Consider the following 72089-nt stretch of genomic DNA (forward strand, 5'->3'; position numbering starts at 1 on the left):
ATAAGGGAGCTTAAGGTGAAGGAACCCTTAGGAAGAAGTGACCATAATATGATAGAATTTACCTTGCAATTTGAGAGGAAAAAGCTGGAATCAGATGTAACGGTATTACAGTTGAATAAAGGCAACTACAGAGGCATGAGGGAGGAGCTGGCCAGAATTGACTGGGAGATGAGCCTAGCAGGAAAGACAGTGGAACAGCAATGGCAGGAGTTTCTGGGAGTAATTTGGGAGACACTGCAAAATTCATCCCTAGGGAAAAGAAGCATACTAAAGGGAGGACGAGGCAACCATGGCTGACAAGGGAAGTCAGGGACAGCATAAAAGCCAAAGAGAAAGCATACAATGTGGCGAAGAGCAGTGGGAAACCAGGGGATTGGGAAGCCTACAAACACCAACAGAGGACAACTAAAAAAGAAATAAGGAGGGAGAAGATTAAATATGAGGGTAAACTAGCCAGTAATATAAAAGAAGATTGCAAGAGTTTTTTTAGATGTATAAAGGGTAAGAGAGAGGCAAAAGTGGACATTGGGCCGCTAGAAAATGACGCTGGAGAAGTAGTAGTGGGGAACAAAGAAATGGCAGAGGAACTGAATAGGTACTTTGCGTCAGTCTTCACAGTGGAAGACACGAGTGACATCCCCAAAGTTCAAGAGAGTCGGGGGGCAGAGGTGAGTATGGTGGCCATTACAAAGGAGAAGGTGCTAGGAAAACTGAAAGGTCTGAAGGTGGATAAATCACCTGGACCAGATGGATTACACCCCAGAGTTCTGAAGGAGATAGCTGAAGAGATAGTGGAGGCGTTAGTGGTGATCTTTCAGGAATCACTGGAGTCAGGGAGGGTCCCAGAGGACTGGAAAATTGCTAATGTAACCCCCCTGTTTAAGAAGGGAGTGAGGCAAAAGATAGGAAATTACAGGCCGATTAGCCTGACCTCGGTCGTTGGTAAGATTTTAGAGTCCATTATTAAGGATGAGATTTCAGAATAATTGGAAGTGCATGGCAAAATCGGGCAAAGTCAGCATGGTTTCATCAAGGGGAGGTCATGCCTGACAAATCTGTTAGAATTCTTTGAGGAGGTAACGAGTAGGTTAGACAAAGGAGAGCCAATGGATGTTATCTACTTGGACTTCCAGAAGGCCTTTGACAAGGTGTCGCACAGGAGGCTGCTCAGTAAGACAAGAGCCCATGGTGTTAGAGACAAGGTACTAGCATGGATAGAAGATTGGCTGTCTGACAGGAGGCAGAGAGTGGGGATAAGGGGGTCTTTCTCAGGATGGCGGCCGGTGACTAGTGGAGTTCCGCAGGGGTCAGTGTTGGGACCACAACTTTTCACTTTATACATTAATGATCTAGATGAAGTAACCGAGGGCATCCTGGCTAAGTTTGCAGATGATACAAAGATAGGTGGAGGGACAGGTAGTATTGAGGAGGCGGGGAGGCTGCAGAAGGATTTGGACAGGTTAGGAGAATGGGCAAAGAAATGGCAGATGGAATACAACGTGGGCAAGTGTGAGGTCATGCACTTTGGTAGGAAGAATAGAGGCATAGACTATTTTCTAAATAGGGAGAGAATTTAGAAATCTGGAGTGCAAAGGGACTTGGGAGTCCTAGTCCAGGATTCTCTCAAGGTTAACTTGCAGGTTGAGTCGGTAGTTAGGAAGGCAAATGCAATGTTGGCATTTATTTCGAGAGGACTAGAATATAAAAGCAGGGATGTACTGCTGAGGCTTTATAAGGCTCTGGTCAGACCACATTTAGAATATTGTGAGCAATTTTGGGCCCCGTATCTTAGGAAGGATGTGCTGGCCCTGGGGAGGGTCCAGAGGAGGTTCACGAGAATGATCCCAGGAATGAAAGGCTTAACATATGAGGAATGTTTGAGAACTCTGGGTCTATACTCCATGGAGTTTAGAAGGATGAGGGGGGATCTGATTGAAACTTACAGAATACTGAAAGGCCTGGATAGAGTGGACATGGGGAAGATGTTTCCATTAGTAGGAGAGACTAGGACCCGAGGGCACAGCCTCAGAGTAAAGGGAAGACCTTTTAGAACAGAGATGAGGAGAAACTTCTTTAGCCAGAGAGTGGTGAATCTATGGAATTCATTGCCACAGAAGGCTATGGAGGCCAGGTCATTGAGTGTATTTAAGACCGAGATAGATAGGTTCTTGATTGGTAAGGGGATCAAAGGTTACGGGGAGAAGGCGGGAGAATGGGGTTGAGAAACTTATCAGCCATGATTGAATGGCGGAGCAAACTCGATGGGCCGAATGGCCTAATTTCTGCTCCTATGTCTTATGGTCTTATGGTTTAACGTTTCACCCAAAAGACAACACTTCTGACGCTGCCGCACTCCCTCAGTAGGGTGTCAGCCTAGATTTTGTTCTCAAGTCTGTGGAGTGTGGCTTGACTCAGAGGTTGGTGTTAACCATTGAGACAAGGCTGACGTAAAGCCTTTTGCAGCCAAAAAGAGTACTATTTAGTACAGTTCTACAGTTAGCAGAGGGGGTCCACAAGAAACCATGCCCAAGTCTTGTGGGGAAAGGAAAGGAATATGATGTTGGGGGTGGGGGGGAGGGGAGGGGGTTGCTGGGAGGGGTTAATTAGAAGAAAAGGAATCTTTGGGGCTCAGTGACTCCAGCAAACTTTTGATAGTGAAAGTGTTACTGTGCTCATTCGCACCAAGTGTTTGCCTTTCACTGTTGTGGGGTGGAAGGTCCTGCTGTTTCACATCATCCGCATCAAGCCCTCCTCCGTTACAATTATTCCAGCAGTGCCTCACACACAGCTACCCACCCCCCGCCTTCCCCATCCCCTCAGCAGCCCATCGCTTCCAAGTCCAAAATGCTGCCCAAACAGACAGGGATGATTTCCAAGAGTAGGAATGTGAACTGCCGACTTCACAGGATGGTGCTGATCCGCTCCGATTGCAAGGATTTGCCAGTAAACTCTTTATAGTGCAAACAGAGAAAGTCAAGAATGGAGGCAGCTGTTGGAACCAATGTGTATTGAGGCCACATTACACACGGGGATGCCAGACTGATTGTGGGGTGGGCAGACCTCAGTAAAGCCTAGGATTTTTTTGTAAAACACCAAATTATTTATTTAATGCAGTTTTCTCTAAATGCCTCTCCCAAAGGCACCAGTGACTTGCCCAAGCAACGCTGCTTCTCAAGGTGCCTTTAACATAGTAAAGTGTCCCCAAGTGCTACACAGGAGCAATTGTCCTCCAATCATGATATTTACTTTCCAGAATGGATAGCAAAAAGAGCAGGAACCCTCGTCTGTTTTACTCTCTCATTCCACCTCGACCCCACAGCACCCGGATCCCTGCTCTAGGTCAGCTTAGTGGTGATATCTCACTTGCTGTCCTTGCCTGTTAACTGCTAGCTCAGCACAGGTTAGGGTTTGCTGTAGTACACCAAAAACAACATACAGGCAGTACATGTACACCCAAAGAGTCAGGGGACATTTAATTTTTCTTTAGCCACTAGAGAGTGGTAGCTCGATTAAAGAGGTAGGTTTTAAGGAGTGTCTCAGAAGAGAGAAGAGAAAAGAAAAGTAGAAGGGCAGAGAGGTTTAGGGAGGGAATTCCAGAGCTTAGCACCTCAGCAAGTGAATGCATGGCCACCAATGGTGGAGCGATTAAAATGGGGGATGCTCAATAGGTCAGAATTAGAGAAGCACAGATATCTCAGGGGGCTGTGGAGTTGGAGGAGATTATAGGGATAGGGAGGGACGAGGCCATGGAGGGATTTGAAAACAAGGGGTGAGAATTTTAAATTTGAGGTAATGCCGGATATGGAGACACTGAGTGAGCACAGGGGTGATGGGTGAACAGGATTTGTTAGGATACTGGACAGCAGAGTTTAGGATGACCTCAAGTTTATGGAAGGTGAGAGCATAGTTAGCCAGGAAATCACTGACATGGTACAAAACATCACAAGATGCTTCACAGGAACATAAATCAGACAAACCCTGACACCAAACCACAAGGACAGGTGATCAAAAAGTTAGGTGAAGAGGAGGTGGTGCCAAGTCTTTTGATTTCCACCAGTGAGAGGATAAAAAGAGAAGAGGAAGGTCAGACCGCATACACCTTAGAGAAGGAATTAGAGAGGCAATCTTCGAGGAGCATGGAACGTAATGTTAACAGAAAGAGTGAGACAAGTCAAGTTATGACCTTGATGTCAATAGTCTGAGATCACTGCGCTGCCCTATCTTATCCAGCCCAGTATGATTCAAAATGTTGGATTCACACATTGGTCTCTGCACAACTTGGAATATTCCACTCCCCTCCTCCCTACCCTTAGTTGGTGTCATCCAGTCAACTGAGAGTCTCTCAAGATTTCTGGGACAATTTCTGGGTAAAATAGATGTAAGAAAGTTAGTGTGATATCATGAGATAAGTGTACATTGATGGTGCAGGGACAATTAGACACATCATAACTGCTTTTACACTGGTGCATCTTTTAGTTTGCATTTTGGCATCCATAAAACCAGCTGTGTTCACATTCCCAAATCCCACTCCCTGTGTTCACATTCCCAAATCCCACTCCATGTGTTCACATTCCCAAATTCCACTCCCTGTGCCCACATTCCCAAATCCTACTCCATGTGTTCACATTCCCAAATCCTACTCCCTGTGCCCACATTCCCAAATCCCACTCCCTGTGCCCACATTCCCAAATCCCACTCCCTGTGCCCACATTCCCAAATCCCACTCCATGCGTTCACATTCCCAAATCCCACTCCCTGTGCCCACATTCCCAAATCCCACTCCCTGTGCCCACGTTCCCAAATTCCACTCCCTGTGCCCACATTCCCAAATCCTACTCCATGTGTTCACATTCCCAAATCCCACTCCCTGTGCCCACGTTCCCAAATCCCACTCCCTGTGCCCACATTCCCAAATCCCACTCCATGTGTTCACATTCCCAAACCCCACTCCCTGTGCCCACATTCCCAAATCTCACTCCATGTGTTCACATTCCCAAATCCCACTCCGAGTTCACGTTCCCAAATCCCACTCCGTGTGTCCATGGGATACACTTGTATTAGAAGCAGTTCAGAGATGGCTCACTAGTGCAATTGACTGAGGGATTGTCTAATGAGGAAAGATTGAACATGTTGGACCTGTATCCATTGGAGTTTAGAAGAATGAGAGGTGATCTTATTGAAACTTTTAAGATCCTGAGGGGGCTTGACAGGGTGGATTTGGAGAGGATGTGTCCCCTTGTGGGGAAATGAAGAACTAGGGGGAAAAGTTTAAAAATAAGGGATCTCCCATTTAAAACAGAGATGAGGAGGAATTTCTTCTCTCAGAGGGTTATTAATCTTTGGAATTCTTTATCCCTATCTCTGTCTGGAATTCCCTAGAATAGTGGAGGCTGTTTCATTGAGAATATAATCAAGGTGAAGTTAGACAGATTTTTGATCTACAAGGGAGTCAAAGGTTATGGGGGTAGGCGGGAAAGTGGAGTTATGGCCACAATCAGATCACTCATGATCAGGCATAACAGGCTCGAGGGACCAAATGGCCTACTCCTTTTTTTATTATTTTGCGTAATTCTAAATTCGGCTCCCTGTTAATGCACTCCCAAATCTTTCTTGGTGTTCATAATCTGAAATCCCACCCCCTGAGTTCACATTCCCAAATCCCACTCTCTGTGTTCATAATCCCAAACCTGGCTCCCTGGCCTGCAGCTGAACTGCCTGCTGGGAGCGCCAGTGTAAAAACAGCTAACACCAGGCTAAACCTATCCAGTAGTTTCAAAGCAGAGCAATAGTGCTCACCCCTGAGAAAGCAGCGCAGCTGCCTTTTGTATAATGTGATATGTGACATTGAAACCATTCCTCAGTATTGCTGTACCTGTCCAGTCTCTCTGAGTGAATTCACACTCAGCGTGTTCGCTTTGAGTCTGAACTGAGTTGAGTCCGCAACCTCTCAAGGGCCCTCATATCCTTCCCAAAGTGTGGTGACCAGAACTAGACAATAGTCTAGTTGTGGCCTAACCAGTGTTTTATAAAGGTTCAGCATAACTTCCCTGCTTTTGTACTCAATACCTCTAATTATGAAAGTCAAGGCCTCTTAATCTTTGATGATTACTCGCTCAATCTGTCCTGCCACCTTCACAGATCTATGCAAAAGAACCCCCAGGTCCCTCTGTCTCTGCCCACTTTAGAATTGTGCCATTAAGTCTCTTGCCTCTTCCTGAGGTCATCCATGAAGGTCCCACCTTCTCAACCTCACCCCTCGCCTGAGGTGTGGAAATCCTCAGGTTAAACTCACCACCAATCGTCTCTCTCTAATGAGAGCAGCCTATGATCCTCTGGGGCTATGGGAACTTTCACTTTGCATTGCCTCTCCCTATACCTTCTGCAAAATGCATCACCTCACACTTCTCTGTATTAAATTGAACCTGCCCCATGTCTATCCATTCTGCTAGCCTATCTATGACTTGGTTGCTGTCGACTGATATCATCCTCACTGTTTGCCACGCCTCCAAGTTTGGTGTGTTCAGGAAACTTTACTTTGTGCCCTAATCTATAAATCATTCATATCCATCAAAAAAGCAGTGTTTCTGTCCCTGTCACCTGGGGAACAGCACCTGCTATCATCCTCCAGTTTAATAAAACAAACCTTTACAGTGATTCGCAGTCTTCTGTCAATTTTTTTAATCCAATTGGACATTGAACCTCCTATTCCATGAGCATCAATATTGTTAACCAGCCTTTTATATGGAACTTTGTCAAATGCTTTCTTAAAACCCACATAGACAACATCCACTGCATTCCCTTCATCAACCTTCTCTATTACGTCATAAAAAAACATCAAATAGATTAGTCAAACACGATCTGCCTTTTACAAATCGTGCTGGCTCTCCTTAATTAACTCAAACCTCGCCAAGTGCCTGTTGATTATTCCCTACTTACTGTTTCTAAAACCTTATCCACCATTGATGTTAAACTAACTGCGCTGCGTTACTAGGAATGTCTTCACACCCTTTCTTAAACAAGGGTGTCACAATTGCCACTTGCCAATTCTCTAGCAACCTCCGTATCTGGGATAGCAAACCCTTCCACTATCTCCAACCCCACCTTCCCTTAGCAACCTGGGAGGTGAACCATGGGACCAGGCAACCTATAGCCAGCCTTTCCAGCACATCCTGCCTCTCAATTTTCAATTCATCCAATACCGCTACCATCTCTGCTTCTACTGACATTTTGTCAGCATCCAGCACCATTACTAAACATTAATACAAAGTACTTATTAAGTATTTTTTTTTAGATATATAAAGGATAAGAGAGAGGCAAAAGTGGACATTGGGCCGCTGGAAAATGACACTAGAGAAGTAGTAGTGGGGAACAAAGAAATGGCGGAGGAACTGAATAGGTACTTTGCGTCAGTCTTCACGGTGGAAGACACGAGTAACATCCCCAAAGTTCAAGAGAGTCGGGGGCAGAGGTGAGTATGGTGGCCATTACAAAGGAGAAGGTGCTAGGAAAACTGAAAGGTCTGAAGGTGGATAAATCACCTGGACCAGATGGATTACACCCCAGAGTTCTGAAGGAGATAGCTGAAGGGATAGTGGAGGCGTTAGTGGTGATCTTTCAGGAATCACTGGAGTCAGGGAGGGTCCCAGAGGACTGGAAAATCGCTAATGTAACCCCCCTGTTTAAGAAGGGAGTGAGGCAAAAGTCGGGAAATTACAGGCCGATTAGCCTGACCTCGGTCGTTGGTAAGATTTTAGAGTCCATTATTAAGGATGAGATTTCAGAATACTTGGAAGTACATGGCAAAATCGGGCAAAGTCAGCATGGTTTCATCAAGGGGAGGTCATGCCTGACAAATCTGTTAGAATTCTTTGAGGAGGTAATGAGTAGGTTAGACAAAGGAGAGCCAATGGATGTTATCTACTTGGACTTCCAGAAGGCCTTTGACAAGGTGCCGCACAGGAGGCTGCTCAGTAAGACAAGAGCCCATGGTGTTAGAGACAAGGTACTAGCATGGATAGAAGATTGGCTGTCTGACAGGAGGCAGAGAGTGGGGATAAGGGGGTCCTTCTCAGGATGGCGGCCGGTGACTAGTGGAGTTCCGCAGGGGTCAGTGTTGGGGCAACAACTTTTCACTTTATACATTAATGATCTAGATGAAGGAACCGAGGGCATCCTGGCTAAGTTTGCAGATGATACAAAGATAGGTGGAGGGACAGGTAGTATTGAGGAGGCGGGGAGGCTGCAGAAGGATTTGGACAGGTTAGGAGAATGGGCAAAGAAGTGGAAGATGGAATACAACGTGGGGAAGTGTGAGGTCATGCACTTTGGTAGGAAGAATAGAGGCATAGACTATTTTCTAAATGGGGAGAGAATTTAGAAATCTGGAGTGCAAAGGGACTTGGGAGTCCTAGTCCAGGATTCTCTTAAGGTTAACTTGCAGGTTGAGTCGGTAGTTAGGAAGGCAAATGCAATGTTGGCATTTATTTCGAGAGGACTAGAATATAAAAGCAGGGATGTGCTGCTGAGGCTTTATAAGGCTCTGGTCAGACCACATTTAGAATATTGAGAGCAATTTTGGGCCCCGTATCTTAGGAAGGATGTGCTGGCCCTGGAGAGGGTCCAGAGGAGGTTCACAAGAATGATCCCAGGAATGAAAGGCTTAACATATGAGGAACGTTTGAGAACTCTGGGTCTATACTCCATGGAGTTTAGAAGGATGAGGGGGGATCTGATTGAAACTTACAGAATACTGAAAGGCCTGGATAGAGTGGACGTGGGGAAGATGTTTCCATTAGTAGGAGAGACTAGGACCCGAGGGCACAGCCTCAGAGTAAAGGGAAGACCTTTTAGAACAGAGATGAGGAGAAACTTCTTTAGCCAGAGAGTGGTGAATCTATGGAATTCATTGCCACAGAAGGCTGTGGAGGCCAGGTCATTGAGTGTATTTAAGACCGAGATAGATAGGTTCTTGATTGGTAAGGGGATCAAAGGTTATGGGGAGAAGGCGGGAGAATGGGGTTGAGAAACTTATCAGCCATGATTGAATGGCGGAGCAGACTCAATGGGCCGAATGGCCTAATTTCTGCTCCTATGTCTTATGGTCTTATTCCAGACTTTGCCCGTGCTCTAAACATATATTGCCCTCTTTGTCCCCAGTAGGATTAAGCTGACTCATTTTAAAATCTCTCAGGGCAAGGAGCCTGCCAGTTTTATCCTGTCTGGCCTACATGTCTAAGGTCCTGCACTAGGTGGTTGACTCCCAATACCCTCAGAGTAATTAGGGATGGTCAACAAATGAGACCTTGCCAGAGTGCCCACATCCCAAGAACAGGAAAAAAAACACACTGCAACCAGTAATAAGAAACTCATTGTACGTGAAGTGCCTTTCTACAGATACTAGTCTTTACCTTTATGTTTGGATTGGAGTCTGTGGGAGTTTGCTGTGTGCAAATTGGCTGCCATGTATCCTACATTACAACAATAACTGCACTTCAAAGTACTTCATCAGCTGTAAAGCTTCTTGACATGTCTTGAGGACGTAAAAAGCTCTTTAGAAATGCAAGTTCTTCCTTCTTTGCCTGAGTAAAGCAAATTGCATGGAACCTGAACTTCCCTTTTTCCCAGTACTTAACTCTGGCCCACTCTGTTCCCCTTTGAGATATCCAATTGGTGGATGTTCCTTATAAGATCATAAGAATTAGGAGGAGGAGGCCATTCGGTCCATTGAATCTGTTCTACAATTCACTAAGTTTATGGCTGATCTGGTTGCGCCCTTCATTCCAGTTTCCTGCCTGTTCCCATAACGCTCAACTCCCTTGTCAATCAAAAACTGGAGTGTTTGCAGAGTATTACTGAATCATGCTGTTAAGGGATTAAGACATGCAGGAGGCAGCCTGGTGCTCTCACACACCCACATCGGCCTCTCATCTTCATTGTTTGAAGTGCGCCAACTTCAGCTGTTAAAAAGCCTTCAATTGACTGAGGCCCAATCTCAGAAATGCCTCCCTTAAACACCTCCACCTCTCGCCCCCCTCCTGAGATCCATTTTGAAACCTAGCTCTGTGATCAACATTGTGGCCTCCCCCTCCTCATATTGCCTCGGAATGTTCACCTCTCTTAAAGGTGCCGTTTCATTGCAAGTTGTTGTTGGCATTCGAGATTATGGGGCAGTTCAGAAGAAACACATCCACATCAACGTTTACTCTCGACAGGGAGGGGGCTTTCTTCCTTAAAGCTTGTGAATCACTCCGAACAGTGGGTAACATGCTGAGGCTGGTTTGTGTTATCCTTTAGCCTGATAGAAGTGTGGTGTTTGTAGAGTATTACTGAATCATGCTGCTTAGGGATTAACACATGTAGGAGGTAGGCAGGTGCAACAGGTTAGTGCTCACACACCCACGTTGGCCTCTCATCTTCTTAAGCTGTTAAGAAGAGAAAGTGCAAAAAACAATTATACATGTGGGGGGAAAAGTGGGGAAATAGGGAGTGTTAATGCAAGTGTAATTTTTAGAGAACATCAAGATTCATAGCAAATGCAATCCAGGCAATAGGATTGCCAACCCTCCAGGAATGGCCTGGAATCTCCAGGAATTAAAGATCAATCTCCAGGACATTGGTGTGTGCAATCCTGGAGAAAAATCATAAGCACATTTAAAAAGATTGGGGGTTTTTTGGTTATTTACTTTGCATAGTTATCTTTACCAGATATCAAAATATTGAAAATGGGGAAAAAGGCTGTTTGATTGATAGTCAAGCACCATTCAGTTGGGTAATGATTGTGCAGGAAGCCAGTGCGACACAAGGATGGATGTGTTGGCCGACTAATGGCTGGAGCGTGGGGGCAAGACACGTGATGAAACCTCCAAGAATACATGCAATCACAGTTGGCAGCCCTAGGCAACCCCAAGGCTTCTTTTGCAAAGGAGAACACCAGGACAGCAATGGCCAATAACTTGGTCCCATGCAGCTAACTACATTTTGATCATTATATTAAATAAGTTAATAATAGGCACAGTTATTGGCAATGCGATCTCAATACTTTTATTCACATGGAGCACATGAACTTTAATTATTTTTGTGTGTTTGTCGGTAGATTGACCAGAGTAACTGCTCCAGGCCAGAACTCAGCCCAACCAACGAGTGATACCAACAAGCACAGTATGGTAAACGGTGAAGGGGATGTAACTGCACCGGAGAGCAAGGATGGGTCAGGATGGAATGGAGGATTCTGAGCGGGAGAGGGAGGGGAAGACTCTGGTTGGAGAGCTGTGTTGGTAGTGGGGGGGGTAGAGCCCGGATGGAGAGCTGTGTTGGTGGGGGAGGGGTAGAGTCCGAATGGAGAGCTGTGGGGGGAACAGGCTGGATGGAGGGCGGGGGGAAGAGTTCGGGTGGAGGGCGGGGGGAAGAGTCCGGGTGGAGAGCTGTGGGGGAAACGGGCTGGGTGGAGGGTGGGGGGGAAGAGTCCGGGTGGAGGGCGGGGGGGGAGAGTCCGGGTGGAGGGCGGGGGGGAAGAGTCCGGGTGGAGGGCGGGGGGGAAGAGTCCGGGTGGAGGGCGGGGGGGGAGAGTCCGGGTGGAGGGCGGGGGGGGAGAGTCCGGGTGGAGGGCGGGGGGGAAGAGTCCGGGTGGAGGGCGGGGGGGAAGAGTCCGGGTGGAGGGCGGGGGGGAAGAGTCCGGGTGGAGGGCGGGGGGGAAGAGTCCGGGTGGAGGGCGGGGGGGAAGAGTCCGGGTGGAGGGCGGGGGGGAAGAGTCCGGGGGGAAGAGTCCGGGTGGAGGGTGGAGTCCGGATGGAGGGCGGAGGGAAGAGTCCGGATGGAGGGCGGAGGGAAGAGTCCGGATGGAGGGCGGAGGGAAGAGTCCGGATGGAGGGCGGAGGGAAGAGTCCGGATGGAGGGCGGAGGGAAGAGTCCGGATGGAGGGCGGAGGGAAGAGTCCGGGTGGTGGGGGAGGAAAGAGTCCAAATGGAGGGCGGAGGGAAGAGTCCCGATGGAGGGCGGAGGGAAGAGTCCGAATGGAGGGCGGTAGTGGGGAGGGTTCAGATGGAGAGCGGAGGGAGGGTCCGGATAGAGAGCAGGGGGAGTGCAGCTGGAGGGTCCAATGGAGAGTTGGGGAGGGGTCTGGTGGGTCTCATTTTATGACTGAACATTCCCTGAAGTCAAATACGACCTATAAATATCAAACAAAAATCTAGAAGCTGCAGGAAGGGGCAATATCTCGGGAGAATTACAAACTTTGGTAAAAGAAAGACTGCAAAGCTTTGCAGTGATAGGAGGTAGATGTTAATTGCAGGTTGAGTATGTTTATTGTGTAAGGTATTTTCTCTTAAAATTAGTTCACCTGCCAAACCTGTCTTGCTGTAGCTATGTCTGCGGTTAGTCAGTCATTCCAATTGGACAAAACTGCACTGGGACATACAAAAGCCAGTCAGCTGACTCAAGTCCTATTCCAGAGTCTTGAGCACAAAAATCAAGGCTGACACTCCTCTGCAGTACTGAGGGAATGCTGCACTGACAGATGTGCCATCTTTCCGATGATACAATAAACTGAGGCCCAGTCTACTCCCTCAGGTAAAAGATCCCATGGCAATATTATTTCTACATTACAACTGTCACAACACTCAAGAGTGCTTCATTGTCTGTGAAGCGCTTTGAGACACCCTGGGGCTGTGAAAGACATTATATTAATGTAAGTCTTTCTTTTGATATTAAGCAAACCATCACAGAATCTAACTTTATTTTGAATGTTTTACAGCTACCATTTCAGATATTTCACTGAGTAAAGTATACAGGTGTCAGCCTTGGCTCAGTAATAGAACGCTTGGGTCAACTTCATAAGGTCACCAATTCAAGCCACTATTATTTCACTGAGTAAATTAGTTCTTTTGAACAAACAACGGCTTTGGAAAAGAGCAGGGGAGTTCCCCCTGATATCCTGGTTAATATTTATCCCTCTACTAACATCTCTAAAATCATTAGCACATTGCTGTTTCCGGGATTATGAAGTATGCAAATTGGCCACCACGTTCCCAACATTTCAACGGTGATGACATTTCAAAATTAGTTCATTGACTGTGATACACTTTGGAATATCCTGAAGTCATGAAAGATACACCAGGAATCAATGTCTCCCTTTTTAAAGCATTCAACAATCCAAAAAGCTCAATCTGCTTTTTGTCTTAGCATTTTACCAAAAAATGCACAAAATTAAAGTTCACATAAATACGCTGTTCCAATACAAGGTTTGTGACCATATGACTACTGACGGCATCTATGAATCATTTTTTATTCATTAATCAGAGTAGTTAACCACATATGGCTTGAGGCTAATACATTTGTACATTGTCCTTTAAAGGCTTCTCTCACACTTTTGTAGGGCGAAGAACTTCTATGTCTGTTTTTTAAAATTCTTTCATGGGATGTGGGTATTGCTGACTGGGCCAGCATTTACTGCCCGTCCCTAATTGCCCTTGAGAAGGTGGTGGTGAGCTGCCTTCTAGAACCGCTGCAGTCCATGTGGTGTAGGTACACCCACAGTGCTGTTAGGAAATTCCAGAATTCTGACCCAGTGACAGTGAAGGAATGGTGAGTCAGGTTGGCGAGTGGTGTGGAGGGGAACTTGAAGGTGGGGGTGTTCCCATATATCTGCTGCCCTCGTCCTTCTAGCTGGTGGAAGTTGTAGGTTTTGAAGGTGCTGTCTAAGGAGCCTTGGTGAGTTACTGCAGTGCATCTTGTAGCGGGTCCACACTGCTGCCATGAGCACTGGACGAAATCGCACTCATTCAATGGCCCAGAGCACGTCAACGCACCAGCCTAAGTCAAGGCTCCCTGAAACCTCCCTTTGCTGTGCCGGTCCATTCCTTGGTCTCTTTATGACACATCTTAAAGGGAGCGCTGCCTGTTTGCAGCCTGTTAGTTCCCTGCATGGCACATTCCTGATTGCTGGGCAGCCGCACACCCACACAGCTAAGAGGGAACGTTGGTCTAAGGAGCATTTTGTTATGCTTGACTTGCACATTGCCAGGGTGACTTATCTCTGGTTTTTAGAGCCACACAACTGACTACCATTTGTAAGCCTGTCTGGCCCAGCTCTACATAATCACAGACTGGGCTCCAATTGCATGCTAAGCCACTGTGACAAAGACCAATACTTAATCCATTTTATAGGCAGACAAGTGGATCCGGAAAGCACAGGGACTTGGTTTAATTTCAGGAGTCTCCCACTGTTCAAACCTGGTTTTTCAATACTCTGTGCGCCTGACATGCTGGGATAGAACTGGTGTCTGAATCAGTGGCTGGCTGCAATACAAACAAGGCAACAGTGGGATCTTACTGTGCAAACGATGAAGGGACATTATAAAAACAATCCAAATATATCACTGCATTTTAATACAAGGTGATGGGCTCATCAATTGCTTAAGTGAGTTCAGACAGTTGCATAGGCTAGACTTGTATTTCCTCGAGTATAGAGGAGCAAGGGATGGTCTAAATGAGGTGTCTATAAAAATATTTATATAGCGTCATTAACATAATGAAACATTCCAAAATGCTTCACAGGAGCATTATTGTATAAAGCAAAATCTGACACAGCCACAGGAGGAAATAGTTAAAGCTTGGTCAAAAAGGTAGCTTTTTAGAAATGTCTTAAGGAAAGAGAGGCAGAGGTGTATAGGGAGGGAACTCCAGAGCTTGGGGCCTAAGCAGCTGAAGGCACGGCCACCAGTGGTGCAGAAATTAAAACTGGAGATGCTCAAAAGGCCAGAGTTACGGGAACACAGGTATCTCAAAGGGTTATGGGACTGGAAGAGATTACAGAAATAGAGAGGGGTGAAGCCGTGGAATATCTAAAAACAAACCTGAGAATTTTAAAACTGAGGCATTGCTCAACTGCAAGCCAACGTAGGTCATCAAGCGCAGGGGTGATAGGGGATCGGGACCTGGTGTGGCTTAGGACACAGACAGCAGAGGTTTGGATGACTTCAGGTTTACAGAGGGTAGAATGTGGGAAACCAGTCAGAACTGTACTGGAATAGTTGAGTCTTGACATGCAAGAGGGTTTCAGCAGCAGATGAGCTGGACAGGGGCAAAGTCGAACATTTATGGAGGCAAAAAACAAGCAGTATTAGTGGTGGCGCAGATATGTGGGGCATGGTAGCATAGTGGTTACTGTTACAGGATAGTAATCCAGAGACCCGGGCTAATGCTCCAGAGTCATAAATTCAAATTCCACCACAACAGCTGGAGAAATTAAAAACAATTAATTAATAGACCTGGAAGAAGAATAAGAAATAGGAACAGGAGTAGGCCATTCAGCCCCTCGAGCCTGCTTCACCATTCAATAAGATCATGGCTGATCATCTTGTGTTTCAAATTCCACATTCCCATCTGCCCCTTGCCTAACAAGAATCTATCTACCTCTGCCTTAAAAATAAATTTATAAATTTATAAAAATTTATAAATTATAAAAATAAATAAATCAAAACATGATTTTCCTTTCACAAAATCATGCTGACTCTTCCCAATTACCTTGAACTCTTCTAAGTGCCCAGCTATAACATTCTTAATGATCCATTCCAACAACTTCCCCACACCAGACATCAAGCTAACTGGCCTGTAGTTTCCTGTTTTCTGCCTCCATCCCTTCTTGAACAGAGGGGTTATATTTACCACTTTCTAGTCTGATGGAACCTTTCCAGAATCTAGCAAATTTTGAAAAATTAACACCAGGGCATCAACTACCTCATTAGTCACCTCTTTTAAGACCCTGGGATGTGGTCCATCAGGACCCAGAGACTTGCCAGCTTACAGCTCCATCAATTTGCTCAGTACCATTTCCCTAGTGATTTTAATTTCACTAAGTTCCTCTCTCACTTTCACCTCCTGATTTGCAGCTATTACTGGAATGTTTTTTGTATCCTCTATAGTGAACACAGAAGCAAAATATTTGATCATTTCTTGTGCCATTTCCTTATTATCTATTAACTCTCCACTGTCACTCTCTAGAGGACCAACACACACTTTACTTACTTTTCCTTTTTAAATACCCGTTGAAACTCTTGCTATCCATTTTTACATTTCTAGCTACTTCATACTCTAATTTCTTTCTCCTGATTAACCTTTTAGTCATTCTTTGGCGTTCTTTATATTCTGTCCGATCAGCTGTCCTGCCACTTATCTTTGCAGAGTTGTATGCTTTTTCCTTAAGTTTGATGCTTTCCTTAACTTCTTTAGTTAACCACAGATGGTGGGTCCCCCCCCTTAGAATTTTTCTTTATAATAGGAATGTACTTATTCTGAATACTCTGAAATATCCCCTTAAATGTCTGCCACTGCTTCTCTATTGACCTATCCTCTAGCCTAATTTCCCAGTTCACTTCAGCTAGCTCAGCTTTCGTGCCCACATAGTTGCCCTTATTTAAGTTTAAGATACTAGTCTTAGACCCACTCCCCCCTTTCAAACTGGATGTAAAATTCAATCATATTGTGGTCGCTGCTACCTAGGGGTGCCTTTACTCTGAGGTCGTTAATTAATTCTGTCACATTACACAATACCAAGTCTATATATAAGCTGCTCTCTGGTTGCTTCCAGAACATGCTGCTCTAAGAAACTATCTCGAAAGCATTCTAAGAACTCCTCAACCAGGCTATTACTGCCAATCTGATTTTTCCAGTTTATACGTAGATTAAAATCACCCATGATTATTGCTGTTCCTTTATCATAAGCACACAATATTTTCTCTTGAATACTTTGCCCTACACTGTGGCTGCTGTTAGGGGGCCCGTAGACCACTCCCACTAATTACTTTTTTCCCCTACTATTCCTCATCTCCACCCAAACCGATTCTACATCCTGATCTCCTGAACCAAAGTATCTCTAACTATTGCACCAATGCCCTCTTTGATTAACAGTGCTACCCCTCCACCTTTATCTAGCCTATTCTTCTTGAATGTCATATACCCCTCAATATTAAGGACCCCAATAAAATGCTAGGCTCATTAATAATGATCAATGAAACTACTTGAATGGCGTAAAAACCCACCCAGTTCAGTAGTGTGCTTCAAGGGAGGAAACCTGCCATCCTCACCCAGTCTCCTCTATGTGTGACTCCAGGACCCACAGAATGTGGTTAATAACTGCCCTCTGAAATGGCCTAGCAAGTCACTCAGTTGAATCAAACCACTACAGAAAAGCAGTATGGATGTACTTCCAAAATGAACATCATCTTGGTCCCGAGGATTTTGGACATCATACCTGTAGAAGAAACTTCCATTTATGTAGTGTCTTTCATTGCCTCAGTATCTGAAAGCCAATGAAATGTTTCTAAATTTTAATCGCTGTTGTAATGCAGACAGATTCCAAAGCCACCAAGGATACATACAACCAAATTTTGTTTTTGTAATGTTGGTTGAGGAATAACTGCTTGCCTGGACGTGGGGTTGAACTCCCCTGCTCTTCTTCGAAACAGTGTCACAGAATCGATCACAGCTCCCCCGACAGGGCCTCGGTTTAACGCCCCATCTGAAAAATGGTAACGGTGCAGTGCTTCTTCAATATTGCACTGGAGCGTCAAACCTAGGTACGTGTTCAAATCCTGAACTCCAGCCTTCTGACCGAGGGGCAAAAGTGATATCATTGACACCCACAAGTATAAAATTGCAAAGTTAAAAAGAAATGTTTACATAAAAGATTATTAGAATACAGAATAGGTTTCCACAAGGGGTTGTTGACGACAAGTGGCAGAACATTTAAAAGAGTAGATAAAGATTCCTAGTGAAATATTAAAGGGGGCAAGGAAATGGAACAAGAGTAATATCTCCAGTGTGGAACTCATTCTCAGGGTCAGAGAATGGTTAAAGCACAGGAGACCATTAGCCCCTATCGTCTGTGCTGGGTCTCCAAAGAGGCAATTCACCTGGTACCATTCCCCCACCTTCTACCCACAGCTTTGCACACATTCCTTTTCCAATAATAATCCAACTTCCCCTTGAATGCCTTGATTGAACCTGCCTTCACAACACTCTCAGGCAGTGCATTCCAGATCCTAACCTCATGGTGTAAAAATGCTTCACATTACTCCTTTTGCCAATTACCTTAAATCTGTGCCCTCTTGATCCCAATCCTTATAATGGGAACATTTTCTCCCTCTCTACTCCGTCCAGACCCTTCATGATTTTGAATACCTCTATCAAGTCTCCTCTCAGCCTCCTCTTCTCCAAGGAAAACAATCCCAACTTCTCCAATCTATCGACATAACTGAAGTTTGTCAGCCCATTTCGGTGAATGTTTATGAATTATGTTCTGAATTTGGAGTGGATAGCTCTAGTGTGGAGCTAGGACTGGGATTGGAGTAGAAAGTTCCAGTGTGGAGCTAGAACTGGAGTGGGAGTTGGTAGCTAGGGCTGGGAATAGAGTAGCTAGCTCTGGTGTGGAGTTAACCTAGGTCTGATGAACTGTGCCAGAACTTTCAGAATTCTAATTTTTATGATTCTTAGAGATTTCAGGAGTGGAGGAGGGTAAGAAAGGAAGGGATAAAACTTAAAATCTGAATCAGGGACTGGGATATCTGTCAGAAGTTTGGTTGACTTGATCCTGAAACTTTGCTTCCAATAGTGAAATTCTGATGCTGTTCTTTTCAACCAATTCACGGCCTCACGATATCCCTAAAGTGTTGTCATTGCTGAGACGTGGGAAAATGCAGCAGCCGATTTACAGACTGCAAGGCAATAAGCATCCCATTAACTTCATCCCAGATGTTTTTGCATTACAGATACGCAGCCATCACTGTTGCATATAAGTTATCCCCACACTCTACAGTGAACAGGAAGACTCCAAAACCCACAAATGCAAGCAGATCAAGAGTGCAAGTTAAGTCAGAGGAGCTGGTCCTGCGCTCCTCTACAATTGGATCTCCCCGTCACACAGACAACACTGGCACCCAAGAACAAATCTCAAATGGAATACAGCACTGCAGAGATTGTGGTCCCTGGGCCTGAATCAAAATGTGAAGTGTTAAGTGTAAAGCCTCTTCAATATTGGGTGCTATTTTCATGTGGGTTTAGGGAGAGCAGTGCCAGTCAGCTGGCTTCCAGCTGCTCTTGTGCATTAACGTAGCTCTCTAGCAGATGCAGCTTTTTGAGATAAGGACACTGACAATGGCAGGAATTTGGCAAAGTGGACAATGAGTCTACTGCCAGTAGTACAAGACTAGTGCCTCAGGAACTGGTAGTACCAGCACTACTGTGACGCTAGTATAAAACCTGCTTTTGTGTGTGTGTGTGTGTGGGAGGGGGATACTCTCTCTCTGTGCCCAGCAGCCAGCAGGCAAGTGCCTCAGTTGCAGTAAACACATGACGGTTTGCTAAGGCACTGCTTGCAAACACCAGCAGAGAGACTGATCACTTGAAGCATCGATATTTAATGATTAAAGTGCTCCCTAAGGAGGTGCAAAGTGCCAATCAACATGATGCTTAATCACATCTCAGCCTGTGTAACGCAGCTCCCAAACATCCCTCAATCTCTAATGTGATCTCCCTGCAGTACTGTAGTTTTAAGTGCAGAGTTAACCAACTTTGTAATTCTATGATTCAATTAGCACAATAATCACACTGTAATGAGGTTGACTTTCTACAAGGCAGCTTTATTATGGATACCTCCCCATTGCTGTAAATGTTCATCGTGCACCTTACAAAAGCATGTGTTGTACATCTTCCCATGTTACATTTCCATTTCCTCCATTATTTTCCGGTAAAGGGGCAAGGAGAGGTCAGCCAGGTCTTTGACCCATCACCACACACTCAAGTCTTCAAACCAAACCAGTGAGCCCACGCCAACAGGGTTTCAGTTTGTCCAATGTGAAAAGCACACGTGTCCCATATGGACAAGTTGGCTAAGGCACAGGAACAGCCCTCACACCCCCACATTGTCAGTGGGGTTTACCCAAGTAGCTGATAGGACACAGGGAGACTTCTTTCTCACTGCTGGGTCAGAGCTAGCTGGAGCAGAGTTGAATGAAACCTCGTCTTGTGTGGGGACAGACCAATGAGTCAGGCCTGAAGTACAGAACTCCTGGCTGGTTAGACAGCGCAGGTGAGTAAGTAAGGCTCACTGGAGAATGGCTGGATTCCTGGGGCCCATGGAATCAATAGTGGCTGGCACCCATGGGGCTGCACCCCATCAATGAATCAATGGAGCTGGAGATGGAAAAGAAAGAAAACAGAGAAGAAAAATAAACTTTCTTTGCTTCTTTTCAGCATTTTTATGAAAGAAATTAAAAACATAACTAACACAGTCTTAACCCGCAGCTTTCATGTGACTCCGGCTCCAAGCACGGCCCACAGTCAACAGGCAGCTGACATCAAGATACAGATTCAAAGAGGCTAACAATGTGAGTGGATTGTCTGGAAAGTAAAGGCGATGCATTGAGAAGAGATTTGAAGAGCCATTTACTAACTGTCCAGCACACTGAGCTGGTGAAGCTGGTGTCAACACGCTCATCATGAAATCCCAGTTCACATCATTGATATAGTTCAGGAGATTCTGACTTACTGGACAAGAACTTATCTAAAAGGATTCTGGTGTGGAAATAAATTTGATTCTTCTTCCTTTAATTGTCATTTATTCTGGACAGCTCAGTAGGAAGACGTGAAAGCCTTCAAAAACAAATCAATTTGTCGCTCTTACTTCTTTTTCCCTTTGACTGATTTGGCAAACAGCGTCGGATCAATTTTTTCCTTGGACAGTCCCTTCACGGAGAAAAGCCTTGCTGCACGCTCCTGTAAGGTGCCCCCACATTTTAACCCCAGCGTCATCAGCTCACTCTTGAGTCCGTCCAGTCCTAAACTTTCAAGCTCCTCCACAGAGTTCAGTGCCGTCCAATTTTTCAATGCGGGTTCCTGAGGGATGGGGGGAGAAAAATAAAGCACCGTTCAGTCAGTTACTAAAAATTAATCAGAGGATCGAGGAAGAGAAATCACTCACACCACCTGAAAGAACTCAAAATGATAAGTAAGCGTATAGTACCAGGAATGGAAAGCACAGGGAACTCTCCTGATTTTTCAGCACAGATTCATTTGCCTTGAGCCAGAACCATTAGGAATTGTAGAGTAACACAACAGCTCCCTGATGGTGCAGTGAATTTATTCAGGGATTTATTTAGCACAGGGACCAGGAATGCACCAAGTTTAATCCTGTGTTTGTGCTGAGCAGTTCAGTGGCCTCTATGGTCAGTTCATCTGCGGCTGTCACAACAGCTGAGGGTGCAGGAGGAATTCTGCTCATTCTCAAAACAGTGCCATGGGGTATTTTACATCGTCCTGTGAGGGCAGACGGTCTCAATTTAACATCTCATCTGAAAGACGGCGCTGCAGCACTCTCTCAGTCCTGCACTGGAGTGTCACCCTGGGCTTTCTGAGCTCAGACTAGAGTGAGACGCAAACCCACAACTTTTGTGACTCGAGAGCTGAGTGTGCTACCCACTCACTGAGTCACAGAGTTAACTCCATCATATGTGAAAACACCAGTAACTCAGCTGCACTGAGCCATTAATCCAGCTGACAGCAGGTTCCAGGCAGGTTTCTGTAACATTCACTCAAATTGAGTCCACAGCAGAGTCCAGTCGGCACAAGGTGCTGTGCATACAGATGGAAGAACTTTAGAATAATGCACAATGGTTCCTCTGGAGTAATCTATTCAGGGATTAAGTGAGCACAGAGACCAGGAAGGCTGTAAATTCAATCATCTATGCTGAGTCAGTCGAGTTGAGTTCAGTCTGAGATTGGGGACAGGTAGGAGGGCTGTGGTGGTGAAACAGGCGGAAACCAGAATGTGCTCTGGGGTCAGAAATAAAGATCAAAAAAATCACATTAGGCGAATTCTGCTCCCAATCATATCTTAAGGGGCCCATGTAGTTACTGTGAAGGTTCACACAGACAGGAACATATCAGTAATTGCCTCATACTCACAGAACTATGTACAGTACCAGCAGGGAGTCAACCGGAGATGGCACAAGGCAAGAAAGTGGGCAAAAATATACTGGGGGGGGGTGGGGGGGTTGGGCTGGAGGCATAGTGGTAACATCACTGTACTAGTAATCCAAAGGCCCAGGCTAATGTACTGGGGACAAGGGTTCAAATCCCATCACGGCGGTTGGTGGATTTTAAATTCAATTAATTATCTGGAATTGAAAAGCTAGTTTAGTTATGGTGATCATGAAACCATCGTCGATTGTTGCAAAAACCCATCTGCTTCACTAATGTCCTTTAGGGAAGGAAATCTGCCGTCCTTACCTGGTCTGGCCTACATGTGACTCCATACCCACAGCAATGTGGCTGACTCATAACTGCCCTCTGAAATGGTGTGGCACGTCACTCAGTTCAAGGGCAATTTGGGATGGGTAATAAATGCTGGCCTTGTCAGTGATGCCCACATCCCATGAAAGAATAAAGAAAACAAAATGACAGAGTTCCTGAATGGCTGACTCAACACAATGGGGTCAAATTTCCAGTCCAGCTACCTTTTGGAGCAGTTACTGTGGGTGGCATAGTCTTTCTGAATACACTTCAGAATCCAGGCCAGAGCTTTCCACTAACCTTCAGGTGTGCACCACCACCTAGTGGAAAGTCTGAGAATAAACTCTCCAAGTTTCCCCCACTAATCAATCTCCCCCATGCTGCCAGTATGTGAGGGACCTAAGATGCCTCCTGCCATATTGGGGGTGCTTAATGAAAAAGCGAGTTGCTGTTATATTCCAACCTGAGGCATACAACTCTGATCGTTTGCTCAGTTTTCTAAATGAAGACCTATTTAAAAAAGAAAACCTTAGCCTGACAGCATAAAGCAGCAAAGGCTTCCTGGTTAATATTACAAACCTACCTTGTGGAATGAGAGACACAAGCCTGTGATGCCTTCCATAGCTGAATAAACTGCCAACACCCACTGTCTAGATGTACATATGAAGAATGACCACTTCAAACGAGACACAGGAGGGAGATGTGGGATGGGCAGCTTCAGAACAGCAGATTATAAAACATGTACTTACAACCAATACTCCCCCTAAACTGTGCATATCCAACAGTCCCATTTAAGTCGCACAGAAGTAGGATCCTTTAAATTACAGCACATGCAAGGCCACACAAGAAAATTTAAAGGGGTCACATGCTTAAATAAATTGCCGCACACTCCAGAATAAATGTAGAGGGAACTTTGCTTACAAGCTAATTACAATCCTCTGCCACTCGACAAACTCCTTCCAGGAAGCGTTTGTCATCTCACATCCTCCCCTACTGTAGGGAAAAGGCCGAGTTCAGGCTACAAACTCCCACACAAAACCCTTGCACTCCCAGTCCATAGTGCAGGGCCATATTGAGTTATGTTGCACTCTCTTTGCCCAGGTGGAAAAAGAACTGATGTATGGCAGATAGTTTAGTGAACCTCTATCTCACTGGACCCCATTCAGGCAAATTCCTGAACTCAACCCGGTGACCGGACAGTAACCAAGCACCTCACCCCAGCGGGGAGCTGAAGAGAATAGCAACATTGGACATGATCACACAGCTCTCTTAGTCCTCACTTAGCAGTACTGCTGGAGGCTTATACTGCGTCTATCAACAACCTACATACAAACCTGGAGAGAGTGCGCTGCAATATGCAATGGCTTTCAAAATAGGAAGATAGTCAAGAGTGAAGAGCCAAATAGGAATTCGGAAGATTTCCCAAGTACCCATGAATGGTTCCATCCTTTTGATAAGCTAGTCCACGGATGGTGAATATTTTACTTGAAGAATAACTGTGATCGTACTCTGTATGGAAATAGGCTCAGCGTTGTGGAAGACAGAGGGATTTATGAGTGGTGTTTGGGTGTGGGGGGGGGAATGGATTCACAGGACGTTAAAGGCAGCACCGTGGGATAATGCAATTAAACTAATAACCAAGGCTAGGTCAATTGAAAATTTAAAACTTTCATTTATTTTTCATAAATTAAGGTATTAAAAGGTTGCCAGAACCAAGATGGGCAGGTGAAGCTAAGATAAAGTCATGATCTAACTGAATAGGGAATCAGGATAAAGGGCTGAATGGCCTTCTCTTGTTCCTAATGGAGCTAAAGAATATAAACAAGGTGATGGATGATACTATATATTAATGAGACTTCAGTTAAACCAGTGTGCGGAATATAGGGCTGCATACCAAAGGAACGATGTACAATGTAGATTCACCAGAGATCTGCCTGCTATGACGAAATACAGGAATGAAGACAGACTTGGAAAGTTGAGTCTTCTTTCATACTCAAACTGATAGTAAGAACAACATAAGAACATAAGAAATAGGAACAGAAGTAGATCATTCAGCCCCTCGAGCCTGCTCTGCCATTCAATAAGATCATGGCTGATCTGATTGTGTTTCGATTTCTACATTCCCATCTAACCCCGATAACCTTTGATTCCCTTGCCTAACAAGAATCTATCTACCTCTGCCTTAAAAATGTTCAGTGACCCCACCTCCACAACCTTCTGAGGCAGAGTGTTCCAAAGTCGCACAACCCTCAGAGAAGATATTTCTCCTCATCTCTGTCCTAAAAGGGCGACCCCCAATTTTAAAACTGTGCCCCCTAGTTCCGGGCTCACCCACAAGAGGAAACATCCTTTCAACATCCACCTTGTCAAGGCTGTTCGGGATCTTGTATACTTCAATCAAATAGAAAATAAATCAAAATAATCAAATAGAAATAATTGATATTTTCCCTTGTTGATGCAGGAACGCACTCACAACACCTGTCCACTCCATCCAAGACAATCTAATGCATTACTGTCCACAGAGCTTTCTGGTCTGCTTGGTTCTGCATCGGTCCACAGAGGAAGCCTACTCAATGTCTCATGCACTAAAAAAACCAGAGGCATCTGAGTGTCACTCATCCTGTGTGAGCACCAGCAGGTTGAAGTGGAGTTGGGCAGAATGTTTCCTTGTAACTTTTGGGATTTAGAAACAAATTAATTTATTTAAAAAAGCACCTTCCCCACAAAACAAAGATAAACTATTTTCAGACAGCTGATTGATGAATACACTAGTCGACACAGTATACATTGTGCACTGTTTCCACATTTGAGGCACAAGCTATTAAGACACAATCCGAGACTATGGCCTTTGACTGTGAGGGTGGGTCTTTAATGGGGTTTAGTGAGGCAGCAAAAAGGACAAAAAGGTTCAGGGAATATAAGAAATCAATGGTCAATACACAGAAACTAAAACGAACACATGCACAAATGCCAAGAATGAATTAAAACAAGGATTTATAATGTTTAACACCTCAGTAACCAATACAACTGTGGAAAGATAACCACTGAAAGGATATCACAAATAGCTCCAAGATGGAACATCTGACAAAGGACGGTTATCAGCAGCTTCCTTTCATATTAACTTTATCTTGGTGCATTTCCTAAAGCATCACTGATCCAAACAAATGCAAATGTTAACATGACTGCAGCACTATCATGTATTGCAGTGTTAAGTACATCAGTCACACTAGCTGAAAGCTGCTCTGACCCTCACACAGGCACCATTAGAGCGGAGATCTTAGAAGCACTGCCACAATGTGTAAGTGCTGCTGTTATTCCAAATTCGACCCATTTTGCAAGGTCAAGCCCCAGCATTGAAGCAACTCATCCACTTGTTCAAATGTTGTGATTGTAACCCAGTTTCCAACTATGCATGAGATAGGGTTAAGCTTAGATCTGTGATAGCCCATGTAGTTGAGCTGCCTGCAAGTATGCTTACTCATAGCCTCACATAAAGAATGGCCAGGTAGATGGGGTACTGGTGCTCACAGACTCAGCCTAGAAAGGAGGCAACATCATAGACGGAGAGGGAAAAGAAAATCAGAAAAAAGGGAGCCTTTAGATATACATTCTAGAATGCCCTCCTTAAACCTCTTCGGTTTGTCAAGTTCCTGCCCATTTTTAAAAGCCTCCTCGTAATCAGTCACTAAAATTAAATCCAGTCCCACTTGGCCTGTCCTCTCATAAATGAGGCACCCTGGGGCATCTTAACAACATTAAAAGCACCAGACAAGATGCAAATCATTTATATCAGTTATGGAATCACAGAATGGTTATATCAAAGCAGGAGGCCATTCAGCCTGTCGCATCTGTGCCAGCTCTCTGCAAGAGCAATTTAGTTCATCCCAATCCCCCACCTTTTCCCTGCAGCCCTACAAATTTTCGCTCTTCAGGTTGTCATCCAATTCCCTTTTGAAAGATATGATTGAATATGCCTCTACCACACTCTAAGGCATTGTATTCCAGATCCTAACCACTTGCTGCATAAAAATGCTTTTCCTCATGTCATTGTTGGTTCTTTTGCCAATCTGTCTTCTCGAGTTCCTGACCCTTCTATCAATTTCTCTCTATCTTAGCAGAAATCATTGAAGGTGGCAGGGCAGGGTTAAAAAAGTAGTTAAAAAGGCACTGGGAAATTTATACCCTGCCTTTTTTTGGCTATTTACTTTCGTAATGTTTTGATTCTTGTAAATGCTCCTTATGTGTTGCTTTTGAAGAGTTTACTCTGTGATTTTGAACATCTTTATCAAATCTCCTCTGATTAAGGAGAACAAGCCCAAAGTCCCTCATCCCTGGAACCATTCTTGTGAATCTTTTCTGCACCCTCTCTCAAGCCTTCACATCTTTCTCAAAATGCAGTGCCGTGAATTGGAAACAATAGTCCAGCTAAGCCTGGACCAGTGTTTTAAAGAGTCCTTACAGCACAGGAAGCTATTCGACCCATCGAGTCCATGCCAGCTGTCTGTAGAGCAGTCCAATCAGGTTCATCATAAATTCCTTGCTTTTGTACTTTCCGCCTCTATTTATAAAGCCCAGAATCCCACTTTAATCACTCTCTCAAGCGGCCCTGCCACCTTCAATGATTTCTGAAGGGGGCCTGTGATAAAGCCAGGTTATAAACGGGCAAGTGAAACCCCAAACACTCCATTCCATGTTCTATTGGATAGCTACAGTTTTCCTGCTACATTCTGTCCTCAGATAACTAGCCCTAGCGCTCAGCTTGCATACCCAACTACCATTTGTTCCTTACTGCTTGTATTCCCTCACAGGCCGTCCTGCACACTGCCCAGTGGAATTCTCTTCCCAAGCCTCTTTATTGAATGCACAGGAACCCCTCTGTAAATGCAAGTGTTTGAAGCTCATCCCATCAGCATGAAGGGATTTCAGGAAGATAGAAAAAAATTAATAAAGTAAATGCCAAGAAGAGTCAGACCCCCATCTCCCCTCCAGCTGACTGGAGGATACAATAGTAAGCGCACAATTTTTTGCACCGTTACACATTTTGCAACCTTTGCGGAAATGTTATGTGGGTCATTAATATGTTATGAGAGCACAAAGGTACAACACGCATCTTGCACTAGCACCAATACATAAAAAATACATAGATGGGGCTCACTATCCTAAATTTTGTATCTTGTGGAAACATAACTGGAGCACAGGATTTCAATCCTGATACCCTGAACTCCAGGGAGTCAGATTTGTGTGTTCATTACAATATGCACATTTGCTTTCTGCAATGATGCAGTTCTACTTCTTTGGTTAGCTGATATGGTCTTCTGGAAGTTCGGGCATGGTGTCCTGGGAGTATGCAAGCTGAGCGCTAGGGCTAGTTATCTGCCCCTCCATGTGGTAGTCTCATCACTGCCCTGTATGACACTGTGCCATATACTCAGCCTACCTGCAGTCAGACCAACACACCGGATTCAGCATTAGTTAATGCTGGAGACAGTCCGTGGCTATGCTGGAGAAGACATCCCCACTGACCCAACGAAGGGTGAACTCTACAAGCCAGGCTCTACCACCTTGAAGAACAAGGGCAGCACACACACGGGAAAACCAGGTTGACTCGTAAGTATATCACCATTCCTTTATCATCACTGAGCCAAAATCTTGGAATGCTCTTTCTAACAGCACCTGGGGAAAATCTGTACCATATGTACATAGTGGTTCAAGGATGGGTATAGCCGTTCAAGGCAGTGGTTCACCATCACCTTCTCGCCACCTAGGGATTGTCAATGAACGCCAGCCTTACCATGATGCCCACATGCCGATACTGAGCTTCAAAAGCACATTTGGGCACAATTAAAGTCCTGATTACAGCTTTGTGAACTGTGAAATGTCTCAGTGTTGTCAATGATGTGCTGAATTCTACCGTTAATGGGGTAGAGTTTAAGCACTGGCAGTTTTGACATATTGCAAACCCCAATAATTTGTTTGAGTAAAGTGCAAGTCTCTTAACGCTCTTCCATCAGTGAAACAGGGCTTGACCATTCAGCCCCTCGAGTCTCTTCTGCCATTCTATTAGATGGTTGCTGATCTGTATCTTAATCCCAGTTAACCACCTTGATTCTATATACCTTGAGGCCCTTGTCTAACAAAAATCTATCAATTTGTGATCAGAAATTTTCAAATGATCATCAGCATTAGTAGCCTTTTTTGCGAGAGTTCCTGATTTCCACTGCGCTATTGTATGAAGAAATGCTTCCTAGTTTCAATACTGAATGGCCTAGCTTTAATTTAAGATTATTCCCCCTTGTTCTGGATTTCCCCACCGCCACACGAGGAAATAGATTCCCTGTCTACCCTTTCCAACTCATTTGTTGGAAAGGGCTTAATTAGAAAGCTTTCCTTCAATGGTGTATGAGTTTGTTTTTTTTCTCTCAGGACACTTATTTGCACACGTTAGTTTTCACTCTGCATCCCAAAGTCAAGTCGGAGTAGTTAGCAACAAAACGCCAGACCGACTGCTGATGTCTCTCAGCCCCTCATCAAACACAAGTGTACCATGTGGATGCGTATTCCAGGAGCTCCCAAGTTAGACGGGGATATTCCTAGCAGCAGGAATGTGGATTGCAGGCTTTCACAGGCTAGTGATTATCCTTTTTGATTGCAGGATTTGTGAGCAGTCCTTTGTAATGCTAACGGAAAGTCAAGAATTTATAATAGTGAGGCTACTACTTACTGTGCGTGTGCAGCCAAGTAATGCTGCTTGTATTCTGATTCCATTTGTTAGGCGAGTTAGAAAAACACTTGTTTTTGGCAAAAACTTGTGTGTGCAGATGTTTGATATACTGTAAACCGGGCAAGATCTGGCATGGAGTTGTCATCTTTACCTCCCAGTCTAAAGTCACAGAGGCATAGGCTATGAGATTTGAGTTGATGAATACAGATGAAAATGATCTTTGAAAATTAAAAGCAGAGGGAAAAAAAAGACGCTTGCTATCCTGACAGGTCAGTCTGTATCAGAGTTAGAAAGGCACGCCCTTCATGTGTGCCTTTCACAACTTCAGGGTGTCCCAAATGGCTTTACAGCCACTGAAGTGCTTTCTAAAGCACAGATGTAATATAGGAAACGTGCCAGCCAATTTGCACACAGCAATCTCCCACAGGGCATTGGTTAGCTCAGTTGGCTAGAAGGCTAGCATGTGGTACAGCATACGCCAGCAACGTGGCAAGTTCAATCCCCGTAACGGCTGAAGCAGTTCTCAGGGCCTGCCTTCTCGCCTTGCCTCAGTGATATCATGGCATAAACCACGATTAGCAATCCCTGGACAATGAAGACACTACATGAAGAGAGAGAATCTCCCATTGACAGCTGTTTTTAAAGTGTAGTTGGTTGATGAATAAGTATTGGCCAGGGCACTTAGATAGAGCCTTGGTTTAAATGTGTTATCCAAAGACAGCACCTCCAACACTGCAGAACTCCCTCAGCATTGCGCTGACCATGTTTCAAGCACCCCTGTTAAACCTTCTCTCCATACTGCTCGGAGTCTCGCTTTGATCACTGTGATGAGCCAGTGTTTTAAAGATACTATTCTCTTCTCTATTTCACCCATCTCCCTCTCTCTTTGCAGGTTGCAACAAAGTTCAGAAAACATGGCGAGTTATTTTAAGGAGTCAAATATTCCTCCTCTATCATTTTCCTACTTGCAGCTCTCCGTGTTATAGGCCTCTGCCCGCGATATAATACAAGTGCCTCCCAAATAACACCGCAACAGCATGTGTCAACAACAACTTGCATTTATATAACCTTGCACCTTATATAAGTTACAACCTTTAAATAGTAAAATGCCCCAAGGTGCTTCATAGAAGTGACTATCAAATGAAATTTGACACAAAGCCACACCAGGAGACACAAGGCAGGATGATCAAAGGCTTGGTCAAAGAGGTAGGTTTTAAAATGTGTTTTAAAAGGAGGTAGAGGAGGAGCGGTTTAGAGGGGGAATTGCAGAGCTAATGGCCCAGACAACTGAAACCATGACTGCTAACACAGGAGTATTTATTTTAGGGATACGCAAGAGACCAGAATTAGCGGAACACAGAGATCTCGAAGGGTTATGGGGCTGGAGAAAGTTACAGAGATAGGGAGGTATGAGGGCATGGAGGGATTTGAAAATAAGGATGAGCAGTTTAAAATCATCGTGTTACCAAACTGGAAGCCAAGGTAGGCCAGCAGCCACAAAAGTATACAGGGTACATGAGCCATCCTCACTTCGAGCACCGACGTTGGTTTATTTCTCACCCCATTTCTGGCTAGCCCAGGGGTACTGATACCAATCACAGTACTCTGAATGCTGCCCCAAATGAGGTCAGTTAATTCAGCGCACACTGGCTCGGAGATCAATCTCGGATCTTCTTGGCCTCGTGCTCTTCAGCCTCGTTAGGTAAACTCAGAGCCACTGGCAGGGTTAAGTTTATCTTTATTACCCTTTCATTAACAGCTGTTGATCATTTGTGGCCGACTGACAAAAGAAGACATTCCCTTTACAACAATGTATATTTGAACAGTTGGTAGACCGTCTAAAGCAGTAATTTTAATCATAGTATATTGATTTGCTACTTCCTAATTCATTGCCAGTTATCTATTGCCTTATTTTTAATTATTTTAATGAAGCACTAAGAGTCTGACAACATTAGCACCATATTCAAAAATGGTGAGAAATGGATTGAATATATGACTGTATATTCCACTCCTTTACTGGGTCAGACATACCATGGAATTGGCAACTGGCTTCCCCACAGTTGAATTCTCTATCACAAGTAGTTAAGGTGACTAGCATGCAAGAGGAATCTAGATAAGCACACCAAGAAGAAAGGAATAGAAGGTTATGATGATAAGATTATATAAAATTGGGTAAGCAGGAGGCTCCTGTGGACTATAAACTCTGGCACTGACCTGTTGTGCTGAATGGCCAATTTTAACATTGTAGATACAATACAATTCTATGCAATTCTCAGCCCCTCACTGACAAGGCAGCATTAGAAGTGAATTTTCATCACTATTGATTGCAAGGAAATTTGCAACAGCACAGCAGTGTGATAAAACTACTGAGCTGCTCTCATCTTCAACCACCTCTCCCCAGTCCTCATCAGATCATAGCTACTTAGGCAGATGCAAATGTGCACACAACAAAATTTATCTTCCATGTGAAAGCCTTTAACTTAATCTTATACAGAATGTAGTGCATGCTACATTTATTTGCTGCCACCTTTAGACCCATCTAAACTGTGGTGTGGGCAGTATCCTGGCCAAAGCTTTGCCAATATCACTAACTGGTCACCACAGTATGGGCAAAAGCAAAATTTGCCTCCCCTCTACTGTGCTGCTCCACTGATAGTGACTTTGTGATGTTACAAACACTCACTCAAGTGTCACAGTCAACTTCAGAACCCCACATTATCAAAACTTCATAATTCTGTTTGTCCATGGTCCTCTCTCTGTGCTTTGTGCGTATTGCTTAATATGAAACTGCTTCATGTAGTCTCAAGTTCCCCTGTTTATCTGATCTAGGCTAGGACAATACAAGTAGCATCAGTGCCCCTCAATTAGTAAGAAGGGAAAAGGAAAACAGCTCAAGTTTCTGCTTCTGGTCGCAATCCAGAACCTTTGCATGTGTGTTAACACTGGTAATAGATGGATAAATTTGACACCAACGTTAACATCGATTTAAAATGGGCTGATCTGATGTGAACGCCCCCTTTGCAGCCAAGCAGCTGGTGAACACTCACCGACCAGGGTCACATATGGATCATGGGTGATGGGCTGACAGGTCCTGAGTCACTGTACCTCAGCACAAGCCACCACACCTTTAAGGAAAGGCAGATGTAAGGGACAATTAAAGAAAAGGAATATAGACAGACATACTCACACAGATTTTTGTGTTTGCTATACATTTCACATGGGCTAGCGCAGTCTTTTGTAAACATTCAATGTGTTTTTTAATTAGCCCAGTCCCCTGTTTAATTTGCAATTTTCAGAGGTTAGAAGGTGCCAACCAAATTTAACGGGTGTGACTTTGACGCCATGGTCTTTGATGTCTGGTCTCGTTATATAATCCGTTTTGTCTGGAGTACAGCAGCTCCTTTAAAAACTCAAGGGCGACCATCAGTTTAAGAGAGAAGGCAGCCAGCACTTTTATTTGGCAGCTATATGAGGGGTGGGGGAAAGGTGAAGTCCCCAGTCATATCGGACCTTCCAAGAACATGGCCAGAACCAACAACAGCTTGACCATTGTGCTGCTTGGCTTTGTCTTGTTCATGCTTCAGGCAAAGCAGGTGAGTGGAATCTGCCATGACAACATTAAGCACACCATGCTTCGCAAACTGGGGCTAAGTGAAGTGCCGCAGATCGAAAAGAGAGACCTGGAGAATGCAATCGTCCCAGCTCATGTGAGGAACAAGTATATCACCATGCTGCGGCTCTACAAGGACAAGGAGAGGAAGCGAAGAGCCCTGCCCAGCCTGGCTGGCATTTTACGAGGAATTACAAGCAATACAGGTAAATTGGTTTTAATTCACTGGTTTATTTCTGGATCCGAGGATATTAACCTCACCAACCCACATATCTTTACCAGGGGCACTGCATGGCTTTGGGAAATGGCTTATGGTAAGGCACTACAGCCAGCGAAGGGAGATGCGTATGGTGGGTATATGTTGGAGCTCATTCCTTGAGTTTATGCTGCGGCAGTCTCCCCACTGTCAACTGCACTCCACAGCATAAACGCCAGGAAGAAGCTCCAATATAACCTCAATGCATACAGTGGGTGTAAGAGAGTCAGTTTGAGTAGATGCAGAAAGCTAGCACCCTGGTTCCTGCACCTGCGCAATGACACTTATCACTTCCCTGAAAAGTGAAAAGGATACTTAGGGAACGGATCCCTAGACAGAAACGGTGTGAACTCGACATCTTAAAAGATACGTTTCTAGGTTACCTCATGCAGGTGGTCATTCATTACATGCTGGTAGGATGCTCAACTATGGAAGGCATCACAACTGGGCCTGTCCTCATCTGATGCAAACAGGAAAATGGTCATGGGTGGGAACCCTGGCTGAAATTTGTCAACACAGTAACTATCAACAATGGAGCTACTAAGTGCTTCAAAATAAGGGTGTACTTTAAGTGTCTTTTTTAAAAAACTGTCAGGATTACAATTTGTTGATGTTATTCAAGCTCCTCAGCCTTGTCTGGGGCTGGGGTCACAGGAGGCAAGGAGTATGGAAGAGCTTTACAATTAGAGCTGCAAATTGATGAGTGATTCACAGCTAGGCGAATTACAAAGGATGTAGCCAATTTCACACTGTCTGGGATACGGTTAATTATCAGAAATCTTTTGAGGCAATATTCTCAGGCAATCGAGTGGAAACGAGATTACAAACCGCCTTATCTGTGCTTTGCTCCATTTCCCCAGATACGACAGGAGACGTGCTTTATTCGGACCCCAGCAGGCAGAGGCTGGTTTTTGATATGAAAGGGCTGATCCCTGAAAACAGCGAGGTGACCATGGCGGAGCTCAAACTCTTCAAGAAAGGCATCCACAAGGGGGAGCTCCCTCCCAGGAGACACAGCCAGCCGGTTAACAACGCCAGGGTCAGCGTGTACTGGGTCAAGATTCTGGCTGACGGCAGTAACAGGACCTCACTCATAGACTCCAGGTAAGAACAAGAATAATGTGGGAATATAATCTGATGTTTGGCAGATCTTTAACAAAAGGCCAATTTTGTTTTTTTTTAAAAAGAAAAGTACCTGACATTAAAGCCTCGTATTTGTCGAGGTTTTTTTAGTCAACCATTTGTGACTCATTCTGTACTTGGCAATGTTTTTTAAATCTATTAATTCTCAAGATAGTGGGCATCATTTGATGCCTAAGTGATGGGCCCCTTTTTGAGCCACAGTGGTACAAAGAGCAGGAAAGGATAACAACAGATTGTATGATACAAAACATGCAAGAGATTTCAAAATCAACACAAACAATTTTTGCTATTATATTAGAATACTGATAAGTGAGGTTACCAAAGAAAATAAGAAAATAGCAGACATAGTAAATAATGACTTTGAGACCATAAGACGTTGGAGAAGTAGGCCATTCGGCCCATCGAGTCTGCCCCGCCATTCAATAAGATCATGGCTGATCTGATAATCCTCAACTCCACTTTCCTGCCTTTTCCCCAGAACCCTTGATTACCTTACTGAATAAAAATGTCTATCTCAGCCATAAATATACTTAACGACCCAGCTTCTATAGCCCTCTGCGGTAAAGAATTCCAGATTGACTACCCTCTGAGAGAAGGAATTCCTCATCTGTTTTAAATGGGCGACCTCTTACTCTGAGATTATGCCCTCTGGTCCTAGACTCTCCCACAAGGGGAAACAACCTCTCAACATCTACCCTGTCAAGCCCCCTAAGAATCTTATATGTTTCAATAAGGTCCCCTCTCAATCTTCTAAACTCTAATGAGTACAGGCCCAACCTACTCAACCTCTCCTCATAAGAAAATCCTTCCATCCCCGGGATCAACCTAGTGAACCTTCTCTGGACTGCCTCCAGTGCCAGTACATCTTTCCTTAGATAAGGGGACCAAAACTGTTCACAGTATTCTAGATATGGTCTAACTAGTGTCTTATATAGTTTTAGCAAGACTTCCCTATTTTTATACTCCATTCTCTTTGAAATAAAGGCCAACATTCCATTTGCCTTACCTATTACCTGCTGAACTTGTATGCTAGCTTTTTGTGGTTCATGCACGAGGACCCCCAAATCCCTCTGTGCTGCAGCTTTCTTCAGTCTTTCTCCATTTAAATAATATTCAGCTTCTCTATTCCTCCTGCCATAAGTGCATAAGTGCATAACCTCACACTTTCCCACATTATATTCCATCTGCCACGTTTTTGCCCACTCACTTAACCTGTCTATATCCCTCTGTAGACTCTGGTCATCCTCACCACTTGCCTTCTCGCCTATTTTTGTGTCATCTGCAAACTTGAAGATAGTACATTCATTTCCCTCATCCCAGTCATTAATATATATTGTAAATAATTATGGCCCCAGCACTGATCCCTGTGGCACTCCACAAGTTACAAGTTGCCATCCTGAAAATGCCTCCTGTATCCCACACCTCTGTCTTCTATTAGTTAGCCAATCCTCCATCCATGCCAACACCATGGGTTCTTATCTTAAGTAGCCTTACGTGTGGTACCTTATCGAACGCCTTTTGGAAATCCAAATAGATTACATCTATTGGTTCCCCTTTATCTATCTTGCTTGTTATCTCAAAGAAGATTTGTTAGGCATGATTCCCCCTTCGTGAGGCCATCCTGAGTATTTTTTAATTCATTTATGGGGTGTGGGCTTCGCTGGCTAGGCCAGCATTTATTGCCCATCTCTAATTGCCCTTGAGCTGTTGGTGGTGAGCTGCTTTCTTAAACCACTGCAGTGGAGGAAAAGGAGAGTATATTGAACATCCCAAGGAAACTAATATTGAATAAGGGCGAGGGACTCAATAAAACTAATGCAAGCAAATAGCAATAATGAAGAAAAAGATGGCAGTAAAGAGTGACCAATCCCCAGGGCCAAAAGGTTTCCATTTATGCTTTAAAGGAAGTCTAAGTGAGAATATTGGAAGATTATGATTAGTGCAAGTACAAAGTTCTTTTGATTCTCGATCCTTCAGATTGGAAAACTGCACGTCATTTTGCCATTTAGGGAGATGACAGAGAAACCAAGGAATTATAGATCAGTAGCCTAAAATCTGATAACAGGAAAGAAATTTCTTATCTCAGTCCTAAATGACCCTTAACCCTTATTCTGAGACAGTTACCCCTAGTTCTAGACTCTCCATGCTTTTTGTTTTTTCACTCTTCCTACCAAAGTTGGATATAATTTCACACTTCTCCACATTATACTCCATCTGCTACTTCTTGCCCAATCACCTAGCCAGCCTATGTCCCTTTTCAGCTTTATGCATTCTCCTCACAACTCACTTTCCCAACTCGCTTTCTAACTTCAACCCAGATAGATTAGATTCATTTTGATGAATCTGTTCTGATGAAGAGTCATGCGGACTCGAAACGTTTACTGTATTCCTCTCCACAGAGGTTGTCAGACCTGCTGAGTTTTCCAGCTATTTTTGTTTTTGTTTTAGATTCATTTTCCTCATCTAAGAGAGAGCAACCAAATAGCAGGAACACGTGCATTTAAAAGGGCATTGGGGAAATACTCAAAACAGGACATGGAAATTTTTTTCCTCCTCAGATGGACCCTTTGCTGAGATCAGCAGGGATCTTATCAGCTGAGTCCAATTCTATCCTCACAAGGTCCTCTGTCCCTCTCCTCCTCACATGCTTCAGTAAGATCCACAGGGTATAATAAAGAACAGGGATATCAGTCAATCTGTTTTCCCCTGCACACAACTAGTATTTTAAGTTTTATGTTTGAATTTTTGCTCAACATAGTTTTTTTTAAAATGACACATACAATGTTCTCCCCTCCAACTTTGAAGGCACCAACTCCTTGTCAAACAACTAGGCACACTCTGGGTATCTTTCCAAAGTGACTATTATTCACGTGAGCTTTACTTGGTGGTATCAGAGCTCTATTTGACCACCTAAACATAACAGCTAAGACCATCCCATCCTCAAGCAGGGTCAATGGAAGAGCAATCAGGAACTGGAAACTCTGGGCAAGTACATTTCCTTTCCTGGCCTGAGGCTAAGCAACGAAAATAACAGTGTCCCCAGAGTTCATCTAGCTCAGCACAAATCAGGTTGAAACTTGCTCCTTTTTTGATGGTACAGCTAGTCCCTGAGCTACTGAGAAAGATTTGTAGACTCAACTTTTCATTTATATCAAGAGAACAAAGATAAATAGATGATAAACTGGGCCTTGTCAAAGTATTTAAAAAATACATGGTGTAAGGTTTACATGAGGTAAATCCCAAGTATTACTTTAAAATGAGGAAGGGTAGTAGACGGCAAGTATAAATAAATAGAAAAATAAAACAGAATAGAAAAGTGAATTTTATTTTACACAAAAGAACTAGAGGTAAGGTGTGAATATTACATGTATCACAATTGTATTGAAGCACCTCAAAGTGCAACACGATCTATGTAGACAACTTAATTACCATTGCACTGTCTAACTGTCTGTTATAACCATTATGAAATGTCTGTAATGTTCATTGATTGCACTGAAGTGCCTCAGGGTACGACATAATCTATGTGGAAAACTTTAATATGATTGCACTTTTTGTGATGGCCATTCTGTAATGCTTTGCAATGTTCTTTCAGATATTTTATGAATAAAGTATATTTTTGCAAAAAAAATACAGAAGTAAGATGAGGAGAATTTTATTTATGCTGTGAGTTACGAGTATTTCGGATTCTCCCCCCCCGAAAGGTTCCTAGAAACAGTCGTGGGCTACAAAAGGGAATTGGATAAATACTTGGAGGGGCAAAATCTTCAGGCTCTGGGGCAAGACCAAGGGAGTGAGACTAACTGGATAGTGCTTTCAAAGTGCTGGCATAGACACAATGGGTTGAATGGCTTCCTCCTGTGCTGTAGGATTCTACAAAAAGTCATGACAGAAATTAGAATGAGAGAGACACGAAGTTCAGTGAGCCATGTTGTCCTTTTATTTTATCCATGTTGGTAATCTGGCTAATCAAATTTAGAGAACGACATGGAACATGGGATTGTTACTTACGTCTTTTTTGAATAATGGCTCAGCAATGTGGTGCAGTATTTGGTTGCTGGCTGATTGTGTTTTTAAACTGGAAAGGTGAGGGGAAAGTAATGAACTAAACAGCTTTCGCTTTTGCTGCAATTTGCAGGTTGGTTCCAATCCTCGACTCTGGGTGGAGAAGTCTAGATGTCACTCAGGCCGTGCACTACTGGATGAAGACTACAGATAAGCCCATGTACCTGGAGATCTGGATTGAGGCGGAGCGAATGGGCAGCTATGCAGCTAAACTGGCCAAACTGGTGCACTTTACCACACAGAATCCCGCTGACCAAGTCCTGGGCAAACCAGAATTAGTTGTCTACACTCTCAACCTTGAGGAATATGGGTAAGCCTTCATTCAAAGCCATTTTTCTGGAATAACAGCCAATCCTCTCTCCCATACAACTTACTCCAATAAATCTCAATTATTACACCTGCATGGTTTTATTTATTTACCTTTTCATGGGACATGGGAATCACCATTTGTTGCCCATCCCCAAGTGCCCTTGAGCCAAGTGGCTTGCTAGGCCATTTCAGAGGGCAGTTAAAAATCAACCACATTACTGGGGGATCTGGGGTCACACATAGGCCAGGTCAGGTAAGAATGGCAGGTTAGTGAACCAGATGGGTTTTCACAACAATCAATCGTAGTTGTTATGGTCACCATTGCTTAGACTAGCTTTATATTCCAGATTTATTATTTGAATTTAAATTCCAACAGCTGCCATGGTAGGATTTGAACCCATGTACTCAGAGCATTAGCTCCGGGCCTCTGGCTTACTAGTCCAATAACATTACCACTATGCCAACTCCTCCCCCTCATAATAATAGGAACAGAGGATTTTCTATCAGATGGAGTTCTCCTTCCTGTCCCACCAGCTTGACTGGTTTATTTTAAGTGTTTACTTTTAGAAACATTTACGGCATTCACTCTTCTATTCCTTCCATTTCACTTCATTTGTGCACAATGTAAGTCAGCCAGGGGAAACCCATGGAACATGTTGAGTCCATGGGGTCAGCGTCAGAGATTAGTGCTTAGAAAACAGTTATTCCCCTCTTCCTTCTCAGCATTTGAGACTGGAATAAAAAAGCTCTCCCTCTTGCTGCAAAAATAAACAAAATTTAGTCTCTGGTCAGTTTCTCTGGTCAGTTCCCAAATAACAGGTAACGCAGTCTTTGTTCAGTTCCTAACTGACAGACAGCAATGAAGCAGAGAAACTTATAAGTGGTTCTTCCACTTTCGTAAGTATTTGTTTTAAGTGCGTCTGTTATGTTCTGTGGAAAAACAGATAATCCCTGTACAACAGCAGGGCTCAGGGTACCAGGAACATGCAAACTGATAAACCCATTTCATCTCAATTTAACTACAGTAAAATGGTGCAGCAACACAACTCTGAAACGTTTAGTGACCAGTCCTAATCAGCAGCTATTGACTTAAAAACAGAGCCTCAACCTTCCCTCTGCATAACATTAAAACTGCATAGTCACAAAGAAGCAGCAGGCAGCTAGCTACCAGTTATTTCAAGGTTACAATCCAATTAAGAGGTCTGAGCCACTAAATCTCCCCTCCTGCAGTTCGGAATGTCACTTACATCTTATTGAATTACAGCCTTCTGGGTCATTTAAACCAGCCATTATCCAATATTTAATCAATGTGTTGTGTGTTTCTTAGAAATTAAATGGCCATCTCTTCCAACCAAATAGCTGCAAATTAGTTTCTCAAAGGTAGTCACTAACTATTGTACTTTTTATTTCATATTTAACACTAAACCAACAAAACAGTTCATTGCAGTCTATTCTATGAAATTTACTCCTGCTTTGTCTTACAGGCAATTTTTCAACTGACTAATACATTTTTGCTATTTTTTTTCAATATCTAGGAGTACTGGGGAATGCGGTGCAAAGCAAGGTGGGACCTGCTGCAGGCAGGAATACTTCATCAACTTCAGGGAGCTGACCTGGACCCAGTACTGGATCATCGAGCCCCCCGGCTACCAGGCCTTTCACTGTGGGGGGGGCTGCAAGCAGCCACAGTGGCCCTTTGAGTATGGTGAGAGGAGCTGCGCGGTGGTGGAGAGCGCCTCACTGCCCGTGATGTACCTGGTGAAGAGGGGCAACTACACCGAGATCGAGGTGGCAGAGTTCCCCAACATGATCATCGAGAAGTGTGGGTGCACCACAGACAATGTCTCAGTGATATAACAGCAACCTCCGTGGGTTGATATTTCCTTGGAGAATGCGCTTCTCTTAAAACAATGCAGAGATGCACAATTCAGAAGCACTTTATGTAAATATTGTAATTTGAAAATGTATATTTTTGCTATTTCTGCTTCTTCCTTTTCACAGGAGACAGTGATATCAATAACATTAAATTCACCTATCAGTCTGTGTTATAATTCCCTGCAGGGTAACGAAGGGGCAGGCAGGACATGTGAAAATTCAAATTGCACCAGTAAAATCTTCTTTTGGTTCTGTCCTGAGCTTATTCTTGAAGCTTTCTTACATGCCGAGCGGTATCAGATGAGGATAGAAAGAGGATAAAAGTTTCTCCACACGGAGGGGACAGATGGGCAATTTTATTACTCCCTGATTAGCACTGTCCTTGTCCAGCTTCTTCAGTGTTGCCATAACACGGACTGTGCAAATTCACAGCACCAGCAGCTTTAGTGCAGTGCAGAATGGCACAATTGGCAAGCCATCCGGATATTACACATTAATCCAGCAGAACACAAGCAAAGTCTGTACAATTATTTAATAAACACAACTAACTATAATGTGGGGATTGAAGGCAATAAATAACTGAATCTGCTGGGATTTTACAATGGTGCAGCAGATTTTTTTTTTGTCATTTCTGTTACTGGAGCTAGGCCACAAATCACCAGATTCACTGAATTCCATTTAACAACTTGCCAAGGTGAGATTTCAACTTTAAGCTTTGGGTTGTTCATCCAACACCATATATTGTATCCATTCTGAACATGTTAGGAGTAGACCCTGCATTTTTACGAAGGAAAGGAATAAATGATTCCAGGAATATTTTGTTCATGACCCTGCAAATCATGGCTGCCATTTAGTCATGGCATTCCTGTGCTAGGTTGCAGTTATCCGCATTTGTCGAAAGCAGACAACTGGATTCACACGATAACAGCAGTAGGTTTGCACATGCAGAGTCTGCTAACACATCGCAGCAAAACAGGTCAACTGTTAATCCATTCACCTCAACTTCTGCTTACCAGAGAGCTTCTTGTGTATTCAGCTAAGTCCCTGGCAACCCATCCATGGGCCTCACACAGCCTATGTCAACTCCATGCTAAATTAACTGAACTTGCTAAGACAGGCAGACTTAGGAGTACATTAGCTGGGTCTTCCTGTCTGACGGAAGGTCAGCAACATTAACTTTCTCTCTCTCCACTGGGACTAGCTGATCTGCCGGGTGCTGAGCGCTTTCTGTTTTGGTTTCAACACCATCTGCGTAAATTATCAATATTCACCGCAGTCATCTAAAATTCAAACTCCATGTCAGGAATTGATTCAGGCTGACACTATAATGTAGGGCACTGCTGCTTTGATGCAAGTGCCTGGCTTCAGCTGGAGGGGTAAACCGCAGGCCCCAATGCTTTATTACTCACGTGGACATTAAAGATTAGACAGCACTATTCAAAGAGGAGCAAGCAGTTCATTCTTCTTTCAACCCACATAAAAAAACATGATGGCCACTCATCTTGCTGCCATTTGCGGCATCATGCTGTGCGATTTGAAAACTGGCCAGCGCATGTGCTCTGTCGCTATCTCAAAGCAATTGTGAAGCACTTAAGAGATGGAGAGATGTCAGAAAGAGCCATATAAATAATCTCTCTCAAATTACTGTGCAAATACAATTATGTAGGAGTCACTTATAGAAGCTTTTAAAATATTAAAACAGCTTCTTCAATCCACAATCATATTACCTTTAACAATTATCTTGAAATAATCACCATTACAAAAATTAGGAAACTGTAAAGGACGTGAGTACTTACATTAACCTTTGGTGCATTAACATCTTGTGTATCGACTATCTTGTCTTCAGAGCTTTCTCTGGCACCCTCTTCTGTTAAAAGCCTGTGGCTGTCCTGTGAACTCGAAACGTTTGCTGCCGCTTCGCTGCTAGCTCCTGGTTCTGTTTGGTTTAGAGTTTCCTGCTGTACTGAAGCTGGCTCAGGCACACACAAGTCAGCAAGAGGCCTGGCAGGCGAGTCCCTCATGTCATCAACGCTACCGTTGTCCACACTTGCACTCCCCAAGGAGCTCTCGGAATGAGGTGTAGCCTCAATGGAGGAGCAGCTCCCTGCTGTGCTCTCTTCATCAGAGCTCCCAGATTCTTCTAAATCCTCTGTTCCCATCCTGTAAGAGATAAAACCCAGAAAATTTACTGAGCACACAAAAATTGAACTTTTACAAAATGTTTTGACTTATGGGGTGTTCATGGGAGTGATAAATCCATTAAGAAATTCAGGAGAAACTTCTTTACCCAGAGAGTGGTTAGAAAGTGGCTTGCTAACACATGGCAAATAGCAAAGATGCATTTGAAGGTAAGCTAGTGAGGTCCATGAGGGGAAAAAGGAATAGAAGAATATACTTATAGGGTTCAACATGAGTGTCCTCTCAGCTTACTTCATCAAACCCCGATCCTGCTCGTGTTCTACTCCCCCAGCCACCTTATTCCTGAATCTGAGATATAGGCTTGCGAGTGCTGGGTACCTTCCACTACTTTTGTCAATTAATTCATAGTATTTTCCAGCACAGAAACAAGCCATTTGGCCCAACTGGTCCATCCTGGTGTTCACGTTTCACACATTGATAAATCAGCGCAATAGCGAATGCCAACAGATTGCTTCACTGTGGGGGGATGTGTTATAAGTGGGTGGAGGTGGCATCCCACAGGCAACACCAATCCCATTCTCACAAGGCATTCACTTCCACCAGTCATCTGATGTGGGAAACCCTCACCTTAAACTGGTAATGTTACTGACTGAGAATGACAGCTGGTGTAAAAAATAGAAAATATTGCACAGGTGAAGCGGGGCATGTTATCCAGGTGTACAGGTCATTCCCTATGGAGGGCTGTCAAGCAGCTTGTATGTCTTTAATATAAATTTTTCACATTTTTTAATCAGGGAGGGAAATGTCAGATTTAACACTTGTTGGGCATGGTCCTTCGGGTATCAGCAGCCCTCTGTTAAACATTCTTCACGAATGCTCCTAGTGCAGCAAGGCTCAGCAAATGATTAGGTCACGGGGACCTTGACCCAGGCTGACTCTGCTCTCACCCAAAATTCCAGTCATGCCCATGGCAGGATCAGGAGCCAGAATCAGGCCAATTTCAATTCTGCAAATTATAGCACTCCTACTACTAACCAGCAAAGACCAGCTCCCAAAAAAAAATCTCTCAAATATACTCTCACTCTCTTGGTCCAACTGACAATTCACCATTCATTTGCGTACAATTCTTGGAATCACACTTTAGGAAGGATATCAAGGCCCCGGAGAGGATATAAAGGAAGTTTATCAGGATGATACCAGGGATGAGGGAGTTCTGTCATGCAAAAAGATTGGAGAAGCTGAGATTGTTCTTAGAACACAGAAGGTCATGAAGAAACCAGTTAAAGGTATTCAAAATCAATTTTGATAGAGATCCTATGGCAAATGTTTTGGTAAGCAAAGGTCATGGATTTAAAATAATTGGTAAAGAACTAGGAGGTGAAACGAGGAGAAATTTCTTCACACAAGTGTTAAAATCTGGAATACACTACCTGCAAATTGTGGCAGAATCAGGTTCCTTAATAACTTTCAAAAAGCAACTGGACTTGTACCTGGTGAGAACTAATTTGCAGGGTTATGGGGAAAAAGCTGGGATGGGGACTAAATTGTTTTTTCCAAGATGCTAATACAGGCATGGTGGGCCAAATGGCCTCCTTCTGTGCTGTAAAACTCTATGTCTCTAAAGCAAAATATCACAGCAATACCCCGTTGGCTTAGTGTGCCACACAGGAAGATCCCTGGTTCAATTCTTGGTCTGTGCATGGGTTAACACAAAACAAGGCCAGGATCTGGCTCAAGTTAGTGCTGCTCATCTTCCCCCACGGCCTGAAACTCAGTGGCCGCAGACACTTTGGGCAACCCGCCAGCATGTGGATAGCAGAGGGAAAATGCATAGTAACAGCAGCAATCAGCAGGGGAGGTACAGCAGATAATGAAGAGCAAGAGAAAGTTTACATGCATTTACCAAAGACATTTTTTCTTTCCCTCCTTTGCCTCTGTATTTGTGGCAGGGTGTGCTCGTTTTCGAACTGCTCCACCTTCTGCTGACACCACAGCACTCGATGATGCTTGCAAGCCTGGACAGAAATACAAAGTTATGAAGTGTTCACAGACAACAATATCCACACAGAGAAAGATGCTTGGAAGGACGTTGCTTCTTAAAATTTGTAGTATGATTGTGTAAATGGTCCAGAAAGAGGCAAATTTACAGTCGCCCCTGCCCATGAGTACACATTCTATTCTTGAATTACAAATCAACAAATACTGATCTGTGCATCTCTTCAATCTTAATTTTTGTGGGAGTTTACTTTCTCAAAATAAACAGCTGATGGCCTCCTTTGTTTTGTAGGAACACATTAAATTCAGTTTCCCAAATATTTCCATTGAAAGTAAAGAAACCAATGTTGCTCCACTTGGCAGTTTAACTTCTTTACTCTACTTAAACTCAGTGCCCTCCTTATATTTCATAGCAGCACCCAGTCATACAGTCAAGGAGTGACACTGGATTATCCATCCTCAGATCTCACTCAACTTGTCACAGCCAGTCACTTTGAAGGCTCCAAGATTGGCTGAAGCTGATTTTGATCACTTGTGAGGAGTTGCCTTGCCTCCACTGTTAAGCACTGCACCCTATCCCCTACTTTCTCAAAGCATGGCCAAGATCTAGAATTGGACTTGGACGAGGACTGGTCAAAGTGGCCAAACACTCCCATGTGACAGTTCTTTTGGTAACACAACCGTGACAACGTTGGGCACTAGTAGAGCACGGTTTCTGAACGTAGTTGTACCTTTAAGCACGGAGTCCTCCAGACGCTCAGACATCTCATCCAACTGCTGCTCATACTGTGGGTCAGAAAAATAGTGCTTTGGCTCAGAGAGCTTGCGTTGTAATCGTTCCAATCGCCTCTGCTCTTTCTCTGCTTCTCGGTCTGCCTGCTTCTTTATCCATTCAGCCATACTGCACAAAGAAAACAATTATTGCAGGCTTTAACTTCTCCAACATCACAGTGACAGAGGCACGTTAGGCTTCCTGTACTCCTCTCATCTGCTATTGATTTTTGCTTGTACACGAGTAAGATAGCTTTCTGGCATATCAATAAACGATCCATATTTGAGCATCCAAAAACAGAAAGTCTAGAGTTTCTATAGCACTTTTCACGACCTGAAAACATTATAAAATGCTTTACAGCCAATTAAGTATTTTTTGAACTGGAATCATTGTTATGATATAGGAAACAGAGGAGCCAATTTGCAGACAGTAAACTCCCACAAGAAGTAAAGTGATAATGACTATTCTTAGTGCAGTTGGTTCAGGGAAAAACATTAGTCGAGGCACTGGGGAGAATTCCCTTTGGCATCTATTATGCCTTTTATGAGGGGGCAGACAGGGCTTTAATTTAACTTCTCATCTGTAGGACAGCATCTCTGCCATCTCCCCCTCAATACTGCACTGAACGGTCAGCCTAGATTTTGTACTCGTGCCTTTGGATTGAACTGATACCTTTCTGACTCAGAGCCAGGCGTGCTACCAACAGAGCCACTGCTGACACTGACAGCATCTGTTAGCAAATTCTTCAGCCCAGTCTGTCCTCACCTATTAGCCACAGGCTGGTAGCAGCAGGAGCAGGAATTCTAGCTGATTCCCTCATTAGCCAAGAACATTGCAGCCACAAGTAACACCAGACTTTCCCTCGAAACTGCTCAGGTGTGTGACTGTGCAGCAGTCCAGAACTTATCCCACAGGGTACAAACAGGTCACGCATAAGAAGCGGTCCCTTTAAGATGTGTGCCTGTGCAGCCGTGCAACATTCTTAATGGAAATGTGCAGTGCAACCAACAGGCTCCGCACAGTGAAGGGAAATGAAAGGGAACATTACTAGCACCCCAACTGAGATTGTCACAACTGGGGCTCCCTGGTCTCTATGATCTGATTTCACAACAAGTGGCAACATTTGGCCACCAAATATACCGGGTGAGTGTGAGACAAGCTTTTCACGTTGCTAACCAAATCTTTCAGTCAATGCAGCAAGGATTGCAGGTGCCACCTCACTGTCCAGCAACAAGACATCAGCTCAAAGTCAAGCCCCTCAACACAGGGAAAGGAATTGAAAATTGGCAAGTAAATCCAAGCAACCCAATCCTGTAACAAAAACAGAAAATACTGGAAAAACTCAGCATTTTCAGTTTTACCAGCATTTTTGTTTCAGATTTCCGGCATCCGCAGTATTTTGCTTTTTTCAACCCAATCCTGTGCAGTGAAGGTCATCTCCAGTGTTTCATTATTGAAGTTGTCCCCAGTCTAATGCAGCGTGTCGGGACTGAAGGTGGTCCCCAATCTAACACAGTCATTAGCTGGAGCTCAATCCCAGCACAGTGTTTAGTTACTGAAGGTCAACCCAGTCCAATAGTGTATTTCACTAAAGAAAAAGTCCCCAGTCTAATACAGTGTATCATTACTGAAGGTCCTTCCTGGTCTGATACTGTATGTCTTTAGTAGAATCTTAGTACAGGAGGCAACCATTTGGTCCATCAAGCCCGTGCCAGCACTCCGCAAAATCAATTTAGCTACTCCCACTCCCCTGCCTTTGCAATTTTCTTCCCGTTCAGGTGCTTATACAACTCTCTTTTGAAAGCCTCAATTGAACCTACCACCATGGAAACATAGAAAATGGGAGGAGTAGGTCATTCAGCCCTTCAAGCCTGCTCCACCATTCAGTATGATCATGGCTGATCCTGTATCTCAACACCCTACTCCCGCGCCCTCCCCATACTTCTTGTTGCCTTTGTAGTCCAGAAATCTATTTCCTTCTTAAATATATTCAGTGACTTGGCCTCCATAACCTTCTGTGGTAGAGAATTCCACAGGTTCACCACCCTCTGAGTGAAGATGTTTAGCCTCATCTCAGTCCCAAACCCGTATCCTGAGACTGTGACCCCTTGTTCTAGATCCCCCAGCCAGAGGAAACATCATCCCTGCATCCAGTCTATCTAGCCTTGTCAGAATTTTTTACGTTTCAATGAGATCCCCTCTCATTCTTCTAAACCCCAGTGAATACAGGCCTAGTCGGCCCAATCTCTCCTCATTCGACAATCCTGCCATCCCAGGAATCAGTCTGGTGAACCTTCGCTGCACTCCCTCTATGGCAAGTATATCCTTTCTTAAGTAAGGAGACCAAAACCGTACACAATACTCCAGGTGCAGTCTCACCAAGGCCCTGTACAGCTGTAGTATGACATCCTTACTCCTGTACTCAAGTCCTTTTCAAGGCCAACATACCATTTGCCTCCTTAACTGCTTGCTGCACCTGCATGCTTGCTTTCAGTGGTTGGTGTACAAGGACACCCAGGTCCCTTTCTACATCAACATTTCCCAATCTATCACCATTTAAATAATACTCTGCCGTTCTGTTTTTCCTACCAAAGTGGATAACTTCACACTTATCCACATTATACTGCATCTGCCATGCATTTACCCACTCAAATTGTCAAAATCACTTTGAAGTCTCTTAACATCCTCCTCATCTCTCACATTCCCACCACATTTGTCATCAGCAAACCTGGAAGTATCACATTTGGTTCTCTCATCCAAATCATTAATATATATTGTGAATAGCTGGGGCCCAAGCACTGATCCCCAACGGTACCCCACTAGTCTGTTGCTCCAAAAAACACCCATTTATTCTTACTCTGCTTCCTGTCTGTTAATCCATGCCAATATATTATCCCCAATCCCATGTGCTTTAATTTTACACACTAACCTCTTATGTGGGACTTTATCAAAAGCTTTCTGAAAATCCAAATGTACCACATCCACCAGTTCTCCTTTATCTATTCTGGTAGTTACATCCTCAAAAAACTCCAGTAGGTTTGTCAAATATGATTTCCCTTTCATAAATCCATGTTGACTGTCTAATCCCGTTGGTATTTTCTAAGTTTCCTTTTAGCAAATCCTTTATAATAGGCTCCAGCATTTTCCCTACTACTGATGTCAAGCTAACTGGTCTGTAATTCGCTGTTTTGTCCCCCTCCCCCTTTTTAAATAGTGGGATAATAGTTGCCACTCTCCCTGCCAGGACTGTTCCAGAATCTTCAGAATTTTGGAAGATGTCAACCAAAGCACCCACTATTTCCATGTCCATCTCCTTTACTACCCTGGGATGTAGATTATTGGGCCCTGGGATTTATTGGCTTTCAGTCCCATTAATTTCTCCAGCCCTATTCAATTCCTCCTCCTCACTGGACGCTTGGTTCTCTAGTATTTCTGGGAAGTTATTTGTGTCTTGCTCTGCCATTTCCTTGTTCTCTATTATAAGTTCTCCCATTTCAGGCTGTAAGGGACCTACATTTGTCTTAACTAATCTTTTTCTTTTTACATACCACAACCCTTTCAGGCAATGCATTCCAGATCATAACTAATCGCCATGCAAAATAGTTTCTGTGTATACGTATATGCAGATCAGGTCACCAAGGGGTACTATTGCTGCACCTAGCAGTCATATTAATGTAAAGGAAGGTAGAGCTGTGGGAGTCAGCCCCTCAAACTGCTCATGGGAACAGTGACACCATGATACTGGAGAAGGTATCCAAGACAGAACCCAGTTCATGTCACCTATGATTCTTTTGCCATTCACCTGTGCTCTCATTCTGGACCTTACACCAATAGGAAGAGTTTCTATCTATTCTGTCATGATCCCCATGACCATTCCTAGTCGAATACTTCACTTCAATAGTGCCTGACTGAAACATTCATAGGAAAATAGAGCAGTGTAATACTGGCATGTCTACCCATAAGAGTACACTTTAAAAGAACTCTTCTATTATGAACAGAATCTCTTACGCTTTCTCATGGTTTACATCTCGCAGCCTTCTTCCACTCAAATCCCGGCAGGCCTCTCGGTTTGTAGTTTTTTCAATTTGCGCTCCAAGAGCACGAAGCATCGACCCAAAACCTATGCAATGACATAAACCCAAAAGTTTACAAACCACTTCTCCACCTGCACCATTAAAATTGTCAATAGTTCTTCATCTCTATTTTCCCCATCACCTCATTTTTGGAAGCAGGAAAACTGCATGGCAACAGGCTTGTTAGAGAGGAAGAATCATTGCTAAGTCCCCTACTATCAACATCCTGCTGGTTGCTATTAGCCAGAAACTGAACTGGGCCAGCCATATAAATACTGTGGCTATAGAGCAGGTCAGAGGCTGGGAATTCTGCACAGGGTAACTCACCGCCTGACTCCCCAAATCCTGTGCACCATCTGCAAGGTTCAAGTCAGGAGTGTGATGGAATACTCTCCACTTGCCTGGGAGAGTGCAACTCCAACAACACTCATGAAGCTTGACACCATCCAGGACAAAGCAGCCCGCTTGACTGGCACCCAATCCACCACCTTCAACATTCACTCCCTCCTCCACCACCAACACAGTGGCAGCAGTGTGTACCATCTACAAAATGCACTGCAGCAACTCACCAAGGCTCCTTTGACAGCACCTTCAAAACACATGATCTCTACCACCTAGAAGGACAAGGGTAACAGATGCATGAGAAAACCACCACCTGTAAGTTCCCCTATAAGTCACACACCATCATGACTTGGAAATATATCACTGTTCCTTCATCGTCACTGGGTCAAAATCCTGGAACTCCCTCCCTAACAGCACTGTGGGTGTTCCTACAACATATGGGCTGCAGCGGTTCAAGAAGGTGGCTCACACCACCGTCTCAAGGGCAATTAGGAATGGGCAATAAATGCTGGTCTAGCCAGTGATGCCCACATCCCATGAATGAATAGGCAAAGAGATTCAGCTGAGGATATTTAGAAGATATCTTGTTTAAGTTAATTAAGTAGACATAGGATATCATGGCATGTTCTTTGTTTTGTATTGGTTGTATTATTATGCAAAATAATTTAAAGGGATTAAATTGAGTGATTCCCATCATAGGCTGCTTTTATCAGGCATTGTCTACCAAGTATATGGTCAGTCTGTTTGTAGGTAGATTAAAAACATACATGTGCAAGAATGTGTATAAGATCAGGGCACCAAAGGGTGCACCCCTCCAAGTCACTCGCCATCCTGACTTGGAAATATATCGCTGTTCCTTCACTATCGCTGGATCAAAATCCTGGAACTCCCTTCCAAACAGCACTGAGGGTGTACCTACACTACACGGACTGCAGCAGTTCAAGAAGGCAGCTCATCACCACCTTTTCAAGGGCAACTAGGGATGGGCAATAAATGCTGGCCCAGTCAGCGAAACCCACATCCCATGAATGAATTTTTAAAAAGCCTGCCGGTCCTGTTAATGCACGGACAGGTACAGAGCTGTGGGAGTTAGCCCCTCAGGCTGCTCACGAGAACAGTGACACCACCGTAACCCAGGTGGTATCCAAAGCAGACCCCGATTCCTAATAAATGTTAAAATAAATGAAGCCATGGTCATGTTTAAACCTTACCTCCTTTCCCTCCAACAAGTCTTTGCTCCAAACTGTAAACTCCTCCATGCTGCAGCTCCCCTTCTTCATCAACCAGCTTTCCATTATATTTCAGGTAAACATCTGCAATGGGAAGGGCCTGTATGAAGAGAATTAAGTTGAAATAAATAAAATATAAAACTCAGGTATGCTGATTTCACGTATCTATTTCATCCAATGTATATTTACCGTTCATGCATACACTCACAGGTCAGGCAGTGGAGAGGTAAAGAACTTCCCTAATCTCCGGAATTCCTCACCTAAAGTTCTATATCATAAGAATATGAGAAATAGGAACTGCAGAAAGCCATTTGGACCTGCTAGGCCATTCAATATCATGACCGATCTTCTACCTCAACTTCATCTCGGTGCACTAATTCCCTCAGAACCCAAAACCCTATATGCCTCTGTCCTGACTATACTCGATGACTGAGCATCTATAGCTCTGAGGGGCTGAAATCCAAAAGTACACAACTCCTTAGAATGGTTCTCCTCATCTCTGTCCTAAATGGCCGTCCCCCCATATTCTGAGACTGTGACCCCGTCCTCTAGGGAGGTCAAAGGGTCGTCTTAAATGAGGGAAGAGAGATAGAGAGGTGGAGGTTATCACACAAAATTAGGGCTCAAGGGATTGGGGCAATATATTAACATGGATTGAGGATTGGTTTAAGGATGGAATACAGATTAGGAATAAATGGGACATTTTTGGGTTGGCATGCAGTAACTGATCAATTCTTGGACCCCAACTACTTACAATCTATATATCAATGACTTAGATGAGAGGACTGAATGTAACATATCCAAGTTTGTTGATGATACCAAGTTAGGTGGTGAGGAGGATGCAAAGAGGCGTCAGAAGGGTATAGATGGAGTGGATGAGAGGACAAGAACATGCAGATGGAATACAATGTGGGGAAGGCTGAAGTTATTTATTTTGATTTTTAAAAAATGAAGAGCAGAGTATTTTTTTGAATAAAGAGAGACTGGGAAGTGTGTGCCATCGGACGGACTTGGGTTTCTTTGTATGTGATTCACAGAAAGGTAACGTGCAGGTACAGCAAGCAATTAGGAAGTCAAATGGTCTGTTAGCTTTTTTTGCAAAGTGATTAGAATGAAAGAGTAAAGAAGTTTTACTACAATTATCAGGGGCATTGGTGAGGCCACGCCCGGAGTAGTGAGGGTAGTTTTGGTCTCCTTAGGAAAAATATACCTGCCCTAGAGGGAGTGCTACAAAGGTTCAGTAGACTGGCTCTTAGGACGAATGAATTGTCCTATGAGGAGGCATTTGAGTAAACCAACCCATATTCCCTGGACTTTAGAAGAATGAGGGGTAGTCTCATTGAACTATATAAAATTCTTAAGGCCTTGGCAGGGTAGGTGTTGAGAGGCTGTTTCCTCTAGCAGGGGAATCTAGAACAGACGCAGAGATGATGAAAGTGGGAGAACGGTCCTTACAGGGTTTGAGAAACTCTATTCAAGGTAGCTGTGGGAGTCAGTGGGCTTGGATTGAATATTGATCAACTGAATATACCCAAAAATGAAGAGAGAAGTCAAAGGATGGAGGGAGAGAGGACGTCTCTCACTCTGGGGGGAGCAAGAAGAGCACGCCACCGACCCCAAGGTGGCAGCCAGCACCCTCCCCGCCCACCCCACCCCAGGGTGGCAGCCGGAGCCCTCCCCGCCCACCCCGGGGTGGCAGCCGGAGCCCACACCGCCCACCCCGGGGTGGCAGCCGGAGCCCACACCGCACACCCCGGGGTGGCAGCCGGCGCCCTCCCCGCCCGCCCGCCCACCCCGCCCGCCCGCCCACCCCGGGGTGGCAGCCGGAGCCCACCCCGGGGTGGCAGCCGGAGCCCACCCCGGGGTGGCAGCCGGAGCCCACCCCGGGGTGGCAGCCGGAGCCCACCCCGGGGTGGCAGCCGGAGCCCACCCCGGGGTGGCAGCCGGAGCCCACCCCGGGGTGGCAGCCGGAGCCCACCCCGGGGTGGCAGCCGGAGCCCACCCCGGGGTGGCAGCCGGAGCCCACCCCGGGGTGGCAGCCGGAGCCCACCCCGGGGTGGCAGCCGGAGCCCACCCCGGGGTGGCAGCCGGAGCCCACCCCGGGGTGGCAGCCGGAGCCCACCCCGGGGTGGCAGCCGGAGCCCACCCCTCGCACCCCGGGGTGGCAGCCGGGATCACACAGCGAATGAGTACTCGCTCACCTCCTGCTGGCAGCAGCGCTGTTTGAGCTCCAGGCCGGTGAAGCCGTGCGGCAAAGTCACAACCAAGAGCCGGGAGCCAGGATGATGGCGACGCAGAAAGATCTCCATGGCGGCAGAGGAAGTGGGCCCTGCGCTTGCGCAATAGCCACGCAGCGTCCAGGCACCTACGTCCTGACGTCTCTGAACGCGCGTCCGGCGCGCTGACGCACAGCCCCGCGCCGCCACGGGACCGGGCCGCTCCCCGCGTTCCAGTGGCGTGACGTACGAGTGACGCCACTGGCGCGGGAAAATCCACCTTCACCCAAGTCCCGTGCTTGCTGGTGCTGAGGAAGGAAATGGGGACCTGCAGCACCCTGGCAGCACTGTTGGCATTCTCTAAACTCTTCCTCATCCCAGTCCTCAATGGCTTGCCCCTTACTCTGAGATTATGTCCCCTGATTTCCAGGGGTGCAAAAGCAAACTGGCAGATGCTGCGTATTTGCAGCATTCCCTCTTTTCACTTCAGCTTTCCATCCTCAGCAGCATTTGACCATAGTATTGACCGTCATTTTATGCAAATGATGCTGCGGAGGGCCGAGGGGGCCTTGAAACAGTTCACAAATTTATGAACAAATTCCTGGCTTGCTTCAGGGAAACCGCGGCAAGGGAGGAGACATAGAAAGTCGGGGCAGGAGTCGGTCATTCGGCCCTTCGAGCCTGCTCTGCCATTCAGTATGATCGAGGCTGATCCTCTATCTCAACGCCGCACTCCCACTCTCTCCCCATACCCCTTGACGCCTTTCAAGTCCGGAACTATCTATTTCCTTCTCAAAAATATTCAGAGACTTGGCCTCCACAGCTTTCTGTAGGTAGAGAATTCCACAGGTTCACCACCCTCTGAGTGAAGACATTTCTGCTCATCTCAGTCCTAAATGGCCTACCCTGTATCCTGAGATTGTGACCCCTTGTTCGAGAACCCCACCCCCCCGCCCCCCCACCCCCCACCCCCGCCAGCCAGAGGAAATATCATCCCTGCATCCAGTCTGCCCATTCCTGTTAGAATTTTATGCATTTCAATGAGATCCCCTCTCATTCTTCTAAATTCCAGTATATACAGGTCTGGGCGGCCCAATGTCTCCTCATACGACAATCCTGCCATCCCAGGAATCAGTCTGGTGAATCTTCGCTGCACTCCTTCTATGGTAAGTATATCCTTTCTTTGGTAAGGAGACCAAAACCGCACACAATACTCCAGATGTGGTCTCACCAAGGCCCTGTACAGCTGCAGTAAGACATCCTTGCTCCTGTACCCAAGTCCTCTCACAATAAAAGCCAATATACCATTGGCCTTCCTAACTGCTTGCTGCATCTGCATGCTTGCTTTCAGTGGTTGGTGTACAAGGACACCCAGGTCCCTTTGTACATCAACATTTCCCAAACTATCACCATTTAAATAATACTCTGCCATTCTGTTTTTCCTATCAAAATGGATAACCTCACACTTGCCACGTTGTACTGTATCTGCCAAGTGTTTACTCAACCTGTCTAAATCACCTTGAAGCCTCTTAATACCCTCCTCATCATTCACATTCCCACCATGTTTTGTGTCGTCAGCAAACGTGGAAATATTACATTTGGTTCCCTCATCCAAATCATTAATAAATATTGTGAATAGCCGGGGCCCAAGCACTGATCCCCAGCGGTACCCCACTAGCCACTGCCTACCGCTCTGAAAAACACGCATTTATTCCTGCTGTTTCCTGTCTGCTAACCAATTCTCAATCCATGCCAATTTATTACCCCCAATCCCATGTGCTTTAATTTTAGACACTAGCCTCTTATGTGGGACTTTATCAAAAGCTTTCTGAAAATCCAAATGTACCACATCCACTGGTTCTCCCTTATAAATTCTGCTAGTTACGTCCTCAAGAAACTCCAGTTGATTTGCAAACATGATCTCCCTGTTGTAAATCCATGATGACTTTGTCTAATCCCATTGACATTTTCTAAGTGTCCTTTTATCGCATCCTTTATAAAAAGACTCTAGCATTTTCCCTACAACTGATGTCAGGCTAACTGGTCTGTAATTTGCTGTTTTGTCCCTCCATCCTTTTTTAAAATAGTGGGGTTACATTTGCCACCCTCCAATCTGCTGGGACTGTTCCAGAGTCTACAGAATTTTGGAAGATGGCAACCAGTGCATCTGCTATTTCTATGGCCACCTCTTTTAGTAATCTGGGATGTAATTTATTGGGCCCTGGGGATTTATCAGCTTTCACTCCCATTAATTTCTCCAGCACTATTGTTTTAGTAATACTAATTCCCTTCAATTCCTCCTTCTCAGCAGACCCTTGGCTCCCTAGTATTTCTGGAAAGTTATTTGTGTCTTCCTCTGTGAAGACAGGACTAAAGTGGTTATTTAATTATTCTTCCATTTCCTTGTTCTCTATTATAAATTCTCCCATTTTGGACTGTAAGGGACCTATATTTGTCTTCACTAATTTTTTTTTACAAACTTGTAGAAGCTTTTACAGTCCACTTTTATGTTCCTTGCAAGGTTACTCTCATACTCTATTTTTCCCCTCTTAATCAATCTCTTAGTCCTCCTTTTCTGAATTCTAAACTGCTCCCAATCCTCAGGCTTGCTACTTTTTTTTAGCAACTTTTTATGGCCCCTCTATGGATCTAATACTATCCTTAATTTCTTTTGTTAGCCATTGTTGGGCCACTTTTCCTGTTGTGTTTTTGCACCAGAAAGGAATGTGTAACTGTTGCAATGCCTGCATTTGTTCCTTAAATATTAGCCATTGTCTATCCACCATCTTGCCTTTTAATGAAGTTCCCCGATGTATCTTAGCCAACTCACACCTCACATCTTCATAGTTTCCTTTGTTAAGATTTAGGAGTCTAGTTTCAGATCGGATTGCTTCACTTTCCATCCTAATGAAGAATTCTATCATGTTATGGTCAATGTTCCCTAAAGGACCCTGCACGACAAGATTATTAATTAACCCCTTCTCATCGCACAACACCAAATCTAGGATAGTTTGTTCCCGAGTTGGTTCCTCAACATACTGGTCTAAAAAACCATCTTATACACACTGCAGGAATTCATCTGCCACAGTATTACTGCTAATTTGGTTTTCCCAGTCTATATGTAGATTAAAGTCACCACAATTAGTGTAATACCTTGGTTACATGCATCTCTAATTTCCCATTTAATGCTGTCCCCTACCTTATCACTACTGTTTGGGGGCCTGTAGACAACTATCACTAATGTTTTCTGCCCCTTGTTGTTTCTCAGCTCCACCCAGACTGATTCTACATCTAAATTTTCTGAGCCAGTATCATCTTTCACTATTGCACTGCTTTCATCCTTAACTAACAACGCCATACTACCTGCTTTCCCTTTTTGCCTGTCCGTCCTAAATAGTGAGTTCCCAGCCTTGGGCACCCTGCAGCCATGTCTCTGTAATCACAATCATATCGAACCCGTTTACATCTATTTGCACTGTTAATTCATCTACCTTATTGCGAATGCTCTGTGCATTCAGATACAATGACTTTAGACTTGTCTTTTTAACATTTTTACTCCGTTTTCTGTACTGTGGCCCTATTTGCTGCTAGCCCTTGTTTCCTCTGCCTTCCACTTTTGCTTTCTGCTTTTCTGCCATTCATTCCTATCTTTGTTTCCCTCTCTTGTGTCTCCCCACTCAGCTTCCCATCCCCCTGCCAATCTAGCATCTGTGGACAGAGAGTGACAAAATTAATATTTCAGGCCTTTTATTGGAACTTTCAACCTGAAACATGAACTCAATTTCTCTCTCGGAACTTCCAGAATATTTCCAGCATTCTCTATTTTAATTTCTGATTTCCACCATCCGTGGCATTTGCCTTCTGTACTGAGTCCGGGTGGCTGTAAAGTGCCTGATTGAAGGGAGAGGTGCTGTTGCGGAAGCTTCTTCTGAGCTTCATTTACATTGATAATTGATGGTAGTTAATCAATAGTAAGAAGTGGAATTAAATAAAATAAAGCCTAAAAAATGCTGGAAAAACTCAGTAGGTCTGACAGCACTTGTGGAGAGAAAAGACAGAGTTAATCTTTCCGTTAACTCTGTCTTTCCCTCCACAGATGCCGTCAGACCTGCTGGGTTTTTCCAGAATGTTTTGTTCTTGTTTCAGATTTCCAGCATCCACAGTATTTTGCCTTTAAATAAAATAAAGACCTCCCGGTATTAAAACAAAAGAGCTGGAAAGTCGTGACCAATATCCCTGAACCGCCATCAGTGAAACAGATTATTTGATCATTAAAACATTGCTGTTTGTAAAATTGGTTGTCATGTTTCCTGCATGACAACAGTAACTACACTTCAAAAGTCAGGAATACTTCATCAGCTGTAAAGCACGTTGTCTTGACATACAATAAAGGTACAATAAAAATCCAAGGCTTTCTTTTCAAAAAGAATACTGGCAGACATCGAGGCTATGAAAAGCTGATGGAGAACTTATAGAGGTAAACCACTTACTGAAGGAGACCAAATCTAAATTCAGCATGCCATGTGGAATGGATTTCCTGGCTACAGAGTAGGGCTGGACAGTGGACACCGTGTTTCCTTGCCTGATGTCAACACACATGAGCTATTCAGTGGAAGTGGAGAGTGACAGAAGGCAAGGACTACAGCTTTTTCATCCTCTGCAGCCCAAATAGAGTCCCATTGTCAACTCAGTTAAAATCAGCGCAGACTGGAACAAAGCTGGAACGTTCCTGGTTTCTTAGGACAATCCTACTGGATCACTGGGAACTATAGGACATTCTGTGTTATTTGAAGAACAGTAAATTCTCCTAACAACTGGGCCACCATTCCTCTCTCAATCAACATGGCCAAACAGATATTAATTTGTTACTTGTCTCAGTGATGGGATCTTGCTTTGTGCAAAAGGTCTGCTCCATTCACCCACACAACGACAATCACTGAAATAAAAACATAAAATGCTGGAAAAAAAACTCAGCAGGTCTGGCAGCATTTGTGGAGAGAGAAACAGGGTTAACGTTTTGAGTCCATTTGACTCTTCTTCGGAGCTAAAAGTGGACTCTAAAGTGGACTTTCCCAGCATTTTCTGTTTTTATTTCAGATTTCCAGCATCTGCAGTATTTTGCTTCTATAACAACAATTACTGTTTTGCAAACTAAATTCTTTCTTTGTGAAAAGCTTTTGTTGTTTTTGAAACAGGCTCCTACTTTAATATGACGGGAAAAGCTCATAATGGGCGGTCTTGTTTGGCCTCTTGAGATGCCGAGTGGAGAAATGAGGTGCCTCCAGCAACAGATCTCAGTGGACAGGTCGATGTTATGGCTTCAAAGATCTGGGGCTCATGGCCACAAATGCACTTCAGGTTATCCCTGATCTTCCGCTCGTGGAGCAGGTGGCCACATGGTCCATGCCCTTTGCTGATTCCGATGAGTGCTGTCCATTTCCTTTGAATGAGTTTGAAGGCAGGGTTCTCTGTTGTTAGGTCAGTGATGAGGTATTGGTTCTTTAAGCACCATGCATCCTCCATGCCACTCATCTGGATAGCGGGTCGATTCCAGCTGCATGAATATTAGCTGCTGTTTACCAGAATGGCCAGCGTGATTTTAAGTGCTTCCTCAATGAGCTTTTCGAGCCTTCAAGAATGGGAAGGTCCTTATTGCTCGTGACATTTTTCATTTCCCCAAGCACGATGGCAGTGCGCTGAATTATGGGTGTGAAAATGTGGGACAGTAACGGGGGTCACACAGTTAGAGTGGACTTAAGCATCCCCGGCACTGTCCTCATGAAGAAATTTAACTATGACCTATGATCTTTGTTTGGCACCTGCAGGACCATAAGGAAAAGCAGCATTCTACCGCAGAGTGGACTAGGACCACTATTGCAATGCAAAGTGCTTTAGCTGTACTTTCCCCATGACATTCCAGCAAATTTCTAGACCAAGTTCACCCTGGTGTTTACTCTTTGGCTGGTGGTGATGAGGTGAGGCCAATAGGTGTGTGTCCGATCCAGGATGACACCCAGCTACTTTGGATGGAGGTTGTGGGTAAGTGGTCTTCCAGGGGAAACAGTGAGTTCTTTCCTGGTGCAATGGGTCCAGGTCTCTGGTGAGCATCTTACTTGCTTCCACTAGCATTGATGCTTCACAGAATCACAGTGCAGAAGAGGCCCTTCGGCCCATCGAGTCTGCACTAACATGTGAGAAACACCTGACCTACCTACCTAATCCCATTTACCAGCACTTGGCCCATAGCCTTGAATGTTAGGACGTGCCAAGTGCTCATCTAGGTACTTCTTAAAGGATGTGAGGCAACCCGCCTCCACCACCCTCCCAGGCAGTGCATTCCAGACCGTCACCACCCTCTGGGTAAAAATGTTTATCATGTTTATCAAAATCCATCTGGTTTGTAATCTGGGATTTAGTGCAGGCCATATCAGCCATTATAGATGTTGAACAAGCCAATGTGAGCACTGATCCCTGTGGCAGGCCATTTTGAGCTGTCATTTGAGAAGGCATTATGTATATAAAAATTCTTTCTAATCACCACCTAATAATTAACTTGTACTTTTCTCCCAGTGCATGGAGTTCAAAATCTTTGACTTTTTTTTTTAAGTCCCTCCATGGTATCATCCCACCTTACCCATTCCAATCTTGCCAACCTGTGCCCTCTATCTACTGGCGATCTCTTGTGCGTCAAACCTCTCTCACTCCATCATTTCATTATTGTGGTCCTACTCTCCTGGACTCTTTCCCCCTTGTTACCTCTCTCCCTACCTTTAAAAGCAAAGCCTCTGCTGCCATGCATTTGCACAGCTCTCTTAACTCTTCTGCCATTACTCACAGCCTGTATCTCAAGTGTCACATTGAGACATTGGCAAAAAGAAGCCAAAGTGACAGCAAGGTGTTATGTTCTGCCTGAAAGGGTGATGGAAGCAGATTCATTAGTACCTTTCAAAAGGGAATTAGATAAATACTTGAAATGGAAAAAAAAATGCTGTTATGTGGGGAAAGGACAGGGGTGTGGAATTACTCACACCAGTACACACACAATGGGCTGACTGGCCTGCATCTATGCTGTAATATTCTAGGATTCTATGAGGCCGTAGTATAAACGAAAGCACTTGTATGTACATCCATGAATTTTTCATTACATTTTTCCAACTCATTTAAACTTATTATTTGGTTTTGTTTCTGTTTATGTAAACAGTTCCCAGAGATCCATTGGTTACGATTGTCCAATCGGGAGCCGGGAGATGAGTAACAATTTTGTGACTTTGTTACTTCTTTGCTTCATGGTTAAGTCCACCCTGGTGGTGAAATATTACACTTAGCAGATCTTTGATGAGTATTCCCCTAGAGATGGGACCTGGCTGAAAATGAATAACAGATGTGCTAATAGACTTGTATGAATTTCCTACTTTAGCTAAGTTGTTATCCCATTTATCTTAAACACATCTGTTTCCAATATTGCACAAGCCCAAAGCTGTTTAAGATTACTCAATTTTCCTGCAGGTATTTTTTATATATTTTCATGGGATGTGGGCTTTGCTGGCAAAGTCAGTATTTATTGCCCATCCCTAATTGCCCTTGAGAAGGTGGTGGTGAGCTGCCTTCTTGAACCGCTGCAGTCCATGTGGTGTGGGTACACCCATAGAGCTGTTAGAAAAGGAATTTCAGGATTTTGACCCAGCAACAGTGAAGGAACGGCAATATATTTCCAAGTCAGGATGGTGAGTGACTTGGAGGGGAACTTCCAGGTGGTGGTGTTCCCATGCATCTACTGCCCTTGTCCTTCTAGGTGGTAAAGGTCATGGGTTTGCAAGGTGCTGCCTAAGGAGCGTTGGCAAGCTGCTGCAGTGCATAATGTAGGTAGCACACAATGCTGCCACTGTAGGCTGGTGAAGGAGGGTGTGAATGTCTAAGGTTATGGAGGGGTGCCAATCAGGTGGGCTGCTTTGTCCTGGATGGTGTCAAGCTTCTTGAGCATTGTTGGAGTTGTGCTGGTCCAGGCAGCTGACTCTTATGACTTGTGCCTTGTAGATGTGGACAGGCATTGGGGAGTCAGGAGGTGAGTTACTCATTGCAGAATTCCCAGCCTCTGACCTGCTCTTGTAGCCATGGTATTTATATGGCTGGTCCAGTTAAATTTCAGGTCAAGGATGTTGACGGTGGGCTATCCAGTAATGGTAATGCCATTGAGTGTCAAGGGGAGACGGTTAGATTCTCTCTTGTTGGAGATGGTCATTGCCTGCCACTTGTGTGGCACGAATGTTACTTGCCACCTGTGAGGCCAAGCCTGGATATTGTCCAGGTCTTGTTGCATTTGGACATGGACTGCTTCAGTATCTGAGGAGTTGCAAATGGTCCTGAACACTGTGCAATCATCAGAGAACATCCCCACTTCTGACCTTATGATGGAATGAAGGTCATTGATGAAGCAGCTGAAGATGGTTGGTCCGAGGACCACAACTATTCTGAGGAACACCTGCATTTCATAGTTTGGTAAATGCACCACATAGGATACACTTAATGACATTTCTGAGATGTGATAAAGCATTACATAAACATTAGTTACAACAGCTTGTCTTTATACAGTGCCTTTAATTCAATAAAATGTCCCAAAATGCTTCACAGGAGCATTATAAAACAAGCAATGACACTGAGCCACATAAGGAGATATAAGGTCAAATGACCAAAAACTTGGTCAAAGAGGTAGGTTTTAGGGAGCATCTTAAGGAGGAAAGTGAGGTAGGGAGAGGGAATTCCAGAGAGGGCACAGCCAACAATGGTGGAGCGATTAAAATGAAGGATGCTCAAGAGGCCAGAATTGGAGGAATGCAGAGATATGGGAGGGTTGTGGAGCTGGAGGAAGTTACATAGATAGGGAAGGGTGAGATGATGAAGGGATTTGAAAGAAGGATGAGAATTTTAAAATCAAGATATTACTTAACTGAGACCCAGGGTAGGCCAGCAAACACAGGGCTGTTGTGTGAATGGGATTCGGGACAAGTTTTTTAAATTCTTTCTTGGAATGTGAGTGTCACTGGCAAGACCAGCAATTGTTGCCCATCTGTAATTGCCCTTGAATGGTAGCACACAAGTAGCAGAGTTTTGGATGACCTCAAGTTTACAGAGGGTAAAATGTGTGTGGCAGATCAGGAGTGCATTGGAATAGTTAAATCTAGAGTTAACAAAGGCATGAATGAGGTTTCCAACAACAGATGAACTGAGGCAGGTTTGGGGGTGGACAATGTTACGGAGGTGGAAATAGGTGCTCTTAGCGATGGCACAGATATGTGTTTGGAAGCTCATCTCAGGGTCAAATACAACAGCAAGATTGCAAACACTCTGGTTCAGTCTCAAACAATTTCCAGGTTGAGGGATGTAGTTAGTAGCTTGGGAATGGAATTTGTGGTGGGAACCAAACACAATGGCTTTGGTCTTCCCAATATTAATTGGAGGAAATATCTGCTCATCCAGTACTGAATGTCAGATACGCTGTCTGATAATTTAGCAACTGTGGAGGAGTCAAGAGAGGTAGTGGTGAGATAGAGCTGGTGTCGTCAGCGCAGATGTGAAAACTAATGCTATGCTTTTGGATGATGTCGCTGAGGGACAGCGTGTTGATGAGAAAATGGAGGGGACAAAGGATAGATCCTTAGGGTACAACAGAGCTAATGTTGCAGGAGCAGAAAGAGAACCCATTGCAAGTGATACTCTGTTTATGATTAGATAGATAAGAATGGATCCAGGTGAAAGCAGTGCCACCTATTTGGGTGATAGTGGAGAGATGTTGGAAAAGGATGGTATTGGGGAGGTAGTAGCATAGTGGTAATGTCACTGCACTAGTAATCTAGAGGCTCAGGCTAATGATCTGGTGACACAGATTCAAATCCAAATCCCACCATGGCAGCTGGTGAAATTTAAATTCAATTAATAAATCTGGGATTAAAAGCTAGTCTCAGTTTATGATGACTAAGAAACTATTGCTGATTGTTGTAAAAACCCATCTGGTTCACTAATGTCCTTTAGGGAAGGAAATCTGTCGTCCTTACCTGGTCTGGCCTGTAGGTGATTCCAGAACCACAGCAATGTTGTTGGCTCTCAATTGCCCTCTGAAAATGGTGTAGCAAGTTACTCAGTTCAAGGGCAATTAGGGATGGGCAATGCCCACATCCTGTGAAAGAATAAATAAAAGCACATCAAAGGCTGCAGGTGGGTTGAAAAGAATGAAGAGGAATAGTTTACCATTGTCACAGTCACATGGGATAACATTTGTGATTTTGATAAGGGAAAGAAAACACAAAAATACATAGAAGCTACACCACAGAGACAGGTTAATTGACCCAATCAACTTGTGCCAGTGTTTATCTTCCATGTCAGCAAATAGTTCCTAATCACATTTACCTGCAGGCTTCCCCCATTCCTTCAACCTGCAACTCTTCAAATCTGGAATGCTGCTGGGTCAACTGATGCTTTCAAGAATTAAACTAACAGAATTTTGTGAGGTAATGCTATCAATGGATATGGGTCAAAGATTGGGTAGCCGGAGTTGAGGTACAGATCAGCCATGACCTAATTGAATGGAAGCACAGGTCTCAGGGATTGAATGGCCTACTCCTGTTCTTGTGGAACCCTGTTTCTTTCACCCCCTTACCCAATCTAATCTTGGATGTTGACACAGTTTCTCACAGAATCACGGAATTGTTACACCACAGAAGGGGGCCATTCAGCTCTTAGTGTCTGCATCCGTTCTCATTAGGAGTAATTTACCTAGTGCCACTCCCCTGCCTTCTCTCTGTAGCCCTGCACATTCTTCCTTTTCAGATAACAATCCAATTTCCCTTTGAATGCCTTGATTGAACCTGCTTCCACCGCAATTTCTGGCGGTGCATTCCAGATGCTAACCACTTGCTACATGAGTAAGCTTTTCCTCACGTCGCCATTGCTTCTTTTACCAATTAAGTTAAATGTGTGTCCTAGGGTTGCCAACCCTCCAGGATTGGCCTGGGGTCTCCAGGAACTGAAGATCAATCTCCAGGACACAGCTGTGTGCAATTCTGGAGAAATATCAAAGGGGCATTAAAAAAATGTTTTTACTTCATTTTCTTTGAACATTTCTTTTTATGAAATATAAAAATATTGAAAATGGGAAAAAAGCTGTTTAGCTGTCAATTATCACCCAATTGAGTAGTCTTTTTTCTCTCCAATCGGTGTAGCAAGGTAATATGGCACAAGGATGGATGTGTTGGCCGACTAATGGCTGGAGTATGGGGCAAGTCATGTGATGAAACCTCCAGGAATACATTTAATCACAGTTGGCAACCCTACTGTGCCTTCCTTTTCTCAATCCTTCCGCCAAAGGAAACAGTTCTTACCTATCGACTCTCTCCAGACCTTTCATGATTTTGAATACCTCCGTCAAATCTCCTCTCACAGAGGTTATTAAAGTGATCTTTCTTTCTTAGTCCAGGAAGAGCGGCTGCTTGGATCCACTAGAGTGGGTGCAATTAAAACACAGGCCAGGTTGAGTGGAGGAGAAGAGAAAAACTGGGAGTGAAATCGAGTTGCTTGAAGGTGTCACCATGTGTTGTCAAGATAAATATTAATTTGTGCATTTATTTTTTGTCTTCATTTGCCATACAATGGAGGGAGGGATGGGGGAGGGTGGATCCATCAATTGACACTGGCTGTTTGGTGTGGGGACAGACGGTAAAAGGTTTAAATTCCTCTCCAATTTCTATCACTTCGTCCTTCTACACTCAGCATTGTGAGCTGTGCATTGCTTCCATTGCAGTGGGGGGGAGGGGGGGGTGTGTGTGTGTGTGTGTTTCTGAGAGACAGGCCTGGGCGCGGGCGCTCATGGGAAGGCCTCAGTCAGCCATATTCTTCAATTGTGTTTTGCGGCGAAAGGGGGAATATAAAATTATATAGAGGGGGGAAAAAAAAAACATTTGGCAAAAGAGGCTCGCGCTGGGCAAAAGAAACCAGGCAGAGAGGAAGGGAAAAATAAAGAGCAGGTAAGTGGCAGCATGTTGCAAATGAGGTGGCAACTTGTGAAAAATGTTGTACAAAGTATTCCCCTCTCTTTCCCCATTTTGCATTGACTTTGTATCCAGCTCTTTGTGAAGGCTGGAGCTGCTGTAACAAACTTTAAGGTATCCATTTTGTGGCAGCAACATTGTAGCAAATTCGCGCGAGCTCCCGGGTCAACGTTCCATTTCTGTCCCGCTCGCTTTTTGCTAGTTTTGTCTCCCTCTCTCTTTCTCTCTCTCTCTCTGTGCCCCTGTCTCTTGAATTTGGTTTTATCTATCCATTTTTTTCTGTAACCCTTATTTTTTTTTTTGCTGAACGGGCTTAATCTCGTCGAATAAGCCATATTAGAATTGGGATTTTTATTTCCGGAAATTTTTTACCTCGTGTTTGATACAAATTCAGTTTTCTTTTGCAAAAGTTTTGCCCTTCTTACCCCCCCCTCCCCTCTCCAAAACGGGACATGCTTTATTTGTTTGTTTATTTATAAATGTTGCTTCAGTCCCTTCGCCCCCAGCTGTTGCAATGCTTCACCATCTTTGTTCTGGCTGATCTTTCCTCCTGTATCGCCCATTTTAAAAATAGGTTTGATTTTGAATCTCCAGCTCCCTCACTCCAGCCAGGTGGGAGGATGGGGGGAGGGGTGGGGGGGGGGGAAGAAGAGTTTTTTTTTGGAAAGTGAGGAAAGGTTCAATTTGGAATTGTTTCACATTTTATATTAAAAAAAAAGAAACTTGACAGGAAATCCCCGAGGTTGCCCATGAGATTCTGAGCTGCCTGAAGACTGGGCACTGGAGCAAGGTCTTTGCTTCCTGCTTTCAGGAGCTCCACTCAATGTGCACCAGGATGAAAAGTTTCCCTTTTTTTTGTGTGTGGGGTTGGGTTTGGTCCTGTTCTTCAAAGTCATGTTTGCACATCTAATGGAGATGATGGGAAAGGTCGATTTGACACCACGTCAACAGCTGAGCCTGGTTTCCTATCATTATTAGTCACCAGCACAAGTGGCTCCTATTTACAAACAGTAGGAAGTGAAAACCCGCCTGAACGAGAAGAAAAATTGCTTTTGCCGAAGTTTCAAAAACCAAATAGGGGTTTTTTTAACGACTGGCGACGCTTTACAGCTGCTTATGTCCCAAGTTTTTGGAAATTTTCACCCCAGATTTCATCACCACTCCTTCCTGTGATGCTCCTTAAAACTGATGAGGCTTTTTAGTCACCTTGAGCCCATCTCCTCCTGTGGCTGGGTGCAGGTTTTTGTCTGACCAGGTTCCTATTAGGCGCCTTGGGATGTTTTACTATATTAAAGGGGCTATAAAAATGTAAGTTGTTGCCTGTTCTCCCCCCCCCCCATTTTGTGGAGAATGCAGACTCATTTATTAAAAGCAAAATATTGTGGATTCTGGAAATCTGAAATAAAAACAGAAAATGCTGGAAAACTCAGCAGCTCTGGCAGCATCTGAGGAGAGAGAAACAAGTGTTCTGATGAAGAGTCATATTGGACTCAAAACATTAACTCTATTTCCCTCCATACAGATGCTGCCAGATCTGAGTTTTTCCAGCATTTTCTGTTTTTTAATGCAGTGTGTTTGGTTTCCCCGTTGCCTCACTTTTCACACTATACTATAAATTTCCTTTGTTTCTTTTAACTGTTCTGTGCAGAATGGATGTGGGGGTTTGGGGGGGATTTTACATGTTAAGATGTTAATCAGGCTCTGCTATCAGTCGAGATGGGCTGCTTCAACATTTGAAGTGATGTGAATTGAGCTGAATACTGCACAGGAAACAGCCTGATCTCTGACCTAATGATCAGAGGGCAGCTCATTGAAATGGCGAAAGATAGCTGGGCTGACAACACTCTTATCGATGGGCTTATCGTCCATCTTCCTTTTGCGCCAGCTTTCAACTCCAGTCACAGGAGGAGTTTCTCTTTGATATGCATCGACCAACTTGATGCCATCCTTGGGTCTAACTGTTGGCTTGATCAGGAGGGCAGCTAATCTCTTGCCTCTCCTCTGGCATTCCGTTCTTGTGTCTGGATTTGATGGGGCCTGGAGGCGAGTGGTTTCGGCGGAACCCAAACTGAGCTTTGATGAATAGTTTGGTAAACATCACTTGATGGCATTACGAGTATTATTTTCATCATTGATTGGGTAGTAGTTATTCATATGCTAGCATGGATGCTGGTGTTAGGCTATTTGACTGTAGAGGGCATCATGCTCTGGGGAGGGGGGCCTAGTTTTATTTGGCTGCCGCCTGAAGTCCACACAACCAGCAGGAGGCACTGGACAGCTGTCATTCTAGCAGCACTCTGCACTTGTACAGGATCTCGCCTGGGATCTCCCTTGCCTGGTTTGGTTTATGTTGTACCACTTGATGCATTTACCTATCGAGCCATGAAGGGAGAAGCCTGTATGACTTCTTCAGAACTAAAGGGAAGTATATTTCACCACTTTTACTTCTCTTTAGTTCTGAAGAAGTCATATGGGCTCAAAAAGTTAACCCTGTCTTTCTCTCCACAGATGTTGTCAAACCTGCTGAGTTTTTCCAGCACTTTTTGTTTGTTTTTGTTATTGAGGATTATCAGATCAGCCATGATCTCATTGAATGGTGGAACAGACTCGATGGGCCGAATGGCCTACTTCTGCTCCTACGTCTTATGGGATGTGGGTGTCCCTGACAAGACCAGTATTTGTTGCCAATCGCCATCAAAATAATTTTTCTAGTTCTACATTTCCTAGCCCCACAATGCTTGTCACAGTTAGCACTTAAATTTCACTCTATTTCCGACAGGTCCACTCCTGTACTCAGCCGCAGCTTGACCTATTGAGCTGTGGTAGAATTGAGATCAAGAATGGATAAATGGATTGGGGATTGTGAGTGCTTTACCTCAGCACTTGGCGCAGGTTGTTCACTCAGTCCGATCCCTCACATCTCTCTCCGTTGCTCCCAATGTAGGAAACCTTCTCCAAGTGTGTATCCAACCCACACCCTCTTTGCTTTCCCCTTTCCTTCCTCCTCAGTGACCATCTCCAGTAAAGTGCTCTTGATGGTGTAAGGGTCAGTTTAGGTTCTTCATTATGCTTAAGGCATCACCCAGCTCAAGTGCAATATTGAGAGTTTGTTGAACTGTCCCTTGCCTGGTTTGGTTTATTTTGTACCACTAGATTCGTTTACCCATCGAGATGTTAAACCAAAACTTCTCTACCTGTGAATGCAAGATCCACTCTTATAGTGAAGCAGTGACCTATAGGAGCAGGTAGCCAGTTTAATGGATTGGATAGATGGGAATGAAGTGAAATTTAATACAGAGAACTATTTTTTTCTTTATATTTTCATGGAAGATGTGTTGGCATTGGAGGCAGTCCAGAGAAGGTTCACTAGGTTGATCCCGGGCATGGAGGGGTTTTCTTATGAGGAGAGGTTGAGTAGGTTGGGACTGTACTCATTGGAGTCTAGAAGAATGAAAGGCGACCTCATTGAAACATATAAGATTCTTGGGGTGCTTGACAGGGTAGATGCTGAGAGGTTGTTTCCCCTTGTGGGAGAGTCTAGGACCAGAGGGCATAATCTCAGTAAGAGGTCACCCATTTAAGACAGAGATGAGGAGGAATTTCTTCTGAGGGTAGTCAATCTGTGGAATTCTTTACCGCAGAGGGCTGTAGAAGCTGGGTCGTTCAGTATATACAAGGCTGAAATAGACATTTTTAATCAGTAAGGGAATCGAAGGTTATGGGGAAAGGGCAGGAAAGTGGATTTGAGGATTATCAGATAAAGGCAAAATACTGCAGATGCTGGAAATCTGAAACCAAAACAAAGTGCTGGGAAAACTCAGCAGGTCTGACAGCATCTGTGGAGAGAAAGACCGAGTTAATGTTTCGAGTCTGTATGACTTCTTCAGAACTAAAGGGAAGTATATTTCACCACTTTTACTTCTCTTTAGTTCTGAAGAAGAGTCATATGGGCTCAACAAGTTAACTCGGTCTTTCTCTCCACAGATGCTGTCAGACCTGCTGAGTTTTTCCAGCACTTTTTGTTATTGTTGTTGAGGACTATCAGATCAGCCATGATCTCATTGAATGGTGGAGCAGACTCGATGGGCCGAATGGCCCACTTCTGCTCCTACGTCTTATGGGATGTGGATGTCCCTGACAAGACCAGCATTTGTTGCCAATCCCCAATTGCCCTTGAGCTGAATAGCTTGCTAGGCTATTTCAGCGGGTAGTTAAGAGTCAACCACATTGCTGTGGGTCTGGTGTCACATGTAGGCCAGATAAGGATGGCAGATTTCCTTCCCTAAAGGGCATTAGTGATTGTCATAAAAACCTATCTGGTCAATGATAGTTTTATGGTCACTATTGCTGAGACTAGCTTTATATTCCAGACTTTATTAATTGAATTCAAATTCCACCAGCTGCCATGGTGGGGTTTGAACCGCTGTCCCGAGAGTGTTATCCTGGGCCTCTGGATTAACCCATCTCCCCATCTGAGACACTTTGGAACAGAGATTAATGAGAGATCGTAAACATGTGGCAAATTGGAAGGAACAGATAACTTTGGACCAACGGAGTTTGATATGTTGGCTTTTGGTTTGGCAATGTTTTAAAAAAATTTATCCTGGCTTTCAAATCCTTCTATGGTGTTGCCCCTCCCTCTATCTGTAATCTTCAGCTCCAGAACCTTCCAAGATCTCTTACTCATCCCCCATTTACATCGTTCCATTGGCAGCCGTACCTATACGTGCGTAGGCCTGAAACTCTCAAATACCCTCCTGAAACCTCTCTACCTCTACCTCCCTCCTTTTAAGATGGCCTTTAAAGCCTAGCTCTGCTCCCACTGCCCTAGTATCTCCTTGTGTGTCCCTGTACCCAATTTTGTTTGATAGTGCTCCTGTGAAACGTCTTGGGATGCGTAACCATGTTAAAGGCACAATAAATGCAGGTTGTTGCTGCTGGAAGTTTTCACCTGAATTATAGTCTCCAGGTCACAGTGGAATGCAATTATTTTATGTCTTGCCTGATGTGTGTGGCTCTGTGTTTTTGCTCATTGGTGCTTGAGTTTCAGCCATGATCATTGTTTACATTCAGTGTTGCAGTTGCGTTCTGTGCCTCTTGGCAGCCTGCCCTGGTCTCAGCTGCACGTGCTTCTGAAGCTGCTGCTGCTGATGGTTTGGTTGCCTGGCAGGAATGGGAAAGCATTGGTGTTGGCAGCTTGACTCCATTCTGCCCATCCTGTCTGTGCTAGCTCTTCAGTAGAGCCATCATTAACTAAACCCGCTCCCCTGCTATTTCCCCATAAGCCCCCTGTATATTTTTTTCCCCCTTCTAAATGTTTATCCTACAGTTCATATTGTCCGTAACATGTTGAGCTGAATAAGCCCCAGATGGATGTAAGGAGCTTTACTGAAGGACAATTTTGTCGCCAGGGGTTAATCTGGTGTCATCACAGGGCAGCAATGTTCTTGAAGGGAATTCTGATGACTGATCATATAATTGTGAGGTCAAGGTTCATTTAGCTTATGCACTGTCATCTGAATTCCAAGATGGGGTTTAATACCTTTTTAGTTTCTTTAGTGAGATCTTGCTGTTCATGTGAATTTTCCCAGAATGAAGCTCCAATACTTGCTGTAGAAGTTTTCCTTCCCAATGTGGCAGCAATGTCGAGCGACAGAAATCAAGTTTAAAGATGTCTCTTTGGTGACTTTGCTCAGTGAGTTTATGCAGGGAGTTCCTGCACCATGGCTTCAAGTCCTGGTCTCTGCTACCCTGAGTTAAAGGAGAGACGTCATTGACCTGGGCTCCTGCTCACGAGCTCTGGAGGTTTAGGGGGGATGTGAGGAAAATCTTTTTTTACCCAGAGGGTGGTGACAGTCTGGAATGCGCTGCCTGGGAGGGTGGTGCAGGCGGGTTGCCTCACATCCTTTAAAAAGCACCGGGATGAGCTCTTGGCAAGTCATAACATTCAAGGCTGTGGGTCAAGTGCTGGTAAATGGGATTAGGTAGGTAGGGTCAGGTGTTTCTCATGTGTCGGTGCAGACTCGATGGGCCGAAGGGCCTCTTCTGCACTGTGTGATTCTGCGATTGTATCACACACCAGCATGATTCACTATCTCGAGCACTAATTTAAAGTAAAAAAAAATCCAGATACACTGAAGGATGATGACAGCTTTGAAAATTAAATTCCCATTGCATTTGGGATGGTCTTGGTGCTACCCTTGCAGTAGGCAAAGTTGGTTGCAGAGATATCCTGAAATGATTTTTTTTCTCCTGTTTGTATTTCAGGCCCTAGGACAACTCGGAAGGAAGGGAGATGGCTCGTACCAAGCAAACTGCCCGTAAATCCACCGGTGGCAAAGCACCAAGGAAGCAGCTGGCAACTAAAGCCGCCCGTAAGAGCGCACCGTCCACTGGTGGTGTGAAGAAGCCTCATCGTTACCGGTCGGTGGCTGAACTGTTAATTGGGGACTTGAAGCTTAGACCTGGGCTTGAGCAGATTGCTACTCAATTACCAGTTGGTTCATGCTGATTTCTCCACTCCACCCCATTTCCCTGCGCTCTGGTTGAGGTACAGCATCGGAGAGGCACGTGACAGAGGGAGGGGGCAAATCAAACAGCATGACAGCCAATCCCAAACCTTCCAATGGCTAGAAAACGGTCACTTGATTGGCAGGTCTCAGCGAATGCAGCTCGGAACTGGCCAGTGACCTGTCTGACCTCGGGGCCACTGAAGTCAATCCTCAGTGCCATCCTGACTAACTCACTAAATCTCGGAGCTGTTGGGGGCAGGGACAAAAATCCTGTTTGGGCATTTTCCTAACTAGACTATAGTCTCTGGGAATGAACTGCCCTGAAAGGGACAGGTTATGTCTTAGGCCCAACCATCTTCAACTCCTTCATCAATGACCTTCCATCCATCATAAGGTCAGTGGTGGGGATGTTCGCTGCACAGCTCCCCAGGTACTGAACCAGTCCTTGTCCATATGCAGCAAGACCTGGACATTATCCAGGCTTGGGCTGACAAGTAACATTTGTGTCACACAGGT

General features: G+C 44.4%; 3 protein-coding genes across 3 annotated transcripts in view; 2 read left to right on the forward strand and 1 right to left on the reverse strand.

Annotated features, from left to right (window-relative positions):
• Positions 1 to 19610: 19610 nt before the first annotated feature.
• On the reverse strand, positions 19611 to 53184 carry sde2 (SDE2 telomere maintenance homolog (S. pombe)). The gene is made up of 7 exons (XM_078542734.1): positions 53009 to 53184; positions 50790 to 50907; positions 49172 to 49283; positions 45123 to 45292; positions 44300 to 44411; positions 42054 to 42417; positions 19611 to 20886 (listed from the first exon to the last, which is right to left on the reverse strand). Exons 1-7 carry the CDS (start codon positions 53114 to 53116, stop codon positions 20671 to 20673), a joined length of 1200 nt encoding a protein of 399 aa, XP_078398860.1. The 5' UTR covers positions 53117 to 53184; the 3' UTR covers positions 19611 to 20670.
• Positions 32524 to 40239, forward strand: LOC144680421 (left-right determination factor 2-like). The gene is made up of 4 exons (XM_078541387.1): positions 32524 to 32818; positions 33729 to 33972; positions 38147 to 38383; positions 39918 to 40239. Exons 1-4 carry the CDS (start codon positions 32524 to 32526, stop codon positions 40237 to 40239), a joined length of 1098 nt encoding a protein of 365 aa, XP_078397513.1.
• An 11695-nt stretch (positions 53185 to 64879) lies between the features above and the next one.
• LOC144681053 (histone H3.3A) overlaps positions 64880 to 72089 on the forward strand; it is an 11415-nt gene continuing 4205 nt past the window's right edge. The window contains exons 1-2 of the mRNA XM_078542740.1: positions 64880 to 65037; positions 71329 to 71484. Coding sequence (XP_078398866.1) covers positions 71357 to 71484 — 128 coding nt within the window. The 5' untranslated portion in view covers positions 64880 to 65037; positions 71329 to 71356. The remainder of the gene's footprint in view (positions 65038 to 71328; positions 71485 to 72089) is intronic.

The sequence above is a fragment of the Cetorhinus maximus genome, chromosome 5, assembly GCF_964194155.1.
Source record: "Cetorhinus maximus chromosome 5, sCetMax3.hap1.1, whole genome shotgun sequence".
NCBI classification, from domain to species: Eukaryota; Metazoa; Chordata; class Chondrichthyes; order Lamniformes; family Cetorhinidae; genus Cetorhinus; species Cetorhinus maximus.

Coding starts and splice junctions, on each gene's coding strand:
- LOC144680421 (XM_078541387.1), top strand. CDS start 32,524: ATGGCCAGAACCAACAACAGCTTGACCATTGTGCTGCTTGGCTTTGTC. Junction 32,819..33,728: donor AGGAATTACAAGCAATACAG/GTAAATTGGTTT, acceptor CCATTTCCCCAG/ATACGACAGGAGACGTGCTT. Junction 38,384..39,917: donor CTCAACCTTGAGGAATATGG/GTAAGCCTTCAT, acceptor TTCAATATCTAG/GAGTACTGGGGAATGCGGTG.
- sde2 (XM_078542734.1), bottom strand. CDS start 53,116: ATGGAGATCTTTCTGCGTCGCCATCATCCTGGCTCCCGGCTCTTGGTT. Junction 45,293..49,171: donor GATGTAAACCATGAGAAAGC/GTAAGAGATTCT, acceptor TTCTTTGTGCAG/TATGGCTGAATGGATAAAGA. Junction 42,418..44,299: donor GGAAAGAAAAAATGTCTTTG/GTAAATGCATGT, acceptor TATCTCTTACAG/GATGGGAACAGAGGATTTAG.